At 35.9% G+C, this 72,089-nt stretch overlaps 3 protein-coding genes across 4 annotated transcripts; 2 read left to right on the top strand and 1 right to left on the bottom strand.

Annotated features, from left to right (window-relative positions):
• The first annotated feature begins 5,139 nt into the window (after nucleotides 1-5,139).
• Nucleotides 5,140-7,207, top strand: LOC116200373 (premnaspirodiene oxygenase-like). The gene is given in 4 exon segments (XM_031531221.1): nucleotides 5,140-5,355; nucleotides 5,357-5,730; nucleotides 6,050-6,374; nucleotides 6,523-7,207. Coding segments are annotated over 4 exon segments (1,554 nt in total). The 3' UTR covers nucleotides 7,162-7,207.
• Nucleotides 7,208-19,964: 12,757 nt separating this feature from the next.
• On the top strand, nucleotides 19,965-31,318 carry LOC116201393 (premnaspirodiene oxygenase-like). Of its 2 annotated transcripts, XM_031532617.1 has the most exons (4): nucleotides 19,965-20,668; nucleotides 24,027-24,351; nucleotides 25,607-25,651; nucleotides 30,397-31,318. In XM_031532617.1, exons 1-4 carry the CDS (start codon nucleotides 20,055-20,057, stop codon nucleotides 31,033-31,035), a joined length of 1,623 nt encoding a protein of 540 aa, XP_031388477.1. In that variant the 5' UTR covers nucleotides 19,965-20,054; the 3' UTR covers nucleotides 31,036-31,318. The 2 variants fall into 2 exon arrangements, with proteins under 2 accessions (XP_031388477.1, XP_031388478.1); XM_031532618.1 differs by lacking the exon at nucleotides 25,607-25,651 and having other exon boundaries at nucleotides 19,970-20,668.
• Nucleotides 31,319-48,531: 17,213 nt separating this feature from the next.
• LOC116200371 (beta-amyrin synthase-like) lies at nucleotides 48,532-56,569 on the bottom strand. The gene is made up of 17 exons (XM_031531220.1): nucleotides 56,369-56,569; nucleotides 53,226-53,411; nucleotides 53,040-53,129; nucleotides 52,470-52,667; nucleotides 51,846-51,930; nucleotides 51,572-51,738; nucleotides 51,285-51,473; nucleotides 51,077-51,190; nucleotides 50,839-50,958; nucleotides 50,614-50,736; nucleotides 50,424-50,522; nucleotides 50,246-50,302; nucleotides 49,941-50,131; nucleotides 49,674-49,851; nucleotides 49,242-49,322; nucleotides 49,086-49,169; nucleotides 48,532-48,651 (listed from the first exon to the last, which is right to left on the bottom strand). Exons 1-17 carry the CDS (start codon nucleotides 56,567-56,569, stop codon nucleotides 48,532-48,534), a joined length of 2,283 nt encoding a protein of 760 aa, XP_031387080.1.
• Between the last annotated feature and the right edge of the window lie 15,520 nt (nucleotides 56,570-72,089).

The following is a 72,089-nucleotide window of genomic DNA, read 5'->3' as shown; positions in this document are numbered from 1 at the left end:
TGACCTTTTTTGTCGCAAATAGTGACAGATTGATGCTTTATGTCGGGCACGCTCGCCGAAAGGTTTTTTGCCCTTTATGATACTACTGCAGTAGTGGTGGGACGCTTCTGGAGATTGCGCTGATTGTGGGGCATAGCCTTTTGAGCCGAAAGGTTTTTTGTTCGGTAATGATCCACGTGTCTGAAACAGTCGGCGGACGCTCTCGGGTGTTGAGGCTTGCAATCAACAGATCAATCTCTCTCATGCGGTAGAAAAGTGTCGGATCTTAGCTTGATCTCATCACCGAACTTTTGTAGCCACTGGTTATGACGGGTGCTGAACCCGGGCTGCAATGGCTTGTCCATTAGAGATATATGGAGAAAGACCCTTTGGCATTTACCTGAGAACTGGAGAATGTGCCCTGGGTATTTGAGCCAGTGCCATTCGCATGTCTGTACCCAAGCACGCCACTTGCTGATCTGTGAAATGATTGGATCTTCACTTGGCCAGTAACTTACTTTCGGTGGGAAAATGTCCTCGGAAACTACTAGGGAAATGAAGATGTAATGGATGGCAGGTTGAACTTTTATGGGGGAAATCCACTCTGGATGAGAGGATTCAATATGGATGGAGAGGCTGGCAGAGCGCCTCAAAGACTTGGTGATCAGACTCCAGGCATTATTCCCAAAGAGGGATTGGAGTTCTGGGCGGTGCGCATCTTCTGGTCTAAGGATTATGGATTTAAGAATCCCATATCTCAGAAGATCACAAAAATTGAAATGGTGTTTGTTAAAAAAGTTTTTTAAAGGGAAAACATAAAAACTAAATCGGGGTATGGAGAACTCCAGACTATGCCTGCAACCTTCCATTAGCAAGATGTCCATTTTTTCGTTGTTTTCATCTTCACCATGTAAATCGCAGGGTTTTTCAAAATCATTTTTAAAAAGTTTTTTCTTTCCCATGACCAGTACCACCTGTCAGTCCCTTTTGGTGTGCTAGCACAGAACTGGAGAATCCTGGTAAAGAAAGAAATTATGGATGAAGAAAATTCCTGGAGACTCACCTCGGAGATTTTTGAGACAAGATCCTCAGGAAGTTTTGACAAGAACAGGATTTCTCCTGCTTGTGGAAAAATGCCACTGAGAGTGATCTCAATGGGTTTTTTGGAAAGTATTTTTTCAGTCACAGGTTTTGAAAGATGCTGGGATTGAATTATCGATGGAGTTGATGGGGACTCCATTTCCTGCCTGAATTTTATATTTTCTTTTTCAAGAGCGTCTTTTTCTCTGAGGCAGGTCTCAGAAAACTCTAAAACTTCTATTCTTTCCGCATAGAGGCTTTCGATTTCTTTTTTGAAGCCTTCATTTTCTTTTTCCAGAATATCTCTCCTTTTTTCACTCTTTTTAATTTTCTTTTTCAGAGCATGATTTTCTCTCTGCATTTCTGCAAAGTGCTCTATGAAATTATCGAACTCAACTAACCTGTTTTGGAGGAAAGCTTGAGTTTGAGCTTTTTGGAGGGATAGCTCTTGCTGCAGTGAATCGATTTTTTGGCCAAGTTCCCGCTGCAAGGATGCTTTGCTGTTGCATTGTTCCTCCATATGAAGGACCAATGCATTTATGGATTCCTCACCCTTTTGAGGATTCTTTATGGAAGCCCATAAATTATCCAAGATGAGTTGTTGCCTGGGGTCAGGCTTCCAAGCCGTGAGGCTGGAGTTTATCCGGAACCGCTTTTTTGGAGGCAAGTTCCCATGTTTTTGGCCCTTAGAGGAGGAGCCACCCTTTTCCTGGTCGAACCAGGGAAAATCCATGATCCTGCAAGTCACAGCAAATGTTATTGCAAATTTATGTTTAATGGAATTCTTCCAGGTGCCTGGAAGACCAAGTGGCCAACGACCAACTCATAGTCTTCCCGGGTTTTTAAAGTGGAGTTTATGTGCTGAAAACAGGGTTTTGTATCACACGGAGGAAAATCCTTGCAATGCCTGTCGAAGAAAGCACATAACACATGGGATACATGATGATCGATGAGTGCACAGATATTGTGGATGTATGCAGTGTAGATACGATCCATGGAATCTGTTTCCCCGTCCTGTATATCATTTTGTATTTTCTCAAGACTGTCGTCTTGCCACAGTTCAAATAGCCAATTGTGTAACCACTCTTGAGTAGATTCCACGGCCATTTCCTGCGCAAAATGTATTAGTCTGTTTTGTAAATACATTTATCAGAGATGAAATGGAATTTTATTTTGTTTCCAAGCTTATGCGTCTCTATGCCATATGAGGTGACCAGAAACGGTTTTAAAAGCTGGATGAATGGGGTGCATAGTATGACCTTCTGGTTAAGGTTTCGTACTAGCAAAAATGAGGTTTTGTATCGGACTCTACTTTGCTCAACTTCTACCTCACTCAACTTATAATTGATGTCAAGTTTGGTACCACTAACCGAAGAAAGTGATTCAGTTGTTTTTTCATAGAATCTGGCAGGAATGATTTGTTCATTAATGCAGTTTTCATCTGCTCCTGTATCAAACAGAGCGGTTGCATTAATAAACAGATTATGGTTTATGACTAGAGTGATTTTGATCAACCATCTGTTAGGAGAGAGTTCCCCTAGCATGGTTATGGTTTCAAGCTGGTCATTTTTTGTTTGTTCCAGGGCCAGAGTTTCCTCTAGGTTTTTGTCCTGATTCATGAGGACTTGATCAGAGCTGGCTGAGGGTTTTGCTGCCCCAGTGATGAGCTCTTCCAAACGTCCAATTATCGTGGAATGTTGTTGTTGCTCAAACTTGAGACAATCAACTTCACTCCTTAAGGTTTCGAATTCTTTTTGGGCATCAAACGAGGTTTTATGAGCTCGTCTCTTATCGTGCCTTTTAAGGATTTCAGAGAGGTTGTAATTAGGGGTTTTGATCTCGCCTTCGAGAGTGCCCTGTTTCAACTTCTCAAGATATTGTTTTCTTAATAGAGGGTTCTGGATTTGATCCACTATTTCTAGCAGGAATTACTTATCTTTTGTTAAGACATTTATCGATTTTTCATCGGATGACCAATCAAGTTCATCCATTTGCAAGCCTTCTTCATCCTCAGTTGGGGATCCTGTGTCAGAGTCAGAAGACTCTATCAACAAATTGCAGACTTGGTCTTTAGTTTCATCATCGATTTCCAATTGATGAATCTTTTTGTTGAGGTAACAATACCTCTGGGTATGTCCAGTTTTCCCACATTTGAAACATTTGTAAGATGAGCTATTTTTCTTTTCGCTCTTCTCACTGGGTTTGGCTGTTGGGGGAAACCTAGGTTTCTTATGGAATGATTTGGGCTTATGTTTTCTGCTGTAGTCCCCACCGCAGGTTTTGGATTTTTCAACCTTTTTGTCGACCTGAAAAGAGGGATCGAATTGCTGGCAGAAATTGCCAAGCTCTTTCCTGGTCTGGGCCTTTTCTTTTTTCAATTGTTTTTGAAGTTTGTGCTGAGTACACATTCGGATACCTTCTTTATGGATGAAGCTGATGAGCTCTCCATAACTCAGTTCTTTGTAAGGTATCTGGCCATGATTTATGGATTTGATTTCGTTTCGGACTTGTTCTCCTAACAAGGTTGGCAAACCTGCTAAGAATTTTTCTTTCCAAAACGGCTGGTTACAATCCTCCCTAGACATAACCCTAGTGAGGAAGGTATCTTTGTACTGTCTGAAGTCAGACAGTCTTTTGCATTTTAAGTTTGAGAGCAACTCTAGGTTTTTGTCTTTGAGGTGAGAAGGGTCTCCTACGAAGTGTTGGGAGATGGCAAAGACTAGGGTTGCTACGGCATCAGGGATATCCTCATTGTTTGAGTCACCAGTTTCATCTGTCTTGACGCTGGTCAGGATTTCATTTTGTTGAAAGGGCGATAGGTAGTTATCTCACCATCCTTTCAGTTGGATGAGTGACAGATGTATATATGATATGTAATACCATTAACGGAAAGAAAAAAGACATCGCGTTGTACCACGTGCAGCACACAGTTTCACAACTAATACCTATATATTTGGCATATCTTTCCAGATTTCTTTTTTTTTTTTTCACAAAAGAGGCCTATGATCCTAATAAAGTAAAATATAAATTTTAATGAGTAATAAATGGCACGAGTAATCCTATCAAGTACTGGATCTGGAACTCTTTTGGTTACAGGCAAGAGTGTGCCCTGCATCACCTTGATTAAAAAAAGAAAAATAAATAAAAAAAGAGCAGTGCTGCACCCTCTGAATTTGGAAGCTCCGTCTGTCTCTAAGGACGCTTAAGGAACTTTCTCACACAACTGATTAAAGGAACTTTGCCGACAATAATGGGATAAACAATGACACAATACTAGTCCAGGAAAGATGGGGACAGCGGTCGCTGCCCATATAACATCACAACCGGCTGTATATGTCTAAAGAGAATTAGATGCAACTTGAATTTAATTAGATATTAGAAATATAATAAGGCTTGAAATGTTGCAACAGGGCCAATTTTTCATAGATCACATGGATGCAGCAGAGCTTATGTGCTGTCAATTAGAGGAGAATCCAATACTTTATGAGAGTCAACGATCCGAAGGGGGAAATAAACTCGGCTTTTGAGGACAGTTATTGAGAGCAGATGTTTAAGAGCACGTGGTACATATATAAAGGTAAAGTGTAAGATGTATATAAGGGCAGGTTTGAGAGCTAGAATCTTACATTGAAAATCATCAAGAAAACAATGAATTTATAAGAGGATGAGTACCATAACATATTAGCTCGAAGTTTTGAGTTAGAGAGTGGCACAATCCTTTTATATATATATATATATATATATATATACATGTTTAGCGGGAATTTTATGGATATATATATATATATATATATATATTGGGATATATATTATGCCTCAGCATGATAAGGGCTGGACCGTTATATATACAGAATATATAGATATAAATGGAACCCTACGTATAAAATACCTCGTTTATTGGACGAATAAATTGTTTGTTATGTGTCATCAATCATTTTTTTTTTTTTGGGTATCTAACTGGAGTATAGCTCCTTTGTCTTATATAACGTGAATCTATACCCACGACACACTTCCCAGGCAATGGTGGAAACCCTTTCGTGATCATCTTCCTCTCCATCAAACCAACCGTTGGGTCCCACAATGGTCCAACTCCCTCCTCCTCATGTTCTCTTCACTTTCCTGATCATCTTCCTCTTTGTTGCACTCAGAAAATGGAAGAAGAAACATAACATTAAGAAAGAAACTGCTTCGGAGCTTCCTCCGGGACCGAAGAGGCTGCCTTTGATCGGGAAGTTGCACCAAATGAGTGGCTCACTCCCTCACCATGCGCTCAGAGACTTAGCCAAGCGACATGGCCCCCATAATGAGACTCCAGTTGGGTGAGATCCTAACCATCGTGATCTCTTCACCCGACGCGGTCAAGGAGATCCTCAAGACCCACGAGCTGGCCTTTGCCCAGAGGCCTGAGATCACTGCCCTCGAAGTCATGTCGTATGAGAACTCGAGCTTCGTGTTTGCTCCCTATGGGGAGTACTGGAGGCAGATGAGGAAGATATGTGTGCTCGAACTCCTCAGCATGAAGAGGGTTATGTCTTTCCGGTCTATAAGGGAACATGAGGCTTGGAAGATGATCAAGGCTATTGGAGACTTCGATGGGAAGCCTTTCAACTTGAGCAAGTTGATATTGTCCCTTATAAATGATGTGACTTCCCGGGCAGCATTCGGAGAAAGGTGCGTACGTGAGTCTTAGTCTAATTCTTTTTAGGTTGAAGGAGAGATCGAGTAAACAAGAATAAGTCGTTTGTAGTTGTCTGATCTCCTGCTATATTAATTTACGGTTTTCCAGTCGTTTGATCAGTGAAATAATGGTGCAATGTATTATATGTAAACATATAAAGAGATTAATTGCACGCAAATAGCGTCTTCTAGTCATTTGATAATGTGAATTTTCAAAGCTATATATTACGTCAGGCTCTAACTCGATATCTTTTTCGGTGAAGCTCTAACTCCATATTGGTTGTATGGTTCTGCACTTTCTTTCAAAAATTAGGTGCAAATATCAAGAAGAATTCATTTCGTTCTTAAAGGAGGGAACACAGCTCGGTGGAGGTTTTGAATTACCTGATCTCTTCCCATCGATAAAGCTCCTTCGCTACACGTCCAGGCTGAAGCCTGCATGGGAGAGGCTGCACTGTAAGATCGACGTGATTCTCAACCACATTATTGAAGAGCACAAGGCGAAACTTGAAACTGCCATCGATGATGAGAATAAACCGCCAGCAAGGGAAGATTTAGTTGATGTGCTCCTGAATCTTCAGAAGACCAGCGAACTCAAATTTCTCATCACGATGGATGTCATAAAAAATGTTATCATGGTAAATCAAATTCGTAAAAAAATCATTCTAGCTGATATATCCGTAATAATAAGTAACGCCGCTGAGAAATTCTCTTCTTTAATTGTCAAGAGTTGTACTTCTCGAGAGCTGAATGACCGGCTAAATTCATTCTTCATCTTTGACATAGGAAATCTTCTCAGCCGGAACAGACACATCCTCCACGACAATCGAGTGGGCAATGTCGGAAATGCTGCGAAACCCGAGGGTGATGCAGAAGGCCCAACAAGAGGTGCGAAACCACCTCAATGGCAAGCCCCGAGTCGAGGAATCCGACCTCGTAAGCCTAGAGTACCTCAAGGTAGTAGTCAAGGAAACACTGAGGCTCCATCCACCAGGCCCACTAATGGCAAGAGAAGCTAGAGAGAAATGCAAAGTAATGGGCTACGATATCCCATCCAAGACCAAGATCATCATCAACACATGGGCCATAGGGCGGGACTCAGACGCCTGGTCCAGCCCGGAACAGTTCCAACCCGAGAGGTTCTTGGAGTCATCGGTGGACTTTAGAGGGAAGAGCTTTGAGTACATTCCCTTTGGGGGCGGGAGAAGGATTTGCCCCGGGATTAACTTCGGGATTGCTAACATTGAGCTCCCTCTGGCTCAGTTGCTTTACCATTTCGATTGGGATTTCGGTGATGGAAAGAGGTCGCCCGAGGAGCTCGACATGGAGGAGACTTTCGGAATCACTTCACGGAGGAAGAACCCTCTGGTGATGATTGCGAATACCCGCGTCATGTTTTCTAATGACGGGGCGGTTCTTGCCTAGATACCAGGTCGTAATAAGCCAAAAATAAGAAGGGAAATCTGAATCCTATATATGGATATCATGTCGATATAACAACCTGACTGAAGAAAGAATGATATGACTACATCAAGTTTGAGTATGAAGTGGTTCAAAACATGTCGGAAATATATGGAGGAGGAGTTGCCTAGGATTGGATTAGTACGTTTCTAAAACTTAATAAATAGTTTGCTGGATGTAATAAAAAAATTTTTAGTTATCTTGTCACACATTATATGACAGTAAAATTACGAGAAACTCTTTTTTTTATTATGCGCATTGTAGTTTTTTTTTTCATATACTCTATATCATTTTTTATTGTAATTAATTGGATTTTTGAACATAAATTTTCTTATTAAAAATTATAATAAAATTTTTAATTATTATTTTTAATTTTCCAATAATAATCTTCAATGACCAATTTTAGTTGGTTCAAGCGGTTTAGTTCTCCTTTTCCTTAAAAAAATGTCTCCACTTCAGGAAAGCAGGCAAAGAGAGACGGAAATTTGAGATGGAACGACTCCATCTTAAATTCAGTCTCAATTTGAGACGAACATGGGGATGACCGCTTCCGTCTCAGCCTAAGGAGAGAACAATATCTATCTCAATGTCTGGCTCACGCTATTAGAGGACGACAAAATCCGTTTGCTTTCCCGTCTCTAGTTTGAGACAGATGGAGAGACGGATTTGTCTGTCTCATTCCTTAGCGAGACCACAGTTTCTGTCTCAATATATATAATGTTATATAGGGTTTTAATATTCTCCGATGCAAAGCTGTAGGAGGTCCCAAACTTCTCAAAATTAATGTGGAGTACAATGTGGAGCTTCATTGTAAGATTATATTTCTTTTTAGGGATGTATGTAGTCCTATCACGTATCGATCATACAACCTCTAAGTTATTAGATGAAAGCATACACTACTGCATACTCCCCTTTTGATAATTAAATCATATTTTTATAAATAATAAATAATGTAAAATTATATTTGCTTTTAAAAAATTAAATAATATCTTTTATAGATATAAATAATAATTACTTTTCCGAAAACAATTTAAATATTTTTTTAAGATATTATGTAAGTTATAAATAGAAAGTATCACATATAAATTATGACCGATTCGTCTATAAAATAATTGTTATAATTAGATGCAAGCTCTCAAAAAGTACGTCTGCCATTAGATATAAATGTGAGTTGTTGATTTTTTTTTTTTGCTTTTTTTGGTCATTTCTAATTCTCAATCTCAAATATGAAATCCGAGACCTATCTATCGCAATTTTTTACTTATTATTTTGCAATGATTTGCTAATTCTCCATGCAAATTGTTAATTTATATCTTCTCTTTGTGTTCCAATTGCTATTGGGTGTTAGTTATTGATCACTGATATTTCTTGAAGAAGAGTTGTCTAAATTTAATACAAAAAAAACTCTTATTAGAGACAACCTATTTATTTGCCGATTGGAGGGTAGTGGCCTCCGATGACGCTCCCACCACCGACCACCCTCTTCCTTTCTTTTCTTGAATTTATTTTAGTTTAGTTTTTTCAAATTTGGGCGGTGAAGACCACCGCCTCTGAAGGGTCGCTTGCTACGTCAATTGGGAGGTGGTGGCCAGTAATTCTGTTTAAGTTATTCGAAAAGTTGACGTATGTTAAAATTGATATCAAATTAATAGTCCGCGTATTTTTGGGTCAAGAAAAATAGTCCATACAAAATTGACAAAATGTGAAAAGTTTGGATTTTTTTAGATAATCAACCAAAAAAATAATTCTATTTTAAACATGGGGCCAAAGCTGAAAACTAAACAAAAAATCCGTAAAATCATATAAATTTTACTTTTTATTTTAAAATTTATTAGATACTAATTTTTACTTCTAAATATAAAATTTTCACTTTGGTACCACATCTATCATGCCATTATATATTTTTCCGTTGAATGTTGACGTGGTGTTATGTGAGACAGTGAGATCCAATTTTTGCTATTCAACGAAAGCAAATTATATGAGAAAAAATTGTTACACAAATGACCAAAATTGTGGATATCCTATATATGGATTTCATGGCCATATAACCACCTGGTTGAAGTATGATATGATTACATCAAATTTGAGTAAGAAGTGGTTCCGAACATGTCGGAAAATATAGAGGAGCTGCATTGAATGAGCAGTTCCTAAATATTAAAATAATTTAAAAGTTCTTAAATAAGATTAGTTATCTTGTCACACATATTATGGCCGTAAGATTACAAGAAATAAGATTATCTCTTTTTTTTCCCCTTCCGTGACACTCTTAATCTTTTGGCTGAGAATTCCTAGTGTTTGCTCGGACTTTACCACGAAGTGCTTCAAGGGAGTTTTAATAAACCTTCCCTGCATGTAATTAAGTAACATGATTGCAATTCGTTTCAACAATTTCTCATTTCACTTTTGCAGCTAACGATTTTGATACCTGTTATGTTTGTATATTATAGTTGTAAATAGCTTAGACATGTATCATGTTGATGACCGGAATCAACCGTTTTCAATACATATAACAAGAGTATGACCCATGGTACACATGAATTCAATTTATAAATATTTTACGGGTACTGAATATATAGCTTTGAGTTATTAAAATAGAAAATAGATAATTTAACGCAATTAAGTATTAATTTCACGTAAATAATAATTGTGAACCCATTGAGCATTAAGTATAAAATCTTCATTTATTTTATATAAAAATTTATGAAATTTAACTTTAAATTGAAATAATCATGTAAATAAAATTAAAATTGAAGTAAAAGAAATAGATGTGAAATGGACGTTGGTTGAAGAGAGAGGAAAAAAGAGAGAAGAGAAAAGTTATAGGAAAAAGAGAAAAATTAAAAGACGATAAGTGGAGAGTTAAAATTACAAAATTATCATTAGATTTAATGTTATTAATTTTTGAAAGAATTAGACAAAAGATAATTTTAAAAATTAAAGTTACACCAAAATTCTCCTTCTTTGTTACACCACAGAACATATGTGACATGGTACCTCCATTACCTACAAGACATTTTCATGCTATAGATATAGATAATACATTCCCTTAGCGGTCTACGTGGAGGTGTGGGAAGCTTTGAATGGAAGAAGAAATATAGTACTAGCAAAGAGATCGCTTTGGAGCTTCCTTCGGGGCGAAGAGGCTGCTTTTGATTGGGAACTTGGACCAAATGAGAGGCTCACAACCTCATCATACGCTTAGCAATTTAGCCAAAAGACATGGCCCCATAGTCAGCTTCCAGCTAGGTGAGATGTTGGCTATCGTGATCTCTTTACTCGAAGGGGTCAAGGATATCCTCAGGGCCCACGGGCTAGCCTTCGCCTAAAGGCCCCATTTGGCTGCCCTGGGGGTCATATTGTACTAGAACGCGAGCCCCGCGTTTCTTCTTTTCCGATACAGCGACGCGGTCCTTCAATCATCTTCTGTAGATCCTTAGGGGTCATTTGGACCTTCAACGGTGCGGGATCACTGTTGGGGAGTTTGTAGGCATCAGGTCGGTTTTATCCTTCAGGGCTCTCCTAAACTTCTCGGGAGATTCTGAATTTTCTGACTGGTGCCTGATTTTCCTCATGCTGAAGGGTAGTTGCCACGGACTAACGTAACCCTTCCAGGGCCAACTTGGTATCGTTTGCCTCACGACGGCGTGCCAAGGACCGCGGCGCCTCTCTAGTGCCAGGGGGAGGGCACCCAGGATTAGCTGATCAGGGTCCTGTGCGTAGGCTGATCTTGGTCTTCTCCTGGAGGGGCCCTGGGGGGATTCCAGCGGGATGCTTTCTTGCTCTCGATCATCCCTTCTGCCGTTGAATTGGCTTGGCAATTCTGGTCAAAACCATCTCGACAGTTCTTCAATGGACAAAAGAGGGGAGTCGGCTAAGGCTGACCTTTTGTGTTGTTTTTGATAGACAGCGCCAATGTTACAAACTTGAAAAATTCACAATGAACCACGAGCAACCCACATGCTTGTTCTGATGACAGATCCATAAACCTCGAACTTCGTATACCTGTAAAAGGAAAAATCGAGGGTGGTGTCCCGATTTTTCTCTTCGATACTCAAGTCACTAAGAGCCTTATACAAGAGTCTATGCGCGTAATTGGAACAACGAAATAACATACCTAGATATATATTGTCCGATTTGTTCCCATCGATAAAGTTTCTCAGCTACACCTCCAGAAAAAGCCTGCACGGAAAAGGTGGTACTGTAAGACCGAAAAGTCTGAGAGTTCGATTCTCTCCCACGTGACTCCTCATATGCTTATTTATTTCTCCTCCTTCTGTCTATGATCTTTTTTAGGTCCATGCGTCTCTTTTTTAACTTTGAAAAAAGTCAACATTTGGAGTCAAATAAAAAACTATCAATTGTCTTGTATTAGACCTTAGTCTTTTTTGTAAAAAAAAAGAAGCATTAATTGTCTGCTTATTTATTAGTATCTTTCAACTCTTCCTTCATTCTTTTACAAGAAAAACAAAATGTCTAGACTCTTGAAAACTCTTCTTCATCTTGAAAGTTCATATATTTATTTTCTCTTTTTAAGTATGGTTTTATCATCTCATCTTTTTTCGGTAAGTTATCGTCTCATCTTTAATATGGCTTATTGTTTAACACTATATCTGGGGTCTTTACTCTGTAGTAGACTAGTAGTATTACAGCAAACGCACCCCCTTATATAAAATAGTTTTACATCGATTGCTGCTTATCATTTATCGGTTTGCTCATCATAATGCAACTTTAGATGTGGAATATATCTTTGATAAATATGAAGAATAGATTGCATATTCAGATAACAAATTATTGAAAATATTGAAAAAGAGATGATTTATGTTATAAAAATTTTAAAGTATGAAATTATGCGGAGTAATATTGAAATACATTTATATTTCAAATTTTGGAGATATTTGAAATAATTTAATTAATTATCATTTCAATTTTTACTCTAGCATGGTAAGAACATGAAATCAGTTACTATTTTTCATTTTTAATATATTAATATGTTCAATTAGATGGTTTTCGGCAACATTTTTAGGCGACAAGTACTGCGTGCATCGAACGAAGAATCTCTTAAATTTAGGCGAGGTCGCTTTCTCGTGTTCGTATCTTTTAGTCGGGTTTGTTGGAAGGGAAAAGCATGGACTTTCTTGCTAATAATTTCCTGAGATAATTGGAAAATATTTTGCTGAAAAAGATTTTTATATTCTGACATAACTGATTGCCAATGCAAGAAATTATAGCGAGAAAAGGAAATAAGTGCCGGTGCGGATCTTTGCATCATAAAATGGGGTCAAGTGACCCCACTAAACTTTCGGGAAATTTTATAGAGATACTAGTAATTGTATATATATTTTCAATTTAATCCTCTATGGAGTTGAAAAAATTACAAAAAAAGTGTGGGGTCAAACATAAATTGAACCCACTTTCTTCTCACATATAGAATGAAGTAAAATTTCGGGGTCAATACAAAAGAAAAATCCTGCATACATATGCAAAGCAATACCCATCGACTTAAAAATCCTGAACCAATTCTCTCTCTTCCCCCCGCGAGTCCTGGTTTCTATGGTTGTGCTTTTGTTTTTGTTTTTTGTTTTCCTTAAATCGGTGTATAACCTGTTATTGGGAAGCTCAATGGGTGAGACTAATCCAGTTCGAACATGATCGACTCATAAAGAGGTAAAACTCTCTTAATTAATGATTTTTTTTTTCCATTTACAAAACTCGAATAAGATACTTCATTTATCTATAGTTACTTTTAAAATATGTAGGGATTGGTCCTAATATCCGCCGCTAACGATGATATTATGATACTAAAACAAAGCTAGTTCTCATGGATATATGTCATGGTTGCACAATTTGCTCAATTTCATGTATTTTATCCCATGATCCATTTGGGAAAGAAAAAAAGAAGATGTAAAGCAATTTCGCTTCGAACACTTTGACATTCAACCTTAATTGAATTGTTTCTTTTTGTTTTTCTTTTTAGCGAGGTCAAATTCCCCTGCACTACAAATAAATTTTGTCATGGTAATTCAATTTGTCATTGAACCATATCTTCGATTGAGTTTATGGCTAGCATACGGCACATATGGTTATATCTGTTACAATACAGAGGCTATGAGCGTGCTGTCAATTAAAGGAGAATCCAAGTCATTCTCATTTTCGGTTGAAGATGAATTATCGGAGAACAACACTTTTAGTCCTTTACCTCTGATTATATATCAAGTGTCTTTTTCATTTTTTTTTTCTAATTTATTCTTTTCATTACAATAATCGTATTATTTAGTTCTTTGAACAATATTCTTGATGTAGCAGCCTAATCGTGCCACACGTACAATTATGCTTATGTGGCAATTTAGAATACTTCTATTTTTAATTTCAAGAAATAAAAAAATTCCACCTACAATTATGCTTTTGTGGCAATTTAAAATACTTATATTTTTAATTTTAAAAAATAAAAAATCTGAAAATTAGGGATAGAAAGACCCCAAAACCATAGAAAGGAAACAGGAGAGGGGTAATGACAGGTCGCCACCGGCGACCATAGTCTCAGGAGAGGTGGTTGCTGGTGGCCTCTCCCCTCTTTGGTGACCTTGTTAGTGGCGGCGGCGGCGGCGGCTTGCCGCCAAACGAGCACATGCGGGAGCTGCCCCTCATGTGCTGCATGCCAGAAAATGAGGGTGGCCTCGGTGTGAAGTATCTTTATACCTGGAACCACTCATGCTGCATGAAGCTCATATAATTAATTGGCTTCTGTCCAAAGGGCTGGGTCTATTGCAAACTGGCTTTCAATGTCTAAAATCTCAAAATTTTGCACTTATATATTTTTTTGTATTAATCTGTCAAACACTACTCCTCATCTTAGGCAAAGGATAACAATAAAGATAATCCAGAGAAGTTTCGCAACAATTTTTCTTTGACTGAACATTCATAGACCTGTTCGGTTACTTATTACTCTAGAATTAATCTACAATCCCTCCATTTTTTTCCACGTCAAAAAATTGAACCTCTGGAAAATTACTCAGAAATTTTTTTGCCATCGAGGATTGGATGAAATTGCCAACGAAAAATTCTTATCTCGGGTTCGAATCTTGTGAATAGAGAAAATCCATGCTAGGAGTGTTTGATCCCATAGTAAACCGATCCGTCTCTTACTGAATTAGTCGGAGCCCGTTGACTTCCGGATATCAGAGTACACAAAAAAAAATTCTCATCCTGTTTTAATTCATTATATAAGGTAAATAGCAAAGATATCCATTTTCATTTAAAAAGAGAGAGAATTCTATCAAGACTAGTCCGCTTACTTGCTTATTGCATGAAATTTTTATATTTATAAATTTTCATTAATATTTTATGTAATAAATATTAGAAATATAATAAATTGATGGCTTACAACAAGTTTATTTCATCGTTCGATGAGATTGTTTGCATTTTCAAGAAATGGAGACTTGACAAAATGTAAAATCATTTAATATGATCTATCTATATATTGATTGGTGATGCTACTAGGTTGGTTGCAAATAAAATCACCATGGGTTTTTTTTTTTCTAATGGTCAAATTTCCTTACGTAAAATCCTAGCCATTCACTTGTCCTACGTCTTTTTAGTTTAAGATTCACCCCCGATAGTTTGCCTGTCGATATTTTTGGCCACACGTCTTCTTGTCGACGATCGGTCTCGCCCGACAACAAGTCGGATTCTCTTCAATATTAATCCGAATCAAAACGCACCGGTTCAACCAAATAAGAAAACAAATAGTAATAAAAAAATAAAAAAGTAATAACAAACAAACAACAAACAGACGTTTTCTATCTTCTTCTCCAATTGAACAAGAACCGATTGAAGCTAGCATACGCTCTCGAAAAAACCCTAAAATAGCCCTGAAAATTTCAATCTTGTCGATGCTCGGCACCAGCCCGTTAATCGTAAACCTGAAAAAAGCCCCAGTCTTGGCAAGCCTCATGAAGTTTCTGGGGCTCGTCCCGGCATCCTCTCGATGAAGATAGATCAATGGTGGGGATTTCTGGCCAGAGGATTCAATTGATCTCGGGAACACCTTCCTCGATCCTGATATATCTCCGGGGAACCTCTGGATGATTTTTCCTAACCATTTCTTGAACATTTGGTACCAACAATGTTGCGTAGGTAGGCATATCATCTTCTCCGATAATATTCTCATCCATATAGGAGCCCATTGTTCTATATAATTTCTGGAGTTGGTCATATAGGAAGGCTAGAAACTTAGTATATAGTCTCTATCTCCTTGTGATAGAACTTGTACGTTCCTCAATATTGAATCAGAAGAGGACTGCCCATTCATTGGCATTTTCATGCAATTAAACAAAATTATTACCTTGAACTTAACTTACAGTATTTTAACCTAAAAATTTAAAAATGCAAATTGACCAATGTAATAAAACACAGATAATTGCTTTGAAAAACGGGAATTTCGTAATTGTAATTATATAAAACTAGGTAGTGCTCGCGCTTCGTTGCGAAAGAGAAAAAAAGCAACTTTTCTAAATACAATTAGTTTTTCCATTTTAAATATTATGTTGTAAATGTAACGTAAAAGATTAAATTGCAACGTTAAAAACTTAAACGCAAATCTTCAAAAGCATCATGTAGTTGACCATATTATGCCTGCTTAATTGCAATAAAATTGATATATATTTTAAAATTTATTTATGTAAATGATACTAAGCAGAACAAACTAAATCAAATAATAATATAAATGAGATAGAAAAAAGACCAATTAAAAGTTGACAAATCATTAATTGATAAGTTGATATATATATATATATATATATATAAGACATTATAAATTTAATCCCAGTATTAAAGTTTATGTATCTAAATGATACTCTCTCAAAAAATTTTTTAGCTTTTTAGAGTTTAAAGTAAAAAATATATTTTAGCTGTTTAGAGTTTAAAGTAAAAAATATATTTTCTCATCTCTTACATGTTTTTCGACTACTAAATTCTGCATATTTCTATCCATAACTGCTTCTTTAAGGATAAAGTTGAGTTAGCATAAGAATTGTGAAAAAAAAAAAGAGCAACCAATGGAATTCACATAATAAAATGAGAACTTTAAAAGGAAAAAAGAAGAGAATAATATATGTAAATATACATATCTTGTGTTTCATCACTTTGCTTGACTTTTTAGTAAATGATTGTATGTCAGTTTTAACAATGTATAAGATTAAAGATGAATGTGGACATAGATTAAGTTCCTATCTTTAATTATATTAAGAGGAAAATATTTTTGTACCAGTTCCATTTGCAAATTTTTTGACATATTAACCTTTTTTTCTTTCTGCTCAACCATAATATCTCATGGAAAATTAAAATGCGTAAGCATATGAGTTCAAAAATATAATTTACATAAACTCTATGGGACTACGTATGGTGTTCTTGGAATTGCAACTAATGGCTTCCATTATATTGAAAGACAATATTGTAAGGCATATGATTCGAGAAGGATATAAATGAAAATATTGTAGAAGTTCATTGGAAAATTAAAAATAAAAGAAGAATTGATGGTTAAATGGGAAAATGGGATAATATGGGACATGTGGCATGATAATGGGGAGGGGAGATTAAAACAACAGTTTTAGTTTTATTAAAGATTTTGATATAAATATCATAAACCGTTGAACCCATAAACCAGCTGGTTTATTGGGTTTATCTGAAAAATTGTTCGGTTTAATGGATTCTTCGGTTCAAATATACATTTTTGGTCCGAATTCACAGCTAGACTAGCGTGGTACCGGTTCCCGGTCCGGTCTGATTTTAATAAAAATGGTAGTAAACCAGAGTGTCCAATATTGTCGGGTGCCAATTAAAATATGGGAAAAAGTCAATTATAGTCCTGAACATTTGTCCTTTTTTTGGGTTTTAGCTCTATACCTATTTTAGGCTAATTTAATTTTTAATCTTTCCTAATTGGGTCACTTTTAGTTTAAGCTTGGATCTCCCGATTAGGGGGAGGGGGACTCACAGGCGGCCACTGTATTCCCCTCTGATGTCACTAGTAAGCTTACAGGCCGTTGACGACTTCGGAAGGGGAGAGGTGACTGCCAGTGAGGCCCTTTCCTGTACCCCTAATAGGAAGGTCCCAACTATTGGGAGATCCCAATTCGGTATGAGCTGGGATCTTTCGATTAAAGGAGGAAGGCGACTCGCCAGGGGCTACTCCTCCTCCTTCGAGGTCGCAGAGAGCGTGCAAGCTGCCGACGACCTTGGAGGCGGATGGGGCTCGGCTAGCGAGCTCCATCTGGCCTTCTCCCTTTCTTTGAACAAATCTATCATTTCCTTTCTTTATTTTTAATATTTTAATAATTAGTTTTTATTAAAATAAAATGCCACAACTGGGTTTTTAAGTTAAAAAATAATGATAGGACTAAAAGTAACCCGACTAGAAAAAGGTTGAGGATTGAAATCACTCCAATAATAGGTTTAGAGTAAAAATTGAAGGCAAAAGGTTGAGGACCATGATTGACCTCGATGCGCATGCTTGGCCAAATAGTATATACAATTCAGAATGCACATAATACTGATGATTGATCCATATAATTAGGTTACTTATTAGAATTTGCTTTCCGTTTACTCCTTGTAAATCCTTGGATTGTCCATGATGTTCACAATTATCTAGATCTACATATCTTACTTGCAATCACTAACCTCTTGCGTGCAATCAATTTTCTAGGGGCCCTCATATATGTAGGATAGCTTCGGTAATGTGATTTACGAAACCCTCTGATTATTGCGCTTGATTAAGACGGATCATTGGTGGGTTTAGTTGCTTTCTTTTGGACTATCAGAGACTCACAGCGTGTTTCCTTTCATTTCACGTGAAAGTGACTAATCCGCCAGTAAATTGAAAGCAAATTTTAGAATGAAACGTCAAATTATGTTTTAAGGTGGAATGCTAATTTTTTCTAATTCTTTTAATATTAAACATAACATTTTAGCCTATCAATTTTCCAGTGGCATTACAAATCCATCGGGCCACATGTAAAGTACAATAAAATTGGAGGCCGCTTACGTGTTGATGGCGTATTGTTTACATGTCACTAACGTGTCCATGAATTAAAACCCACCTTACATGTTGATGACGTGTCGCTGAAGTGACCGACTTATATTATATTGGTTTTCTTCAAAAACCGGTTTTTATGATCCGATTTGGTGACGTGGTGGAATGTGATTGGTACATGTAACATGGAAGATTCGAGAACAATAATATAGCATTGTAGGCGGAAATTGTGAAATGAAAATATAAAGGACCATAAATATTATAGGCAATATATATAAACAATGGACTAATGTGATTTTTTCGGGAACACAAGTTTGGATTCCATTGTAGAATCTACCTAAATTCAATGTTTATTGTTTGTGGCAAAGTTGGAACTACCTCCCCGGTCCTGTACTAAAATAAAAAAGATCAATTATCTAACAACACTTAAACTTTTCATATTTTATCAATTCTAAATTAACTAAAAGTACTGCTGGACGGGCCGGATGACTAGTTTATAGTAATCGTCTAGTGAAGGATATAATAATAAAATGGTAAAAAATTAATCATGAAAACTAAAAATTAATCATGAAAAAATCCTTACTGTTCATAAGAAATAAATTCATCTTTTAAAATTGTGAATAATAATTGTAAGTAAATAAACCCGTGCAATGTATGAGATTGAAAATTAGTTCATGTATTAAACCAATATATCAATAAAAGTATTATTTATTACAAATTTTGCACGAAGTGTTGGTACATATCTAGTATATTTAAAACACATTATTCTCAAATTAACAATTATATATACAGATCAACAAAGATAATTATATATCGATATATAAACAAAAAAAATGTAATTTACTTAATATAAGTAAACATTAAAGACAATAAATCGAATAGCATACATAAAAATATACTATTCATATAATATATAAACATTATATATATAGACAAGGATGTATTCGTATGCACTTTGAGAGGGAGGAGCAGGTGGAATTATCTGGGAAACGATGGAGAAATTTTAGAGAAAAGAGAGGTGGTTGATGAACTTAACCTTTTTAGATTGTGAAGAATAGCTGAATTTATAAGTTTTTTTGGTGAATGCCTTGGTATTGGGGAGGCCAACGGGCCCAACTGATCCAATTCAAGCCAATCGGCTCACTAAGAGGTAAAACTCTCATAGCGTGAATTTTTTCCATTCACAAGACTCGGATCCAAGACCTTGCTTAAGAGGAATAAACGCCAAATTATTTGAATTAACCTATGTTGGTTCAATTTATGAAATTTTAGCATGGGAATAATTAAAGTACATGAAGAACTTTATATTTCGAGATGTCATTTTAAGTTCTCAATTAAGAATTTTTTATTGTGTATGTTAGTATCCGAAAGCTCAATAAACCCTAATCAATCCAGTTCGAGCCGCAATCGGCTTACTAATGGGGTAAAACTCTTCTAAAATGGATTTTCTCTATTCATAAGACTCGAACTTGAGATCTTGCTTAAAAAGAATATGTACCGAATCACTAGAACCAATTCATACTGGTTAATAAATTTATTAATTTCAGCAAGAATCTTAATGAATACATATAATGTGGACTATTTAAGATAATTCGCCCTACCTAAGTAAAATAGAACTGTAAAAATGGTCAAACATACCAACCTCTTTATAGTATCCGCTATAAAAATCGACAAATACATTAATTTCTTGTTTAGTAAAATGAAAAGTCCTTTATGTTGTCAATTACATATCCAGCCTCCAGGACCTGTACAAATCAAACCAACCCTTCCATTATATACACTTCCCGTGCAAAACCCACAAAGAGCATCAAACCCAATACTTTGCCTCCACATGACCAAATTCGTCTTGTGCTCCACAATGATCCCACTCCCGCCTCCTCATGTTTTCTTGACGGTCGTGATCATCTTTCTCTTCCTTGCATTCGGAAAAAAGAAGAGACGTTCTACTAACAAAGACTCCATTTCAGAGCTTCCTCCGGGACCGAAGAGGCTGCCTATAATCGGTAGCTTGCTCCAAATGAGAGGCGCATCCCCTCACCAAGCGCTCAACAACTTAGCCATGAGACACGGCCCCATAATGAGCCTCCAGTTGGGTGAGATCTTGGCCATCGTGATCACTTCACCCAAAGCGGTCATGGAGATCCTCAAGATCCACGAGCCAGCTTTCGCCCAGAGGCCCCGACTAGGTGTCGTTGAGTCACTCTCATACGAATATTCAAGCTTCACATTCTCCCCCTATGGGGAGTACTGGAGGCAGATGAGGAAGATATGCGTGCTTGAGTTCCTCAGCACAAAGAGGGTCATGTCTTTCCGATCTATCAGGGAACAGGAGGTTTGGAACATGATCAAGGCTATTGGAGACTTCGATGAGAAACCGTTCAACTTGAGCGACTTGATGTTGTCCGTCATTAACAAAGTGATCGCCCGTGCATTATTGGGAGATAGGTGCGTATACATGTTTCTTAGATCATTTTTCAAGTCAAAAGCTAATGGTTACATCATTCTAGCCCAAAAAAAAAATTCTTAAAGAGATTTTGGTGCCGTGACATTCGTTTTATATTGGCAATCAAGAGATTATAAGGTCCCGTTTGGTACATGGGAATAGAATGAACTGGAATGGAATGCTCATTTTTTTTCATTTTACTATATTTTCTTATTAGTGTATTTTATATAAGTTGGAAAATGACATTTTCTCATTATCATCTTTTTCTTTCATTTTGATGGAATGAGCATTCCCTCGAAAAAACAAAGGGAATGACCATTCCCTCATTTCATGCTATATGTTGTAAACTAACATACCTGTTCTTTTAATTTATATAACTAAAAATATATATAACATGATATCTTGATAAATGAGTCTAATATTATAATTATATTCATTCATTTTGTAATGGTTATTAAAGAAAATAATATTTTTTCACTAAATACCATTGCATTTTACTTTGTAGAATCAAATTCATTTCCATTCCATTTAACTCCCGCGTACCAAACACGATGTAAATTTAGTCTCGTCACTTAGGGGCGGATCTATATCGACTATATTGGAGTCAACCATACCTATAAAAAATGGTGGGGTCAACCAAATTTGCATAAGGGAACTAGTAGTTGCAACTACTTTTAGTGCTAATGCCATTACTGATGAAATAAGAATTTTGGTGTGAAATATTAATTAAATCCATTATTTTCATTGTGAATCCTGCTATCTGAAAGTTCAATTAGGTCTCGACTTATCCATTCGAGCCGAGTTGCCCACTAAGGGTAAAGTTCTTCCAGTATTGATTTTTTGCATTCACAAGAACTCGAATCCGTGACCTTACTTAAATGGAACAAATGTCGAACCGCTTAAATCAATCCATATTGGTTAATTGAATCCATTTTTATTTTCTTACGCTCTCATTTATGAAAAAGAAAAAAAGATTTTGGGGTCAATAATTAGTTAATTACAAGGAAAAAAAACGTGTGCTTGCTTTAGTTACTTATGTTGAAATATATGAATTTCACCCAATTACATACATAGAATTGCAAAACATAAACTATCGGACATATGGTAATAGCAAGATATTTCAATATATTCACTTTTTTTTTGGGAGGAAAACATATTCATGTTTTCTTCCACCCAAAAGGAAACACGTACATATTTTTCAGATCTTTACTTTGCTATATTTTGTATGATTGTGAAATTATATATTACTTGGATGATTTCTATGTAAGTTATGCATAAAACGTCTTTTGCACCCATAAATGCTAGGGCCCTAGATTTATTGAGACTGTCTATCAAGTTTCCCATATAATTAAAAAGAAAAGACTAAATATCACAAACCATCGACATAATATCATGTCGGGCGCCACGTGATTCATGCTAACGTAGCACTCCAAATTATAATTTTTAAAATTAAAAAATTTTAAAATATGAAAAAAAAATATATAAAAAAAGTAAAAACGAAAACAGAGAAGCAGATCATCGATAGGGGCTCCCTTGTTGACCACAGCCCACTCGGAGGTGGTTGCCGAAGGCGTCAGAGGCCTATGCAGTGGCCAGCGAGGGAGGCTCCACCATGGGGACTACAACCCTTGTCTCTCTCCGGAGAGAGAGGGGGGGCTCTTTCTCTTCAAAATTTTTTTGAGGAAAGAGATAGGGTTGTAGTCCCCACGATAGGGAATCATCCGCTCCATTGCCTCCCTTGAAGGGGTCACCGAAGGTCCCACACCTCCAATGACCTCCCTCGGGGGGTGAGGTTGGCGGGGAAGCCCCATTAGCGATTGGCCTACTCTCTTTTTATTTTTTCAATTTGTTTTTTTAAAATTTTCAGATGTTTTAACTTTTGAAATTTAAAAACATTATTTGGAGGGCCTCATCATCATAGATCACATGTGGTGCTCAATCAACTACCATGTCAATAAATAGTACGTGCTCTGTTCTGTTTTGAAAGGAGAAAATTCTTTTTGGATCGTTAGAATTTAAAATAAGGTAGCATGTGCTCTAGGCATGTAAATTAGAGTTTTGATATTGCTCGAGTGCACGATGAGCCTTACGGGGGCATGACCAAGGCAATGCTTGATGCTTAATTAGGGCAAGGGCCACTCTCATTGGGCAAATGAGCCTAGGACTTGCTCCGAGCAGGGTTCCTTACAAATCTCACCAACAGTGCAAGATCTGTCCATGTCATGTTGAGAACAGTTGGCAAAAGTCAGTCAAGTCCGGGTTGGATGTCCAATGATGATGCGATCGAAGTGGGCTGGCGGTGGTCAAAAAGTAGAGCTCCAGTAGATGCTGAGCTTTTTTATTTTTAGGATAGGGCGTGTTTACTATATCCAATTAAATGCTAAGTTATTTTTCTAATTTTTTTTTTAGGATTGGACGTTGTTATGATATTTTGTTATGTCTGTCGAAATTTTACGCTCCGTTTGTTTTCAAAGTCGTGATTTAAGATTTTAACTTTAACTTTAACTCAAAACACTACACAACAAAACACACATTTCAAAAGTCAAATTGGTGGGCCCCATATATTATTAAAATACAATCCCATTATAATTAATTATCTATACCTTCCATTCATTTCATATTTCAAAAGTTAAACTGGTGGGCCCCATATATTTTTGTCTTCTTCTATAATCACAATCACAATCACAAATTCGTGACTTTAACTCCGAAAACAAACGCATTGTTATAATTTTCTATTTCATGAACTAAACAAATCTATAATTCCATCATCTTTAACGAGCAAACAATAATTTCATTACGACCTGGATGTTCTCTGATCCAATATTATTCATCAAATCTAATCCCTTTTTGGTGTGAACTTTGGTATCCAGAAGTCCAATTGGATCCCGACTAATACAGTCGAGCTAGGTCGGTCCACTAAGAGTTAAAGCACTCCCAGCATTGATTTTTTACATTAACAAGAACTCGAATTCGAGATCTTGCTTAAGCAGAATAAGAGTCAAATTACTTAAACCAACCCATATTGATAATCTCTTTAATTATACTCTACCGAACAAACCACTAGTGAGAAAGAACATTTAGTGTAGTTGCGTACGCTCTTACCCATCAATTAAGAGATTACATATTCAATTCTTGTGGTACAATTACCCCATATATGCCCCTTTATTTTATTTATTTATTTATTTATTTATTGGATAAGTCTTGTGTCTCTTTATTAGTTATTTATATTTCCGTTTCATCGTATTAAGCTTGTATGCTTTCTTTGTAATCTAAAAGGTACCATTCAGTAAATCGCTTACACGCCTACGTGAAGAGCTAACTCTTTGCATATTGTTTATGATTATTCTAACTTCTTGAAAGGTGCAAATACCAAGAGGAATTCATTTCACTCATGAAGGAAGTCATGCTGCTCAGCGGAGTGTTGGAATTCCCCGATCTATTCCCATCGATGAAGTTCCTCCAATACACGTCCAGGGTGAAGCTTGCACGGGAGAGGCTGCACCACAAGATCGACGTGATTCTCAACTACATCATCGAAGATCACAAGGCCAAGCTCGAAAGTGTCATCAATAATGAGAATAAGCCACCAGCGGGGGGAGATTTAGTCGATATGCTCCTGCATCTACAAAAGACCAGTGATCTCAAGTTCTACATCACAATGGAAGTCATAAAAAATGTTACAATGGTAAGTTAATTAACTCTCATTATATTTTTATTTCATTCTGCAAGGTTTACATACTATTATCTATAATCTATAACATATATAAAAGTGTAAAACTCACAAAAGTATGTCTCGATTTTTTAAATTTTAATTTTACCCTTCAATGTACGTGAACAAATCTTAATTATTTTGCACCTTAATTATTATAACCGAATTGCCCCTTCAAGTGGTATCTCTTTGTAACTATATCTTTTAAGCTCTTCCTAATTCAATAGTACAATTTTATTCTGTGAGGTTCAACCTGTGTTTCTCACATTTTAAAGTTCTGAATTCACCCTTGGAGGTTTGTGTTGATTTATTTTATTTTTATTTATTATTTTTGGTGACTCAAAATTAAGTGTTTATGAGAAGTTATTTATAGAAAGACATGACTCTTAGATTATTAGAGATAAGTCTCCTTGATTGTACTTTATTTGTAAGGATGTGTTTATTCATTTTGTGATTGAATGTGTCTATTTATTGAAAAGGCACGATGACGATATTTCACTAATATAAATACCAATTTTTCTCTCAGTTTTACAATATTCGGAAAATCCTCTTGTCTTCCAACAATTTTCTCTCTCCCCTAACTCCCAAAGTCCTTACAAAATATTCCAAGATTCAAAACCTCATTTTTGTTTCAAAACTTTTCAAGAGCAGTAGAGAGATTTTCGAGTTTTTTGAATTTTCTATTTGAGTGTGCATTAGAAGATCTTGAGTAGTTCATTATATTTTGGGAGTAGGACATCATCACGGTATTGCACTGAGGTAGCGACAAAAATCTACTTTGAAGTCAGTGTCTCCCATAGCGTCTCTTGAACCGATTATGCATACAAAACTTTTTTCATATTTTTCTTGACGACGGATTGTGTGTGTTCTTCGCGTTTTGTTTGTTTTTTGTGTATAGAGTTTCTAACATAGTAAGCCCATCCTATTCATTTATGGGTTGTTGTTTTAGTAATAATTAAATAACTTTTTGAATTAGTATCTCTCTAATAAAAAAATAATTAACGCCTCTCCTAACAAAAAAACCCTCTGTTATGCATATTCACAGGTATATTGAATATATCCTGTTCATTTTTTTATTTGATGTCATATGACGAAGCTACATAAAAAGTTTTAAAAAAAAAAGATTGGAGAGACATAACTCTTCAATCTTTCCATTGAATGCAAAAGGGAATTAACCGTCTCTTATTTCTTCGTTGTCCTTCTTTGCTTCTTCTCTCGGCAATTGGAGAAGAAAGAACCACTGTCAGAACGCGCTCAAACTCTTTCAATGACCCAGGTTTTTTATTTCTTCCCACAATTTTTTTTTTCTGATTTTCGTTTTTATGCCTAAATGCTTCATTTTCTATTGTTTTTAAATAATATAAAAGCTGCAATACATATGAGATGAATAATAAAATAACTTCCGGCAGGGGATAGATGTTTAAACTATATGATTATGTTTCCGGTACAAATGCTGTCACCTCTACCATATCCTTATATGCAATTTGATTTTAAATTTTCATAGGATACTTACTGGATTAGATAGTTTCGTTTGGTAATTTCTAGGGTTTTAGTCATAAGCTTTAATTTATTTCATTCTGCAAGGTTTACATACTATTATCTATAATATATAACATATATAAAAGTGTGAAGCTCACAAAAGTATCTCTCGATTTTTTAAATTTTTTATTTTTGCCCTTCAATGTACGTGAACATATTTTAAAATGTCGATTTTGCTCTTTCAATGTATTTGGACCAATTTTAATTACTTTGCACCTTAATTATTATAACGAAATGCCTCTTCAAGTTGTATCTCTTTGTAACTATATCTTTTAGGGCTCCTCTTAATTCAATAGTATAGTTTTACTCTGTGAAGCTCAACCAATGTTTCTCACATTTCAAAATTCTGAATTCACCCGTGGAGGTTTGTCTTGATTTATTTTATTTATATTTATAATCTTTGGTGACTCAAAATTAAGTGTGTATGAGAAGTTATTTGTAATAAGACATGACTCTTGGATTATTGGAGATAAGTCTCCTTAATTGTAGAAAATCATGTACTTTGATTGTAAGGATATTTTTATTCATTTTGTGATTGAATGTGTCTATTTATTGAAAAGGCATAACTGTGATGTTTCATTAATATAAATACCCATTTTTTCTCTCAATTTTACAAATATTCGGAAAATTCTCTTGTCTTCCAACAATTCCCTCTCTCCCCTATCCCCCAAAGTCCTTACAAAATATTCCGAGATTCAAAAACTCATTTTTGTTCCAAAAATTTTCCAGAGTAGTAGAGAGATTTTCGAGTTTTTCGGATTTTTTATTTGAGTGCACATTAGAAGATCTTGAGTGGTTTGTTGTATCTAGGGAGTAGGACGTCATCACGTTATTGTACTGAGGTAGCAACAAAAATCTACTTTGAAGTCAGTGCCTCTCATGACGTGTTTTGAACTAGTTGTACATACAAACTTTTCCACATTTTTCTTAATTGTGGATTGTGTGCGTTGTTCGTTTTTTGTTTGTTTTTTTGTCTATAGAGTTCCGACATAGCAAGCCCATCCGTATTCCTTTATGGGTTGGTGTTTTCGTAATAATTAAATAACTTTTTGAATTAGTCTCTCTCTAATAAAAAAATAATTAACTCCTCTTCTAATAAAAACCCTCTGTTATGCATATTCACAGGTATATTGAATATGTTCAGTTCATTTTTTTATTTGATGACATGTGATGAAGGTTCATTACATAAAAAGTGGAAAAAAAAAGGATTAGAGAGACACTACTCTTCAATCTTTCCATTGAATGCAAAAGGGAAATAACCGTCTCTCATTTCTTCGTTGTCCTTCTTCGCCTCTCCTCTCCGCAATAGGAGAAGAAAGTACCATGGTCAGAACTTGCTCAAACTCTTTCAATGACCCAGGTTTTTTATTCCTACCCACAATTTTTTTTTTCTGATTTTCGTTTTTATGCCTAAGTGGTTCATTTTCTATTGTTTTTTAAATAATATAAAAGCTGCAATACATATGAGTTGAATAATAAAATAACTTCCGGCAGGGAATAAATGTCTAAACTTTTAGAAGTAGATGATTATCACCTTGTTTGATTTCACAAATCGATTTTAACTTTAGTTTTAACTCTATTTCACTTATCTTCAATTTAACAACACAATTATTACTTTTTCTCAACTATTCATTTTTTTACACTTTTTTTTTATAATTCAACAATACAATCATTACAACCTAATTAAAATAAAAACTCAACTCTTTTTAACTCTAAAACCAAACACACTATGTTTCCTGTTCAAATGTTGTCGCCTCCACCATGTCCTTTTATGCAATTTGATCTTAAATTTTCATTGAATACTTACTGGATTAGATAGTTTCGTTTGGTAATTTCTAAGGTTTTATTTAATTTTTCCTAAATGCCGTGGCCCGTTTCTCGTGCTGTTTGAATACATCCTTTGGGATTTTTCTAATAATCCTTTAGGTTATTTCATTTTAGAATAAAAAATAAATCTAAAAAGTACATAGAAGGTAATAGTCCCACCCTTCCTATTTATCGCTTTACCACTACCGTCCCACACTCTCCTTTGCCAGAGCCAGCCATGCCTTCGTCAGCCTCTGCTCCCATTGACTCAGTCCCCCACCTTCCTCTCTCATATGGAATTTTCATGTCTTTTTTTTTATCATTTTTTGTTGCTTATAACTTTCAGTAACCGGAACCTCAGTAGCTTTGATGATGGAGCTAAAACTGCGCTTCCTCAAGAAAATTGTGGTACTTTTTCTCCTATGCAGTGTCCCCGTCCTCATCTGATCACTCATCGGGTACTTCGAACTCGGTGACTGTTGTTTCTCCCCTCTGCCTGAGAACCTTAATCTGATCACTACTAGAATTGCCGTTCTGCCACAAAGGCCTCGCATCCACACCCACCATGCCTGTTGGGCAACTATCCTTATCGTGTTGCTCAAGATCGCTGGCAATCTATCGTCCCCTTAATTTCTCATGGTAGTTTAATCACCGACATTTTTTTTGTTTTGTTTTTCTTTTTATCTGTCCCATGGTTGAGGTTTGAATTTTTTCTTAATATAAATTTCAGATATATTTATAATTTTATGAAATTAAAAATAATAATTAAGTAATAGTGGCCATCTTTATTCAAAAAATTTGAGGAACATTTGGGTCTTACTTTGGAGAAGATTTCGTATGAGTGTCCTTAGGTTTTAATAGTCATAAATAGATTTTCTTTTTCTTAAGGTCAATTACTTACTTTTATCTACTGTAGAAAAACTTCCTCATGCATCATTTTCATCACTTACTAATGCCAAGCATCATAAAGATATAAGTGATCCCACAAGAGAAAAACTCACTTTTGAATGTAGTTAATTATAAATTATAACTTTCAGTCCTTAATCTTGCGTGTTTACTTTGTCATTGATCTATTTTTCCCCTTAAACAGTCCCAATTTATCTCCAACATGAAATTGTGATTTTTCGATAATATCCAGTTAACTACAAATTAAATTTCTAAAATAGTTTTCCCCTTTTTTATAGGGTTAAATTACCGCAAAAGTTATAGAACAAAAAGGTATTTTGGTTGCTTTCATTTTAAGATGCATTAGAACCTATTTATTGAATTGGTATATAATTAGCTTTCTCCCGATCAAAAAATTTATCATATGTTGATGGAATTTGGTAAAACTCTTTTTATCTTACCTCGCCACGTAACACAATAAATTTTATCATAGGATCATTGCTAATTGTACCAATTTATTCTCACCACTTAATTTATTTTAGGATCATTTAAAGTTTTCTTGGTAACATTGCATGCAACAACATAGCATGTGTATTATATAACTTTTCGCCCCAAGAAATCTTGTTGTTTTCAACAGAATTTTCGAAGAAATTTTTACTAGAAACTTACAACATTTCTAGAAATATCAACAGACTATCCACGTAAATTTCATTGGAGATATGAACAAAGGTTTTTTAGGAGAATGTGTTTGAAATTTTTTGACAGAAATTCCATTGGCAACTTTAAAAATAAAAATAAAAATAAAAATAAATTCTAAAGAGACACCATAGAAAAATAATTCAAGATAATATTGTGTAAAAATATTTCCAGATAGAGATTTCATCTAAACAAAATTTTAGAATAAATTAAAACTAAATTCTTATTTAAAGTAAAAATTATCTTAAAAATTACAGTAAATGATAGAAAATGCAACTTCGTGCCATGGAAGGCGTTGGGCTTAAAAGAGATTGGCAACTTTAGAACCTTCTGCGAGCGAATGAATTGGGTGGTGAGAAATTATTTCCGTCAAGGGTTTTCCCTAAGGACTATTTTCTGCTGAAAATGCAAGAGTTACAAAGTTGTAAATAACTTGATTATCTTCAAATGATATAATTAAGTCTAATCCCAACTTATTCATATATCATGATAAATAACAATTAATAGACTTAACTTTCATTTCATAAATTTGAATAATTTTGTTATGTTGTTGATGATCTTTTCATGCAGTTTTATTAACTTCCATGCTAATATTGCCTACTATCATGATAAATAGCTTTTGTGAAAAATATTATAAATACTGAAAACTTCTATCAATGACTATATTTGAAGGAAAATTTTCCAATATTATACAATTCTTTACATAAAATCTAAAGGACATATAGAGATTAGGTTTAACCTCTGTCCCCGTGTATTAAATTAATTGCAATATTTCTATTTTTAATTACATAAAGAATACATAAAATTTCTCACATGCAATGCACTTGAATACCTTCTAATTAGCAAAAAATAATCAAACATTTTCCCCAATTTAATCTAAATAAATACTTTTTCTTTATTTTTTCCCTCCTTTTAACGCACAAAATGTTTTGTAAGCCTAAATCGAATCCAATACTTGATATACATATAAATAAGGACTCGTGGATTTGGTCGATATATTGCCATTGAGAAAATTTCTTTTCCATAAGCCAAAGTTATGTATAACACTCTCTTTAAGAATCAACAGACTCAACTCTTTCTCAAAATTTGCTATAGGAATTGTTCTCGGTTGGAACTGAATCATCCTCCATCGTGCTGGAATGGGCGATGTCGGAGATGCTGCGAAACCCTAGGGTGATGCAAAAGGCCCAACTAGAGATCCGAGACCACCTCAATGGTAAGTCCCTGGTCAAGGAATCCGACATCGAGAGCCTAGGGTACCTCAAGGCTGTAGTCAAGGAAACCCTGAGGCTCCACCCGCCGATTCCACTAGTTCCAAGAGAAGCAAGAGAGAGATGCAAAATAATGGGCTATGATATCCCATCCAAGGCCAATATCATCATCAATGCATGGGCCTTAGGGCGAGACGCAGAAAACTGGATCAACCCTGAAGAGTTCTTACCAGAGAGGTTCTTGGAGTCTTCGGTGGATTTCAAAGGGAATAGCTTTCATTACATTCCATTCGGAAATGGTAGAAGGATTTGTCCCGGGATTAACTATGCGATTGCAGGCATTGAGCTTCTTCTAGCTCAGTTGCTTTACCATTTCGACTGGGGACTCGGTGATGGGAAGAAATTGCCCTATGTGCTTGACATGGAGGAGACTTTCACGATCACTTTGCGAAGAAAGAACCCCCTCGTGATGATCGCAAAATCCCGCATTAAGTTCGCTGACGAAGGGACTCTTCCTGCCTAGACATATATCCAGTCACAATCCGAGAACGAATATTATGAGCCAACTGAATAAAGTTGGTCACTGCCACGAACAGCATGGTTGATATGAAGAAAGTATTTTCAAATCTGTCCGGAAAATGTGAAGGAGGGTCCGGATGAGTTCGTTCATACAAATTAGATATCTTAGACGAATGTAATAAGTTTTTTCCCTCTTTATTTTGGGTTTAATTGATGAAGTTATCTTGTCACACGTAATATGGCCGTAAGATGACCATAAATAAAAATGATTACTCTATGACACCTAATCTTATGATTGTTTGTAGCTTTTAAAAAATAATTATTTAGATATAAAATTTGCTTTCTATAGTAGTAGATCAACATGACAGCTAAGTGTCACTTTCTGGTCAATCATTAGATTGTTCATGGTTTTAACAGATACCTATATATATCCACATATTAGAGATAAATTGAATAAAAGTTTACGCCATGAAACACCAAACTTTTGAAGTTTGAAAAATTAAATCACATGATTTTTTTTATATCAAAACAATTCGTCAATTTTACAGTTAAACGCTCACATGGCATATCTTATTTGGTGTTTTCTCCCTCCCGAAAATAAAACTTAGTAAGATCAGGGACTAAAGTGATAATAAATAATTGATCTTCCTGATGGCAGTAGTCCTAAATTTGGTCGTGAATTTGAACTGTGCGTCTCATGATGATTAAATTTATTCTTGTGCAAATCATTACGAAAAGATCACTACGAGAAATTCATGGATTTTGCTTGTGACGTTTCCTAATTCAGCATCAATTTAATTAACTATACAAAGAAAAGATAATGACACAACCGGTTCTTCTCCAATTACTTTGATGTAATGCGGAGGTTAGAGCTGTCTATTTTGCCTATAGTAGAGACTCTGGAGAGGTTTCAAATCACTAAAATAGACATCACGGCATGAGGGGTTGGAGTGAAATTCCATTGAAATGTGCTAGAAACATTACGTTCGGTTAACTTTTCTCCACCTAAAATTCAATTTTACTCTGATGAGCATGTTGTCGGTCGGAATCCTCCGCAAACGTAAAACAGCTTTATTATTACATTATGAAAATAAATGAGCGTATACTAACGTGGGTCGATTCAAGTGGAAAATCCACGTTGTGGGAGCTTTACCTTTTAATAGGCCGACCCAGATTGACTGGATTAGTCGGGGCTCAATTAGGCTTCCAAATACCATAGTTCATTTCGAAAAAATAATAAGTGAGTGTGTTTGATAACACTAATTAAGTTTTGAAATTAAACTTTTGGCATAATTGCATTCAACTTATTTGTTAAAAACTCAAAAAAGCGAGACCCGCACTACTGGCCCGACCCAGAAGAATTCCGCCCCGATAAGTTCTCGGAGTCTTCGATCAACTTCGCTGGAAATAGCTTTGACCTTTGAGTACATTACTTTTGGTGGAGGGAGAAGGATTTGTCCCGGAATTGACTTTGCAATTGCTAACATTGAACTCGCTCTAGCTCATCTGCTTTACCATTTCCACTGGGAACTTGGTGATGGGAGAAAATCGCCCCGTGAGCTTGACATGGAGGAGACTTATGGGATCACTTTACGAAGGAAGAATCCTCTCGTGATGATCGCAAAAACAACGGCCAGTCGTCTATTAAGCTCTCTGATAATGGGGTAGGATTGCGGGTTCATACATTTTGCCTTAAGCCAAGAAGAACAACGGCCAGTCGCGTATTATGGTCGGTCATGGCCATACGACGACCTGGTTGAGTTGTGGATTAGGTAGGATTGGATGAGTTGCTCCGTGATGCTCCTTAAACTGTGAATTTTCTTGCAATATAATTTTCTTCCCATGTATGTCCTAAAATAAAATGTTTTGATTTTATCCTTTGTAATTGCAAGGCTACTTCGAATAAGATAATTTTATCTGATAGATTATAATCTTATAATTGTCCGTAGTTTCAAAAAAATAAAAGTTATCTAGCTATATGATCATCATGTAGAAAGATCTATATTATATTGCCATCTTTGTAATAGTATCCAATACTTGCAATTCCGAAAGAAAATGGGGACCATTCATCATTCACTTGCACTTCTAACATTCGCTTGTCCTTCCGCCTACATTACTCGATTGCTCTTCAGTTAAGGTATCTTAGAAAGATCTATATTATATTGCCATCTTTGTTATAGTATCCAATACTTTCAGAACTACTCATGCAATTTATATGGGTCTGATAGTACGATAGCAAGTAATTGGACGATATAATAACGGTCAAAATTTATAAGAAACTGGTACCATATAAATATTGAGATATAAAGAGATTTGATTTCTTTTTTTCCTTTAATAAGGAAGAGGAGGGTGGAACTAGCTATGAGATTAAGGGCTTGTTCCTTTTAAAGAGTTTTTTCATTTTCTTAAAAAAATATTTTAAAAAACAGTAAAATGTAAAAAAAAATGTTCATTTTTACATTGAAATAAAAAGATTTTTTCAAGAAAATTTTATTCTTCATTATTCCAGATTGTATGTAGATTAAAAAAAGCTCATTTTTTAGTTCTTCATTTTTTTTAGTTCTCTAGTTTTTATTTTGTCAATTATTTCCTTTACTATTTCCTAATTTATGACTTCCCTTTATATTTATTTTTATATTTATAGATTCTATTTATACATCTTTTAAAGGTGATTATCTCCTATCTTTTCTATTTATAAATTCAATTTATAAAATATTAATCGAAAATAATATCAAAACTTTCTCTTCTTTTCATCCAAGCTTCTCTTTTATTATTTAATTTTGTTTATTTATTCATCAACATCAAACTCGTTTGATGATTTCACCATTGTAATCTCTGACTATATAGTGAAAATACTATACAAGCGAATGTGAATTTCTTTATATATGACCTTGAGAGAATGAACCCGTGGTACGTGCTGCAATGATAAATTATAAAAATAATTGTAATTTGATAAACTATTTATGATAAGATGTGGTAAAAAATTAGCAATGATAAATTATATAAATAAATAAAACTAAAGAATAGCTACCAAAAAAAAAAAAGCTTCAACTTTGCCCGCCTTACCCACCTACCCCGCCCTTCCTTTCAATTTTGTCATGAACTTTTTTTGGGACAAATAACATGAGTTTTAATTTTCTTCCCATGTCTGTCATTCATCACATATTGCTGATGTGGCAGACAAACAACACTTACATGGCAAATGATGACATGAGTCATTACGATTATATGAAATAATAAAAAACAAATTAAAAAAAGTCCTAATTAAAGAAAAAAAGGTGGGGCATCCCCAAGCTATCGGAGGTCGCTGCCGAGCTCTGACCTCATTGGCGACCTCTTTCAGGGGATGGGTGGCTGATGGGTACGTCCCCACAACACTCCCATCCCCCTAACCGGAGGTTGTCAACAAGCTCTGACCCAGTTAGTGACGTCCGATGGAGATTGGGTGACGTCACCATATGGCAACCATTGGAGTCAACGCGCTTCGATGGAAAATTCACCATGGAGGTAAAACTTATGATCAATATTTTCTATATGAATCCTCATGTGATTCCTCCGAGCCATTCTCAAGAATCAACACAAGGGCTTTCTTTTTTCTATCTAGGCAAATATACATATATATTGCTATGGGGTGACAACCTAAGCAAATTCCACGTCCACAAAACATGGAAGAGATGTTGCGTATATTTTTGAATTTTTTTAATACTCTCTCTCTATGTATACATTTGCATTTTAAATATGTTTGTATATATGTGCATCAGATGAGTTTGAATATTGCATTCCATGTATCGTTCTTTCCTTCAACCCATATTCCACCTAACTTTCACCGCCTCACTTTTGTCCCCTTTAAAAATCCTCCATTTCAAGCTTTCTGTTCATTTTTATTCCTTCGATCAAAATCAAATACAAAGACAGTTTGATAGGAAATAGAGAGGTTGAGAGTTGATCAAAGAAAACGAGAGAAAAATTCTAGAAATAGAAAACGTCCACTATTTGATGTTTCGGAATTCGGAAGGCTTGTCATGGTGAGTAATTTATTCCTAAACTAGCACTTTTATTATCGTTATATCCATACTTTTAGAAGTGCATTGTTATACTCATGTCAGTATTACGGATCATGCATATATTTTATACGATTGATTATGATATGATTGGAACCATGAATGATTCGGCTAGTTTAGGTTGTTGTTATTCATTCAGCGTCAATCCCATCCAAACAAATCTTTTTAGATATTTTTACAGGTCAATGCGGCGGTGGAAAAGCAAGGCATTATATTTGGATTTTTCTTTCATTCAAATTTGTATCGAATATTTCAAATATGTATAAAGTATTTAGAATATGTACCGAAAAATTTGTATTGTTGAATATCGGATATGCACATTTTATCGGCATTTACTGGATTTTATGGAAAAGTTCGGGATGTTTTAGTTGGTATCAGAGCTGTCCACCAACAAGAAGTATGGAAACTAAGTGCTATGCGAGAAAAATACTACACCTGACTGTGGTGAGAGCCACCTCTTGATCCAGAGGAGCCATTTCTAGAATCCTACTTGTCCAGTAAAGTGTCCTAGGTCTGAACATGGTTTGTTTTAAATATGCATTTAGGAGTCACTCCGCGTGCAAATTGAACGGTGGTGGGACAAACTTCAGCGAGGACGCTGAGTCCTTAACGTGGTGTATGTGACACCGTATGCAAATTTCACATCGGCAAAATACGGGAGAGAAGTTGCGTATATTTTAGAGTTTTTTAATACCGTCTCCCTATTTATACGTTCGCATTGAAAATATATTTGTGCACGTACAAATTATTTTATTATAAAATAACTTCTAATTATGTATGTGTGTATATAGTACATATATATATACATAAGTGTGTGCGCATAAGATGAGTTTGAATATTGCTTTCCATATGTCGTTCTCTCCTTCAACCTATATTAACAGCCACCTATCTTTGACCGCCTCACTTTTGTCCCCTTTAATAATCCTCTATTTTCAAGCTTTCTGTTCATTTTTATTCCTTCGACCGAAATCAAATAGAAAGACAGTTTGAGAGGAAACAGAGAGGCCGAGAGTTGATCAAAGAAAACGAGAGAAAAATACCAGAAACAGAAAACATCCGTTGATGTTTCGGAATTCGGGGGTCTCGTCATGCTGAGTAATCTATTGCTAAATTGGCACTTTTATTATCATTATATCCATACTTTTATAATTGTATTGTTGTGGCTATATCAGTGTTATAGGTCATATATGTATTTTATGCGATCGGTTATAATATGACTGGACCCACAGATGGTCCGGCTAGTTTAGATTGTGATTATTCATTAAGCGTCAAGGTCACCCAAATAAATCCTTTCAGTTATTTTGACAGGTCAATTCGGCAGTGGAAAAACATGGCATTTTATTTGGATTTTTCTTTCTATCGAATTTGTAATTATCCAGTATTTCGAATATGTATAAATTATGTGGAATTTGTATCGGAAATTTTATATTATCGAAAATCAGATATGCGGATTTTGTCAATATTTATTGAATTTTATGAAAAAGTTCTGGATGTTTCACATGGTGTTGCGCATAATATCTTAGGAGCAAAAGCATGCGATGGAAAATGGTACATTTCAATTCTCTCCCGCCTTTATTTATCCATTTCTTCGTGAAAATAAACTGTTAAGTGGGCTACTACGTGGAATGTACAGAAGTAGAGATTGACATGAATGGAATTTCTAACTGGTGGAGCTAATAAAATAAAATAATAGAGTGTGTGGAGAGTTGCGATAAATGGTGGAAGCAAATAATAATAGGACGGAGTGAGACTCACCCGATAAGAACGGCGAAAGGATAATGAAAGTGTAGTCACATATTTAAAGATCACCTATATATTGGCATGTTGAAAGTGATTTTAATTCTAAATACTGGAAATTTCTTCAAAATTATAAGTTAATTCTATTTCATACGGGGAAGAAAGGAATGGGGGTGTGTGGTGAAAAAATCTAGACCATCTTTTATAGACACTTTGATTTGAATAATATAATCCACAAATTTATATTAACAGTCGATTTACTGCAAGGAAGTAGCTGAAAGGAGACCCGGAATTATTTTACCAGTTTCTAATTGTTATATAATCATTATTATTACTATTATTTCTAAATTAGGGTTACAGTCTTTTTTTTATCTTTTTTTCTCTTTTTGGTCACAGGCTCATGGACCCATCTAGAAGAAGAGACAAATATGAGAGAAGAAATAGGAGTACAGGGAGTTCTCTGATGTGAAATGAATCCAAGACCTAGATCCAGGTCCAAGGACGATTCCATCGCACCGAATCTCCTTTCTCATTATTATTGAAAATTAATTATTTGGTAGTTTTTCATTGAGTAAATAAGCAATTTCGTCCCTGACTTTCGCAAGTTGTATCAATTTCGTTCCTGACTTATTTTTTGCATCAATGTAGTCCCTAACTTTTTTGTAAGATCAAATTGGTCATCGACTTTGCACGGTTACATCAATTTAGTCCCTGATTTTGCACAGTTACATCAGTTAGTACTGCAGTTGCATCAATTTGGTCATTATATGGGGTGATTGCATTGATCAGGTCCTAATGTTACATCAATTTGGTCATGTCGTTAAGTATGGTCCCTGACGGTGTTAAATGGTGCAAATTGTTTCTTCAATTTGGTCCTTGTGCTACATTAAATTAGTCCCTGCGCTATTTCAAGGTGGGTATCTTCATCCTCGTCATCGTCACGAGGCTCTTCATCAAACAGAGGAGAGGGATCGAGTTGCACAGCGTCCTTAGCCCATTAGATGATCTTCTCGACTTCATCCTCCTCATCGTCGGGGTTCGAGCAGCTAGGGTCTCGATCTCGGCCGTTGCAAGCTAGTGATGTCCCTGAGGGGACTAGATTCGCGGAAGCCACAGAAGGAGAAAATGATGGGGATGAGGAAGGATGAAGGGAACCTCTAAGAGCAGTGAATCGAGCAGAGAGATCATCGCCCACAACGGCCTTCAGCTTGTCATCAACTTGATGCAGAGGAGGTGAGGGTTTTGGTAGCGAGAGGGATGGAGCGAGGGGAGGAGATTTGAGAGCTTGGAAGCGGCGGGAGAGATCTAGATCGAGGGAATGAGAAGCAGAACCGGCGACGTGGGAGTTAATTATGTCGTGCAGTTCAACTTCAAATTACGGTATACTAAAGCATACAAGATTTCAAATCTTTACCGTACCATTGCTACGAAATTGTTGCCAATCTTCCGAAAACACATGAACCAATCAAAACCCCGAAGAAATATGTATAAACACGAAAGCTCGACATTCACAAACAGCTAGATAAATTTGCGCAACCATGTTCATCTGCCTCTTCAACTTCATACACCCTTTAATTAATTCCTTCACCTCCTCTTTGCTCAAGGGCTCCCCCAATATCTCCTCCCTCGACCTCACATACCTCGGACCTGTGCCGGGCAAGTACGGTTCTAGGGCTTGCACGAGCTTAACCCCCTTCTTCCCCTGCGGCTATATGTGTCTTATGGACTCTAGAAATCTTCTTGAAGGCCGGGTGGGGTTTGGAGTATTTCGACTTCCTGCCCGGGATTGAGGGGCTCGAGGGAGAGGACGTAGTATCGGCGGACCTGAAGGTGGCATCAGAGGAGGGTTGGGCGGCAGCAGGGTCGTCGATTTGGGCAATCCTTGTAGCGGAATCGCAACAGCGCTCGCGGCGGATGCCGTCCTCGATCTCCTCTTGGGCGCGGCGGCTCTCGTTGAAGCGTTCGACGTTGGCGTTGTTCCACAGGGAGAAGTGGATTTCCGTCGATGGCATGTAGCAGATGGCGCCGAGGTGGGGCAGCTGGAGGTTGGAGTTGAGCTTCTGCGGGGCGAAGATGGGGAATGGGACGGCGAAAGAGAAGGGGAGAGAGAGAGAGAAAGAAACATAGAGAGAAGATATAGAGAGAGAAGGCAGAGGAAGAAGATGATAATTTAGGGTTACATTAATTTGCCCAGACGTTACATCAATCAGTCCCTGAACAAATTAACGAAACAGTAATGCCGTCTGCCCCTCAGCCACTCAGACTAGATTGATGTAACCAGGGATCGATCTGATGTAACGCCAAAACTCATGGACTTGTGTTGCGAAAGTCAGGGACTAAATTTATGTAACCGTGCAAAGTCAGGAATGAATTTGATATAATCGTGCAAAGTCAGGGACGAAATTGATGCAAGTTGCGAAAGTCATGGACGAAATTGCCTATTTATTATTTTCCATTTCATTAAAATATATACTGTACACTATATATAAAAGTACCACTCTCTTAAAGTGTCTCTCCAAAATTTCTTTCCATTTTACTCTCACTAAAAGTAATGATTTTATGCCTATACATGATGAAGGTAATCAATCGCAACCCTTTAAACCATCATGCTTTGTGGCTAATAATTGATGTCCGTTCACTTATGTCAACACCCTATTTTGGTCCACCGACCCCCAATTAGGATCCCAAAACTCTAACGAAAAATGGAGAGGGCAACATATGGAATTTTGTGGCACGCAGAATTGATCCCGAAGAGTGAGACATGAATTATCAACATTCAAACCGAAAGTAGTGGACAAAGAGGAACTCACATCTTTGTATCGTATTCTTCGGTGAGTAAGACTATCTTCATGGATCCCAGAGCCTAGTTCGGTATTTTTAGATCAAGATTTGGTGAGTCAGGGACATTTCAACAGAAAAATCATATCGAGAGCCCATTCGAGCAAAGAGATAAAATTCATGGGAGCTGGGGTGCCCAAACAGTGAATACAGCAGCTCGTGCAGGGGATTCGACGCATCATATCATGATCAATCTTTAATCTAAAAGGGCGAATCTCATATGCTTTACATAGGAAATCGAGTTAGGTTCGATTTGATGGGTCGCTTATCCCAAGATTCAACACGAAGAAAGAGTTACGAATTTTTGAGCGCACCATGCACGAAACTGTTAAACCGGGACAGATTCTGCCAGTCGAGGGAGAAAATCCATAGAAAATTCAATTCTTCGTTTTTTAAGCGTGGCCAACGTCATTGGATTCCCAATTCACTGAATATTCAGAAAATGGAAGAAAAGAAGATATGTTTTTGGCTAGATTAATACAGAATTGAAGATTTTCTCACAGATTAGAACCAAATCTCCCGGTTTGGTCAGCTGTTGAAGAAAAATTATTTCGGCTACTTCCCGAGGTCGAACGATCTTAAAATTTTACAAGGTTGTGCCTAACTCGTGTAGGGATCAAGGAAAAATATCAGAAAGATCCACAGGTTCATGAGCGGCTCAGAAAAAAATTCGGATGGACTGCTGGTCACAGCTCTGTTCCTTCGACTCCAACAGAACAAGATTGAGTACAAGCAACAATTTTCCCCTCTTTCTCTTCCCCATCACTCCATCACGCACCATCACTTCTTCTTCTTCTTCTTCACGTTTTCTTCTTCAAGAAAAAAAAAAAGGATGACAGAAGAGAGAAGAGCAGGAGCCCACGCAACCATCAGGGGACGGGGATCTTCTTCTTCTTCCTCAGCTGCACAATTTATTTTTTTTTTATTTTTTTTCCCTTCTTCTTCGGCTGTAACCAGAGCCATGCAACCAGCAAGATGACCCCTCGGCTGCAGCTTGTCCACGAACCAGAAAGATCATCCCTACACACCTCTCTTTCACTCTCTCACCCCCTCTGGACTAACCCTCCTTCCCCACGGCTCCCTGAAAAGAGAAAGGGACAGAACAGCAAGCTCACGGAACTCTCCCATTCTCCCTAAAATTTGCCGAGCTCACTCTCACTCACGAGTTCTGGCACTCTCAGTTCGCTACAGCTAGTCTCACTTTACTCCGAGCCCAGCGAACACCCCTGCTTCTTCCCCTCGTTGCTGCGGGTGTTCCACGCGTTCTTGGCCTCTACTCGGCCTCTTGTCGCTGCTGCCCTGTGCTATGCAATGGATTGAAGTCCCATTCACGTTGACAAGCTACCAAGACAGCTTCGTGTTATCCGTTCAGCAGCTCTACTGGGCTGTAGCTGCTCCAACGTTTCAATCTCGAGCTCACCATCGAGACTCCGCCCTGATGCCGTCTTGCCTGACTCGATCTCCTCCCAGCTCAGACCCTCTTCGATCAACAGCAGCTGCTTCAGCTTGAGCTCCTCTTTCCCTCACGGTAAAGCTCCTTTCCAATCAGCAATTGGAACTAGCTAGTCGATTGTGTCCCTTCGTAGTTTCGGTGAGTTTATTCGATCCGAGCGCAATTGATTGTAGGTAGCTGTGATATGTGATCATTCTTGGTCAGTTTGGGATCATTTCATTTGGCTTTATTTACTCGAAATGCATTTAAAGTGCGTAGCTGAGCTGAACAGTTACTCTTGGATTGTTCTGAGCATGTTTGGATTAGTTTGGTGGATTTAGTGCCTTGCTTATGTCTCATTAAGGTCCATTTTGAGAGGTTTTAAATTCTGACCTGAATTGACTTCCGGGTTTTGAGATTCATTTCGATCATGATATGGAGTGAGGAGGACCTTTTGGTGCCCGGATCATCTTGGTTTACGCTTACTTGCATCTTTACTGGGATATGGTGAAATCGATGATATATAACGATGTTTGGATATGTATAATTGATGTCGCGGATAATAATTGGATAGAGGGGTTCTCAATTTGATGTTTGGTCGTTACCATGCTGTTTCAGATCATTTAAAATTGTCTTTTCCCTACTTTGTCCCCCCTCCTCGTTTTGTCCTTGTTTTCTTGCATGTCATGCCGACCAAGAGGAAGGAGATATGAGAAGATAGAGGAGCGGCACTTTTTGATTACTTTAAGATGACGGGGAGGTCGATCTAGGCTTAGATCGATCCCGACTTGAAGGCCACCTGGGTCCGTGGTTGTTGCGGGATCTTCCAAGCTAATCGATCCTAGAAATCTCCTAGGATAAGGTAAGATTCCTCGATCTTAGTAGCATGTATAAGACCTCATTTTCATACATTAATATTTTGATTGGATGGTGATAACGTGAAATAAATGTTGGTGGACCGTGTTGATGAACGAGATTATTCTAAACCCGATTTTACGAACTTTTCAATCTGTTTTAGTTTGGTCCCTGGAACATTTTCCACATTTCAGATCAGCCCCCATTTTCCAAATCCGTCTCAAACAAGTCCAGGGGCATTTTTAGCATTCTCCGATCAATTCCTGAATTTTCCAGAATTTTTCAACCATTTCGGGGAACTTTTCAACCTATTTCATTTTAGTCCCTGGAACATTTTCCACTTTCCAGATCAGCCCCCCGATTTCCAAATTCGTCTTAGACAATTCCTGGGCCATTTTAGCCTTTTCTGAGCAGTCCCTGAATTTTCCGGAATTTTTCAATCATCCCAAGGAACTTTTTATTCTGTTTCAGTTTAGTCCCTGAAACTTTGACCGAATTTCCAAATCAGCCCGGTTCTTTGAAATTGTTCCAATTCGGTCCTTGGACAAATTTGTGAAATGTGTATTATGATTCTGAGTGATACATAATTACGTGCAACCCTACTTTGTCTGTTTGGCTTTAATCGGTTGATAGATTGTAGGTTAAACACATTAATTTTAAATAATGTGCATAGGTTTGTGTATCGGTGATTGTTTCGGGCTCGTGAGGATTCAAGAGCATTTTGGCCATCATCGACCGAATATTCTTGGTTTTTAGGGACCCGTCTTGGTTTCCGTGTCACAAATCGCTTCATAAACCTATAGTATCCAAGGTATAGCACAGTAATCATTAAAAGAATTTCACATGCGGGGAAAGGATGTGTAACTTGGCTAAATGAATCACTCGAATTTAAGCAAAATGTATAAATTGATAAATTACCGGTAATCGTCTCGATAATTTAGAACGGGTTCTTCTGTCATAAAATGCAGAATTTGATTAATTGTGCACTCGGCTTAATCAAACACGGGCAAATAGGCAAAAGGGATAGTATTGAATTTTCAGGTGAAAACACACGCTTTTGGCCTAATTTGTAAAAAAAAAAAAAACCGCATTGTCACCATACAGAGTAATCTAAAATAGGCCCATACATCTTTAGTCAAAGTAGCACCGTACACAAACATGTTCCTTTATTCATTTAGGCTAGGAAATTGTTTGCTAAATAATCCCGTTCATAATTGGATTAATCACGTAAACTTGGCTTAATAAACCACTTGTTTGCACCCAACGACTTCATTTACTTTTGTATGTTTTCGTTTGTTGCTCGTTATTTGATCGCGGTTTGGGCCCGAACCCATAAGATACGTCATGCACGGGGTCCAACGCCCCTAAACTATCGATCATGGGGTCCAACGCCGCACACACACAGAGTGCGCGCAACCCCGAGTGCGGAATCGGGTCTTGCCTTGACTTACTGCCTTGCTCCTAGTAGTGTCTATGCGGAAGACGATTCGGATCGGATAGGTAAGTTGTGGCCGAACATGACTTGGGAGCTCGACCGACCCTATGGCTATCATGGGAGTCAAACGACTCTTTTGCTATCCGTCGGTTCGGTCGAATCCGACCCCCGGCTCTCTGAGCCCGCGTTGCCTTAATTTTATTTTCAGTCATTCAAAATCAAGAGGTGAGCATGAGTGGAATATTTAGCCTAATGCAAATTGACTGGGTCCATGTTCTGTATCGCGTCTGTATTTTGATTTATTTGAGAGCACATTGTAAGAGCGTTTTTTTTGTATTTTCATTCAGTCATTGTAAAGACCCCGGTCGGTGAGCAGACGGTCTGTGTGTTTCATCGAAGTTACGGTGTCAGAACGGGCAAGGCAAGTGCAACCTAATTCACGCGGTAAATGAAATAAAACGGCAAACCCTAGACAAACAAAGTACCGAAAGGGCGTGTGGGATATAGGTCCGCACGTAATAAAACCTCTGGATTTGGAGTTTTCGGTTCCATAAGACCAATGCCTTAGTAACTAGGTGTACTACCTACCCCTAGGCCCGGGTAATTTGTCGGCCCTCGATTTTCAGGTCGTAAAATGGTAAGTGGTGACCCCTTCTCATGCGTTTCCATCACGCGTCCCCACGGGAAGGTGGACACTCCCAAGCTATGCGATGGTGCACGCATGTGGGCCCCGACGAGACGAAATTTGGGTCCGCACAACTTCTTCCCATTTTAACGTCACTTAAAAATAATGATATTATGATTTTACTATTGTTCTTAACTAAAATAACCAATCACAACTTTTTAATTCATCATACCGTATTACTAGTAATTGATATCCCTTCCCTAAAAAAAATATATGTGAAAGTAATTTCTTAAGATGCACTGGTTATGACTCAATAAAATACACGCGTCACTTTTTTTCTTTCACTAGGAAAATATTTTTAGTGTTAACAAAAAAGCTGTAAAAAGAAAACTACACTATAATTAGACGATCAAATCCAATGATTAAATAAGTGTAAATTTAATTAATAATCACAAATAGTAAAATAAAAGAAATATATAATTTAATATATCATGTTTAAAAAATATGTGACTGGTTAGTGAAATAATGTGATTTTTGGTGTAAAGAGACATGATTATTTGAAAAGTTGTATTTATTCTTGGTTTTCCAAGAGACATGAAAATCTATTCAAATTCCCCCCTCCCCCCTTTGAAATCCTTCTCCCCAATAGTACTTTGAAAGATCTCTCAAAATCTCGGTAGTGGTTGTACTCATATAAAACAAAAAGGTATTCATTCTAATTTATAGGTTTTTAACAGGTTGTCAACAGAGAATATATGAGTTTGGTGCTTGATTACCCTTTATCTATCGTTCTTCATAGGTAATACTTTTTTCCCAATGATATCTTGTTCTTTCTATGTTCCAAGATTATTTGTTCATTTTTTGTCTCCGTCTTTCTAATTTTCATACATACTCTTGATGTTATTTATTTTTCTTGGTTGTTTTAACTATTTCAATCCCTATGTAATTTCAAGTGGAGAAGGCAATTTCATTTTTATTTCATGTGTCTACATGATCTTGGATTCCTAATTTCCATTGAATATAGGTCAATGCAGAGACAAGTTAAAAAACAATCTATATTTTACCATATTCATCTTAGATTTGTGTTCTAATTACACAGTTCCATTCAATTTAAATTCACTCTTTTAAATTCTAATTATCTTGATTTTATTCCTGCTCTTTGCCAGGGTTTTATTTTATTAATTAATTTATTACCTTATTTTCATTTTATGGCATCATCCCTTTCATTTTACATGCAATAAAAAACTTAATACAAATTCGTTTTTGTTTCACGTGAAAAGTTTAATATGTGTTCTTTAGATTGAAAATTTAGTATGTATGAGTTATCGGTTTAATCATGTCCCTCAATTTCTCTCACTATTGAAATTTTTTGAACTTAATATGAATAAACATATTCTAATACTTTTCTGTGAAGAAATAAATTTAGAATATATAGGAGAAGCAAGCAAAATAGAGATGAAAAGTGAAAATTTGATTTTCTAAAAATAAACAAGCTTTAAAATTTATAATAAGGTTAAATAACTAAGTATCTATTTAGATTTTTTTTTATTTTTAAATTTCCCTTTGTTAGAATGTAACTGATGCGATCTTCGTTTGGGATTTTAAGACAAATGACAGTTGGATCACCGTTTCGATACACTAGATAATTTTTCTTATTCCCAATCCATATAATAGAATCTAATAATCTTTTGTTAATCCATAAAAAATACCTCCCTTGTGTTTTTCTTCGTCAAAACGGATGGTAAAGGTTGTTTATGATTGCGCCCTTTAGTTTTCATTATAAAACATATTAATTGAAAATGAGAAGAAGGGAAGAGCATTCTTTTTTATTGGATAATGAAGACTCTAAAAATAATTCATGACTTTCCGGAAAAATTTAAACGGCATAACGATGATAACAGAAGGATTTATATGAGGACAGCGGCATAACAGAAAATTTTCTCGGAGTATAGAATAAGCCATATGAAAGACATGGACGTAGACACGTTCAAAATAATAATTCAATTTCATGCGAAACAAAACACGAATTTTTTTATGATAATAATTCATTTAAAAATGATCATTTTGGTGGATAATTTCAACAAAAAATTGGGACTAAACGGAGGTAAGCCCATTATCTATAAATATTATTAATGCTCCATCGTACATTAATTAATATATGTCATAAAAGGAAAATCACATTCTCAATCATATTTGAGCTTCTTGGTTATCATGCATTCATCATTCTTTCTCTATACTATTATAAAGCTAGAAGCATCCTTTTGTCTTACTATCATCTTCCTATACCCTTACTTCATATTTTTCAATTTATAAGATGCATTCGTTTAGGGATAAGATTGTAATTTTAAAAAATAACTGCTTCCACTTTTTTTCTTGGTGAATACTTTCCACTTTTTTCTCTCCCTCAATTTTCTCTCTTCCACTCTCCCTCCCAAAAAACCATACATACCGGCACCATTCTTTCCCCCAGAAAAAACACTTATTGTTAACTATTTATCATAAGTAATTATAATATTTATAATTTTTTATTATGACATGTCATGCGAGTTTAATTGTATATAGATGAATAAGTAAAAGGAATTTTGTAACCCATAATGAGATTTATAAAACCCGTGCGAGCTTGAGCATTCATCTAGTCCTCCTTATATTTGCTTTAAGTTTATATTTGCTTTAAGTTTTGTTTATCTATGATAGGAAAACTTTAATTATTTATTAATCGAAGTGGACTATTTTCTTTATTATTACAGAAAAGACCCATAAAAAAATATTTAATTAAAGGAATAAAAGAGCCCTACTAGTGAGAACCGGGAAAATTACTTAAATGATAGAAAACCTTTTAAGTTGTAACGCGGATGCTACAAAATCTTTTTTTTGTAACAATTTCATACAAAAAGTATCAAATTGTTTCAATCAAGTACAATCTGTCAATTTCCGTCGACGCCGTTAAGAATTTATGACGTGGCACGTGACGTGGCAAGCCGTATGACACGTGGCTGGATGCCATTAAGAATATTTGATGTGGCACGTGACGTGGCAAGTCTTATGACACGTGACTGAAAACTTTTAGCATGATGTAACAAATAAGTACAAAACCTTATTAATATGTAATAAATTGTTACAAAACTTTATTAAGATATAACAAATGGATACAAAACTTTATTAAGATGTAACGAAATGATACAAAACGTTTTGTATGATGTAACAAATTCATACAAATAGCGGAACAAATGACGACTACACCTAATTAAAATAATAAAAGGGGAAATCCGCATTGAATGGTGTTGATCTATGCATATCCAACGATGGAAAAACCCGTGTTACGATAATATAGAGTCATATTACCATGAGCGAAAAAAATATGGTAGTATGAATTTGCATCATAAATTTTGATCCCTTTGGATTTCAAGAGAAGTACATAAGTTCGAAAGGAAAAAAAATGCACCTTACATGGGGGTGGCAAACATATAAGGTGCATTTTTTTGGAAGAGGAAATAAAAGAAAGATCTTTCATTCCAAAAATTTTTGACCTGGCATGCCGAGGAGCATCGCTTGAGAATTTTGTGATTTTTCATGACGAGATTGTTACATGCCACGTCAAAAATTTTTGGAATGAAAGATCTTCCCTTTATTTTCTCTTCCAATAATTCCTTTCGAACTTATGTACTTCTCTCAAAATCCAGAGGGGCCAAAATTTATGATGCAAATTCATACTATCATATATTTTTTTCGCTCATGGTAATATGACTCCATATTATCGTAATACGGGTCTTCCCATCATTTGATATGCATAGATCCCGTAGCACCATTCAATGCGGATCTCCCCTTTTATTATTTTATTTAGGTGTAGTTGTCCTTAATTCCGCTATTTGTATCAATTTGTTACATCATCCAAAACGTTTTGCATCATTTCGTTACATCTTAATAAAGTTTTGTACACGTTTATTACATCTTAATAATGTTTTGTACCAATTTGTTACATATTAATAAGGTTTGTACTTATTTGTTACATCATGCTAAAAGTTTTCAGTCACGTGTCATAAGACTTGCCACGTCACGTGCCACGTCAGATATTCTTAACGGCATCCAACCACGTGTCATAAGGCTTGCTACGTACGTGCCACGTTAGAAATTCTTAACGGCGTCGATGGAAATTGACGGATTGTACTTGATTGAAACAATTTGATACTTTTTGTATCAAATTATTACAAAAAAAAAAGATTTAGTACCGTCTGCATTACAATTTAAAAGGTTTTTTCTCATTCAAGTAATTTTCCGAGTGAGAACCCAAAAAGACTCTGTAATGTTGGATGTCATCATTTTAAATGACAGACCCATGTATAAGTGAAATACTTCATTCACTTTAATATAAAGATAATTGTTGGTCTTACATTGGGGACACCAAACTATTAAACTGATTAGGATAAAACTCTAGAAATGCTTCCATAGGAAAATTACAGATGCTCAGGACGAGCTTTTTTATGAAAACATGTCATATAAACAGTAATCTTCGTAAAATTTTAATATGAACACGGCAGTGGCACATATTTTCGATATTCAGCGAGGGCCCACAAAGGGAAGATGTTCCTATAAGCTGCATAGTGTAACATGCAAGTCTTCATGAATGATCCTGTAATTTCCTGTAATAGAAATGTAAAAATGGTAACCTTCGAACCATCATTAAGAGAACTTTTCCTTTTTTTAAGACCAAATTCATTTTGCTAATGACCATATTTTGCTGGGGAATTACGCAAATGTAGTTAAAGCACTTTGGATATGAAGAAAATTTTCACTGGCCTCTTGGTTTGAGAAAGCACTTGTAGACATGAATGCCCTTCATAGCCCACGGATAGTAGGCAATGAATTTTTTTGAATAAAAAAAAATTGTTTATTCTTTCTAGCCATGTAATGAAGGATCATTGGACATTTTCTCTTGGGAATTTTCAGTCTCAATGGAGAATTGGAACACGAAAGGTGTTCATTTTAGAAATCTTTTAACAAGTTCTAATTGAGCATTAATGTTTTCCATCATAAAAATGCAGAAAGGTTTTTGTTATAGTTGTAAAGCACAAACCTGCTGGGGGAAATCACCATCTTCTAGTTGGGAGTTGATTAGTAGCTTCGCAGCTCGATGAAGGGGAGTTGGGTCCCTTGCCACCTGACAATGGTTGAGAAATTTATAAATGTTAGGATACAATCAATTCTAAAAAAGAAACTACAAGAAACTAACCTGTCCAGAATGAATCAAGCCCATCATAGCCCATGCAGTTTGCACCAAGTTCGATCTATTGTCCTCCAAAGGCACATACTTCTGCACCATATTCTGGTTGCAAATTACTTGCCTTGTTTGATTTGTGAGTATAATTTTAAAATCACAACTTTAACCTAATTCTACCCACAACAAAATAAAATAGCTCATACAAAGTCAAAGAGTGGACCCCATTTATACCTTTTTTTTTTCACAACAAAACAACATAATTCATACAAAGTCAAAGGGTGGACCCCATATATCACTTTTTTTTTAAATCAAAATTTGATTTTAAAATTATATTATGAAACCAAACGCAGCGTATATTCTAAGTTCGATACTGTAAGGGAATGGCATTAGAAAAAGAATTCACTAAAGTCATCCACATGTGTCTTGAACTCGTTAAAAGATTACCACTTTTGGGCAACTGAGGTAGCTTTCTCCCCACCCGCCATCTCCCAATTGGTTTTGAAGCAGAAACTCCACGCCTTTACAAATGGCTGTGCAATTGTTATAAGTCTTGCCTGCAGCTGCTAGCCCTACTAGAGCAAACCATGTACCATATGTGAAACAAACTCCCCAGCTCCCATACCTAGAACATCAGCTCCACATTAACTTGTAAGTCTCTCTGATAAATATTACACGAGACAAAGAGATAGTGCAAGAATAAGATAGAAATACCATGAACCGTCGAGCATTTGCGTGCTCTCAATATATCTTGCAGCTTTTGTGGCAAAATTTTCAATCTCAATCTTCCTATATCCCGGGAACAACTTTTTGAACAACATGAGGGCTTGTATAGCTGATGAAGTGCATTCTAGATAATCGTGTTCAATCACAACGTCGGCGAGGAATTCAATTGGATTAAAGAGCTACAAGTGGAATAAACTTAATTTAGGACTAGGAAGGATGGAAAACGTGAAGTGTTTAATCTAGGAGTTAGTAGATGAAAAAAAAAACTCCTTTAAACGAGGTGAAATGCTTACTTCCAACCAATTCTCAGCTCTTGCCGATTCCCATGGTGATACCCCGCCATTTTTACTCTGCAAACAAGATGGAGTCTGAAGTGTGTCAATTTAGCAATGAATTTTTCCTAATTTCTTGAATATTATTTAAACTAACATCATTCGACGACATTCAGTCTGGTGTTGGACTACTTCAAACCTGTAGAGATAAAAGGATGTTGACAGCATCATAGAGCTGCTCAACTTCTAGCTTCTCACCAACAATTGCCGGGGGCATCAGAGAGAAAAGTAGGCAGCACTACATAGGAAGTTGGGAAAATGAGAAAACTCCAGCCTAAGTAAGATTAAATTATCTCTTCTTTTGAAAAGGGCAAAGAAATTGTAATTACCTTCAAAGCATCAGCTGTACCATCTGAGATTTGCCACCCCTGATCTCGATCACAGAAGGCCCATGCCCCTTTTGATATATTACGGTACATGCTTTTGAAATCTCCAGAAGGATTATTCTTGATCTTAAAAATTCAAAATGATAAAACAAATGATCATTCCTATTTAAATAGTGCAGTAAAAGAGAAAGGCAAAATGATCTTCATTATAAAAGCATAACAAAATACTTGAGACTTTTTTATGAAATCATGTCCTCTCTTGAGTATTGGTCCAATCTCATCTGGAAGATTACTAGCAAGCAATGCTAGGATTGACAAGCTTGTGTCCCACTGTTGGGATCCAGTACCCTACAAATGAGAAGGCAAACAACCCTGGTAAGCTAAACACAACCTTTAATGAAGCAAACCAAGTGATTTCGGTAATTCATATTGAATCCATTTTTTAGAAATAAAAGGAACTACTAACTTGCATCTTCATTCCATCTTCAGCAATCCACAACAAGTCTGGAATCCTGGCAAGATGCTTCTTAAAATAATCCCCGTTTGGATCTTCCACCCAGCAGGCAAGCATGCAGAGCACCTATTCAAAATAATTAAAAATGTGAGTCTCAGTTGAGTTGCTTTCTAGTATAGCTTGTAAAAAGCAAAATTTTCACAAAAACTTATTACCTCACCTTCTCAACACATCCGATTGTAATATATTGGCTATTCTCGTCTTCGTAATGTATATGCTTCATGGTCATTTGAAGTGCTTTATCTCTTAACTTGCTAAAAGGCCAATGGCTGAGCAATGGCTCCGTGAATATGTATAGGCTGTCCCAAAACAACTCTTGTATTAAAGGATGGGGATAGTAGAGATCTTCCTGCATAAAAATAAAATAAAAAAGAAAAATCTCAAATCAACATTTTTTTCCTCAATATTGTGATGGGCAATGGAAGCTCATAATATAGGCAAACACACCTTGGCACAAAGATGGCGGACTTTTTGCCATTCGATGGCGTCATATGGTTGAGTGTGAAGCTCTTCCCTCAGCTCTTGCACGAGGGATGTGATTGGGCCCACAAACTTCTTTCCATACAAGTACGACATAGGCATATAAACTAAACGACAATAGCACCACATTTTGCCTGTAAGTTTTAAGATTTTTGGGACAAATGAAATCTTATCAAATTTCGAGAAAACATATCAGAAAGCAAGTATATGGTTAAGAAAGGGAATGGAAAGAACTACCAACCTGGGTGCATGGGAAGGAATGAAGGAAGGATCCAAAACTCGGGTGGCACTGGGTTCGTTCCCGTCCAGTCAATAACCCCCAATATCTGCACCAAATTGGATACAATTTGTTGCAAACAACAAATAAACTAAATGAATAAATTGGCATTTGGAACGTCAAGTAGTTTTCAACTTAGTTATGAAGTGGTTTTTTATGGGCACATATTAATCTAATTTACGACTAAATTGGTGCTTTTCATATTTCCCTCCCGATTATAATTTTCTCTCACGTTCTATCTTTGATTCTCTTTAACCTTCTCCCGGGGTATAACTAATATTTAATGTAGTGTTTGGTTTCCAAGTGTTATTTTATAATCACAATTCTAACTTAACTCTACCCACTACAAAACAAAATAACTCATACAAAGTCAAACTGTGGACCCTATTTATACCACTTTTTTCCACAATAAAACAAAATAACTCATACAAAGTCAAAGGGTGAACTCCATTTATACCACTCTTTTTCAAAATTAAAATCTAATTTTAAAATTCTACTAGGAAACCAAACAAACAAGTCAGCTAGCATTTCAAATATTAAATTGTCAGCAAAAAGGGCAAAGTCACTGAAGAGATGAGATGGGCATACTGAGAGCCAAATTTTGCCCCATGAGGGAATGTATGTAGCACCGCCATGGTCAAGGATCCATTTACGCGCTCGGGCACATGCATTGTTTTTGCCACCATCGGGTCCTTCTCCGAGGATGCGCATGCAAATGTAGCTCAGAGTCGTGCAGAACATAACACTATGTCCCTCCGCATGCAATCCCCATCCACCGTCCTCATTCTGCAGCCACAATCAATCATTAACTCAAAATTTCCCTAAACCCACTGTCACCTTTTGATTATAGGCAAGCTAAGCGGCTTTAAACTAAATCTGTAGTTACACCTAATGGCATTTTTCTTGGTTAATAAGGGGGGTCGGAGCCAAAATTATATTAAATGCTACAACGAAGTTTAGAAGCCCCAAAGAGTCACCCAACCAAAAATGGCCAAGGCCATTAGTTTAGACATCAAGATATAAACGCCCGAAGGGTAGGTAATAGAATGCCTAGTTAGCTAATCTGTACAAGAGCTGCCTTCATAATCAATGTTCCTAGTATAAACAACATATAAACATACATATATAGGCATTCTAGCTGATTTTTTTGTATGGTACCTGATGATAGTAAATGTACCGAAGCATTTCTCTGTGATGCTCTAGAGATAAGACTGTGTTGAGATGCCCCGTTATGTATAAGCACATGACCTAAAGGTCATCAAGTACTAGTCAATTAGCAAAGTTGGCAACTTTGTGGCATTAATAATCAGAAATATTAATGGTGAACATGGTGGAGGAACTGACCAAGGGAGGGACAAAGAAAAGAGGGCCAGAATTCTCAGCCGGCCAATGCCCGTCGCTTGACTGCAGGGCGGAATAGAAGTGTACTGCCCTCCTCAGGGCAGTTGTCGCTATCTCGCTAGTTATCTCCTCCCCTTCCTCTACTTTTCTCAATGGGATCGTCTGCTCAAACTTCATCTCTCTCAGAAACTGTAGTCAGCATTGGAAGGGGTGAGTTCCTCAAATCTCGGACTGTTTCGAGGGTTAACATATCAATTTTCAACATTTATGGAGTCGTAACTCAAACAAGAAGTGAAGCTTGGGCTTTTCCACTTTTTCTTCCTCATTTGAGGCGTCATTTACAATTAGTTTCGAACCATTTGTTAACAAATGCAAGTAGGGATAGATCTCTGCTCGAAAATTATTGCAATTATTACAAATCAAAATCAACTGTTCAGTTTCATTTCTTTGAAAAGTTAGATTGCTTACCACTACTGGATTTAGATCTTATAATAATGGTCTAATATTATAAAAGATTTTTGAAACAATTAAGAAAATCATAAGAAATACTCCATAGAAATAAAGGAAGAAAAAAAAGGACTCCCGTAATAATATTCTTCTGAAAACATATTAGCACTATAGGAAAGGATACTAGCAAAGATCGTTTTCGATTTGAGTTCAAAACTGTATGCTCTAACAGTTTTTCTTGATCGCGAGCATGAGGATTACGAAAGGGTTGGTTAGATAACCCTTTATATTCCACCCCTATATAAACCTCCGTCCCGCAATGTATGTAAGTTTTAAAAAATAAAATCTGTCAGATTGCCCCCCGTTATGGCCCAATTTCATTGAATATGTATAGGTCCAATTTCTTATGCTCGACAAGAGTGTGGCGCAATTATCATAAGGGTATTTAATATAGTGCGAATTCTTTTGGAAAATTTTAATTTTTTTAATTGAAAAAACTTTGCATGTTTCAGTGGAACTTCAATAATTTGTTTGTAATCTCTACCACAGTAAATTGTATCATACTTTTGTTAAAAACAAAATTATTAATCTATTGAGAGAATTTTAAAAGTTGAGAATAGTCAAAATGGAGCTCACTGGTAGTGCATGGTTTTTAATTACTTTTTATACGTGTTCAACATAGATAATTAGTCCATGTAATATCACGACGGAAAATATAATCGGAAAAATTGAATTCTAGAATGATCTTATCGTTCAATATATAATACAATATTTATAATGGAAGGAAAAAAATTCAATAATGAAACTAAGAAGAATAAAAAAAGCAATAGAAAGAAGTAACTCAATTTTTTTGTTTGGGTTGCGGAAGTAACTCAATTTTTATGAGACTATTATTGTGTCTAGTAACATTACAGAAAAATCTTTTAATTTAGAAAATATATAATATACACATAGTGTGAGTAAAAGGTATAATAGAGATAATCATTACTTAAAATATATAAGAATATACCAAAAGAAAGAGATAACCGCTAGGGTAAGGTGTAGGGAAAATAAAGAGTACAAAAACGAAGATTAAAAAATAAATTTTTGATAATTCTATTTATAGGAAACTTGGTACATTAAGTTTGACTAAATTTCATATCTTGGAAAAAACATTTAAGAAAATGTCGAGACTCTTTCCAGCCCTTATTTGGCTAATACACCCCATTTGTTATTTGTTGTACCAAAGTACCCCTAATCCCATATTTATAAACAAATAAATACGGTTAGACTCTGTAATCACTCTCTTAATAGTTAAATCCATGTTTTCCTTTCTTAATTGAAGCATATTTTGCCATTTGTAAAAGCAATTATCTTTTTTTCTAAATAAAAATTAATATCTAACCAATATTATTTAAAAAGTAGCTTAAATTGTCGTATTATAAATAAAAAGTTCTCACTGAAAGATTTCAAATCTCCTTTATCTAGAGCGTGATTTATCTTTTAAAGATCATGATGCCAAAATATAAAAAGAAGCCAACATCTTTATACTCCAATAAAATAGCTTTCATTCAGAAAAAGAACAATATAATACCTTTCACTTAAAAATAATAGATTACTATAAATTAATAAAAAAAAATCTTAAATTATAGCCGCTATATACAAATTAATGGTGTACATTAAGTTAGTCAAATTTTACAAAAACTTAATGGATTATAATTGCATCTAAAATCGCACAAAAAAAATCATTTGTTTCATGATTTTATATTTTTTTTCCTGCTGATGTTCCGGTCATATTGTAAAGCAAGAAAATTAAATTGGGATTGATACGGGCTACATACATAAAATTATGCTATTTAATTACCAAATGACGATAAGTTAAGAAAAGAAATGATTTGGAGAGTGATTTGTGATTTTTTTTTCCATGTTTATATAAGTCATAAAGATGCAATTGAGCGTAATTTGGTACAACAAACAATAAATGAAGTATATTAGTCAAATAGGGGGTGAAAATAGCTCCAAACTCAGAAGAAAAGAAAATCGAGACAACTTCTAATTTTTCAGAAACAATCTTTAATTACATTCCTATATACAAAGTAGGCGCATATCTAAAATTTGTTGAATCGTGTAGATATATGAAGGACCCGGACTTTGAGGAGTGAACACATTAATAATAGAGACATGAAGGTTTGCTCAAACAAGGGAGCTAAAAAGGCTATCATGGCACTTTTTCATTGCACTTGGTCAGCTTTTATATATGTGTATTGTAGTGGTTCTTGCTCTTCTGAAAACAAAATGTTCTGTGTTCAATATTTGTTAGTCGGACTTTCTATACTCCTTCATTTTAGCATTCTGTGCTAGGACGTTTGTGAAATGGATATTGCTCCGAAAACTATCTCTCTTTTCCCCAACGTGTTTACCGAACTTGTGTGCTTGAACTGCTAAAAACTAAAAATTGACCGAAAGTCTGGTATATTCAATTGCAACAGAAGTTATAACACAATGTCCCCGAAGATCATGGATTTTCAAATTGCACTCGAGCTAATTAACCGCGGGCTATCAATCATGGTGGACTAATTAATAAGTCCATTGTAAGAAGATGCGACTATCGCCTAATATTGAACTCAATGATGAGAAAATAAGTCCATTCAATAAAGAGTAATATTGCTACCCCATGCATGAATATCATGGAAGAAAATGAATTACAGACACATATGTACCTGTAATCGCCAGATGAGGTCGCTGCTGCACTTAACCTTGAAGCGATTTTTATAGAAATTGAGACGAGCAGCTTCGATCTCGGCGATCTCTTCGGGAGTGCCTCCGTTTGGATCGAATTCCCACGTTTGCCTCCCAATGAAGTTGCTCGAGCTGTACAAGTACGGGTTATTGCCTCCTTCTGCTATCTTCAACCTCCACATTTTTTCTTCTTATAAATGTCAGCTCCCTTGGGGTACTGTAGAACGTGGGTAAAATGCATAAAACTCTCCTTCAATCTCTAATATCACTAGTTATGGGAGCTAAATTCGTACGTTCTCCCCAGTGAGAGCAAACGTGGCATCATATATGATGTATACTGACCGCTCAAGTTGTATAACCTTGCTAGGATAATAAGTTTTCAAACCATGTAGGACAGAGCTCACGGCATTGATCTTGTTGCCGTACTGGGAGAGATCCCGATCTCTCTGATAGAATAATGTGTCAAAGCGAAGGCAAGCCCTAATTTGCAATCCGAGACAGGCCAGCAATTTTTGGCTCAGGGAATAAGAAAAGAAGAGAAAAAAATTGAGTTAAGCTCTTCCGGTTTGCATGGAAGAAGGTAAGACCCCATTGCGCTTCCCTATTTATATAGTTTGCATGGTTCCCTAGTTGTATTTTCCCGATAGAAAGAGAGGCTAATGGACGTAATAAAGATATAGATAAAAGGGAAAGAAAGGCATATCGAATTGTGTTTAGCTCATGTGATTGGGACTCGAGATTTTGTTAAGAGTCGCCGCCATTAATCTGTTTCAACGGCTTGTCATGTAATTTTTGTAAATAATTAGGATACTAATTAACTACTAGGGAATTGATCGGTCTTACACCATTATCCAATTCCGAGGGTTATGTTACGATACCAAAACTCTCAAACCAAGAATTATCCTACCATTAATCATTTCCCAAGTTTCCTTTTAATTCGAGGCCAATTATTCCCCTATCAAGGGATGAGCCAACGGGACCCAACATGGGACGAGGGACGACTGTGCCTACGACCTCTGCGCCCAACGGGGAAAAGTGGGCCTCGGGCCCAAAAGAAATACAGAACTAGAGCCTGAGGCCTACTCAGAATGTCTAAATTCATTTTGTGGTTTTTCAATTTTAATTGATTAGACCTAAGAATAAGTAATTGATTCTAAGTCAACTCATTTTAGTCTTTTTTTAATTGAAATTAAACTCAAGGTTTAGTGATTTACCCAATTAACCTATTTTCCATTCTTCTTTTTGTTCCAATTTTTATGAAGATCCTAGTCTATGTGACTTAGACATAATCTAATTCACATACTATTCCAATCAATCCATTATAACATATAATATCGGGGAACGATACGAGGCAGTGTCACAATACGACTTTTTCTGAAAATCACAGCTCATAACTGATTGTCTTTTCGATTGCTTAAAAAACATACTATCATAAATGAAATTATTATCATTCTTAATTATCAAGTTTAAAAAAACTTCACAATTCTTCAATAAATATTAAATGTTTTCTTGACGAATAAAAGATTTTATCAATTCATGAATAAATATTAAAAAATAATTTATAAGAAAAAGATTTTCTCAATAAATTAGAAAACTTCTTCATAATTATCAAATAAATTAAATTCGATTATTTTTTTATGCACCTCACAGCACAAGGTTGACCTAGTTCTTCCTAGTTCTCTAATTACATTTAATCAAAATCCAGTTTGATCCCCACAAGTTCGCTGTGCGACTCCAATTAATTGACATCTAGACTCAACTAGACTATTGTATTTAATCAAATCCAGTTTGTTCCCCACATATACCACTTGCCCTCAAGTCCAATTACGCAGATCCGCCAAGTGAACAATAGTACCCAAATCCATCGAAATCAACTCAACTTCTTGCTAATATAATCAATTCAATTAGTTAAGCCATTTTTATCAACCTGGCCGACTAACAATAGAGTGGACCGATATTATGTGGGTAGTTTTTCTTTTCTTTTTTCTTTTTTTAATAAAGGAGGCCCGTTGGTCTAATATAATGAAATAAAATTCTAAATAGTTAGGGACACAAATCCCACTGAGTATTAAATCTAGAATCTCTTGATTACCAAGCGAAAGCATGCGCAACCATGCTACACCCTCTTTTAATTGTTTGTGGATTTTCAGCTTTTGACATTGGTCTCGGCACAAGAAATTGCCAAAAACGTCCCTAATTATTGAAAATAATCCCCTATTAAAAGAAGCGAATGAGTTTGGAGCAAATATGCAAAAACAGAAGAATTAGGGTAGAAATTTGAAATTTAGGGACCGCCGGAGCGCCAATTGGACATATGCGAGTTCCGTGACCAGTGAGGCACTCCAAGTCGTTTGACCGTACTAATTCAGCTCGAACTAGTTCTGTAAAATCTTTAATGTTTATGCTTTGGAGCTTCTTTGAAAACTTCAAAATGACCATTTTCTATGGGTTTTGCATATTTTTCAAAAAGAAAGTTTATCGAAAAAATATTCTGAAGTCTGAGAAATAAGTTTTTTTTTTCAAAATTGTGCATAAAAAAAGCTTTTTAATAGATGTATCGACGTAATAATGCAGGAAATTTATAAATGCCGAGTAGCTTCTCATTTAGGAGAATAATTAGTCTGGTGGAGTCTGTTAATTTCGGTGGGGGTGGATTGATCTAGGTTGAGGTACGATTCTATTGAGTCTACCCGTCTATGTAATTAAGGTGACAACTTGGGTTTTAAATGTTTTGGTAGTTAAATAAATTCTGGGTAGTTGGTCTCTCTTTGGATGAACTAGATTTGTTTAGGTTGGAATGAACGCACCATATAGTATCAGCATTGAAAAACAAAAAGTGTATTGCACAAATGAAATCAATGCACGTGCAGACAGTAGGGAATGACGAACAATCATAGGTGTCTAATTTTGTAAAAATTCGATTTTTTATTAATTATTCATGTGACAATTCTGCTCTCTTTAAATTGACGCGCGACCAGCAAGTGCCTTGTTTTGGCTGGAATTCTAACCAAAATTTGGTCTGAGAGTCCCATCGCTTAATTTCAGATTCGGTGAGGAAGTAGTTTGCCAAATTTCATAGGAAGGGGGCAAACCTAATTTCACCTCATAGGTCGGGAGACAAGTGCATTTAATCCATGTATATATATTTATATATATATATATATATGTATGTATGTATAAATATATATATGTGCATATACACTAAATGGTGGCCAACACGCATGGCACGTTTAGTTTGGAAATAAATTTATATAGATCCATTTGCTAGCTATGAAAAAATAGCCCAATATAATACAATTTTTACCTTATTTTCACTTGCTAGAGCGTTTTTAAATTTTAGACGGAGTTTAACGGTGTACTAGATCCGAGAATAAAATGGTGATTCGTGCTAGACCGTGACAACTTTTAAAAACTCGCTAGCAAGTGAAAATAAGGTAAAAATTGTGCTATATTGGGTCATTTTTCCTTTTTCTAATTGAAGATTCACCGTCTAGAAAAAACCTGAAAATTAGTGTGGAGCTTTTTAATAATATCAGGAATATGGGTTAAAAGTTTAAGCTATTTTTGAGATCGGACAGTTCACAAAAACTATCAAAATCAGAATACCGAAAAAAAGAGGTAAATATTTTTTATCTGAAGATTCACCCCCCAGAAAAACCTGAAAATCTGTGTAGAGCTTTATAATAATATCAGGAATATAGGGTAAAAGTTTCATCTCGTTTTGAGATTGAGGGATTCACAAAAATTATCAAAATCCGAACACTGAAAATATAGGTAAATATATTTTATCTGAAAATTCACCGTGTAGAAAAATATAAAAATCTGTGAGGAGCTTTATAATAATGTTAGGAATATGGAAAAAAGTTTCATCTCGTTTTGAGATCGGACGGTTCACAAAAACTATCAAAATCAGAGTATCGAAAGGAATGGTAATTATTTTTTATCTAAAGTTTCACCACCAAAAAATATTTGAAATTTTGTACAGAGCTTTATAATAATATCAAGAACTTGGGGTAAAAGTTTCACATCGTTTTGAGATCGGACGATTCAAAAAAACTATCTAAATCACAACATCGAAAAAAGAGGTAAATATTTTTTATATGAAGATTCCCAGAAAAATCTAAAAATTTATGTGGAGCTTTATAATAACATCAGAAATATGGGGTAAAAGTTGCAACTCGTTTTGAGGTCGGGCGATCCTCAACAACTATCAAAATCGAAACATCGAAAAGATAGGTAATATATTTTATCTGAAAATTCACATCCCAAAAAAATTTGAAAATCTGTTAGGAGCTTTATAATAATGTTAAGAACATGGGGAAAATTTTTGATCTCATTTTGAGATCGGAAGGTTTACAAAAATTATAAAAATCAAAGCACCAAAAAGAAGGGTAATTATTTTTATTTGAAGATTCACCGCCCAGAAAAATTTAAAATTTTTTGTGGAGCTTTATAATAATATTAGAAACGTGGGGTAAAAGTTTCATTTCGTTTTAAGATCGGACGATTCACAAAAATTATCTAAATCACAACATCAAAAAAAGAGGTAAATATTTTTTATTTGAAGATTCATCATTCAGAAAAATCTGAAAATTTTTATGGAGCTTTATAATAACATCAGGAACATGGGGTAAAAGTATCACCTCGTTTTGAGATCATACAGTTCACAAAAACTATTAAAATCATATCACCGAAAAGAATGATGAATATTTTTTAAGGGAAAATAGCCTCATGTAACACATTTTTTACCTTATTTTCACTTTCTAACACGTTTTTAAAAGTTGTCACTATATAGCACAAATCACCATTTTATTCCTGAATCTAGCACACCGTTACACTCCGTCTAACGGTGTTTAACGGTTTTTGGACGAAGTTTAACGTGTGCTAGATCCGAGAATAAAATGGTAATTCGTGCTAGATAGTGATAAATTTTAAAAAAGTGTTAGGAAATGAAAATAAGGTAAAAATTATATTATATGGGGCTATTAGTTATCTCCCATTTTGTAATAGTATATATATGTATATATCTAGAAGGTGACCAAAGCGTACGGCCCGTATAGTTTGGAAATAAATTTATATAGATCCATTTGCTAGCACTTGGAGTTAATCTTGTCCATATATTTTATCGTTCCCATATATTTTTTATTTTCTTAACCTTAATTATAACCATGGAAATTTAGGAACTTATTTAGGAGTTTGGTCCAGGGGGCGAATCTCAAGGAAAGATATAGAAAAATAATATCATAAAATTAAGGGGACGAAAAGAGATAATTTTATGAAGAAAATGACAATTTGATATAATATATAAATAATTATGTAAGTCCTTTCGACTAGAAGGGAGAAGACCCAGCTGTTAGCACGAATTTTTTGATTGATCGGCCCGAATGCTTATAGATCTAGTGAAAATTTTACATTATAGGTTAACGATGGATTTTAATTTAAATTATTGAATAACAAGCTGGATAATTAATGAAAATGATATAAAAGGAAAAAAAATAGAGAGAGAAGAAATATGCGGGCCCGGTAGAGAATGAGAGAGAGAAATAGCGAGGAAATAGCGATAGAGATAATAAGAGAAGTGGGTTTAAGGTTGATTAACAAATATATGAATAACCTACTTATTCGTAATTATCTTCTCTTATAATGGTTCACATCTTACCTTTTTATTTTTCAAAGGTACTTTGGCAATTAGAATGCAAACCAATTTTCTTCTCCCATTTGTAATAGTATGTACTAGTAGTAAGCGATGCACGAGGTCATATGTGTTCAATTTCTTTTGTCAAATTTATTATATATTATATCCATGATTTGTAATTTTGTAAATATTATTTCACCATCATTAAAACTATATTATATATATGCGTGACATGACAAAATATTTTTTTATTTTTATAATTATGATAACAAATGATCTGATTTATTTTTTTGAAAAGTAAATATGATGATAGATTTTTAGAAACACAACTAAAATCTACTTTTATAGATAAGATCCTACCCAATTTTTAGGGGTTAATGGAACAATGCAAAATACATAACAAATCATATCTATAGCGTGTTATATAGAATATTAAAATATCAGTATCTATAATATTTTGTGTAGATCATACAAATCTATATCTACAATACTTTTAAAAATAAAAAAATGAAAAATTCGTTTTCTAAAAAATGATGAGAAATCTAGAAAATAGCAACCAATCCCACAAATTATATTGTTTTAAAAAAATTAAAAATTAAAAATAGAATTTTTTTTAGAGAAACTAAAACTATGAATAAAATAATGACCGGTCATGTAAATATATACGTATATATATTAAAATTTTAAAAATATCGAAAAAAAATTTCTAGAAAGTGTTGGAAAAATCGAAAAAAAATAACAACCAGTCTCACAAATTATACTAATTTAAAATTACTAAAAATATTTTTTGAAAAAAGTTGAAACAATAAAAAATAATAATGAAGGGTCTCGCAAATTTATATCTACTATATTTTAAATTTTAAATAAATTGAAATCCATTTTCAAAAAAAACTGAAAATTTTGAGAAAATAACAAACGGTCCCATAAATTACATTGTTTTAAAAATATAAAAAAATTAAAACTTAGAAAATTCTTTTAAAAAAAATAAATTAAGAAAATAATGCCTAAAAATATATAGTTATATATAGACTCAACTAGACTATTGTATTTAATCAAGGGTAAATTGCACCGGTGGTCCAAAATGTTTTACAAATGTTTCATGATGGTCCAAAAAGTTTTTTTTGCTACATGATGGTACAAAATGTTTCAAAGTTGTTTCATGATAGTACAAACCGTCAACTCGAGATGACGCCGTTAACATTTTGCTGACGTGGCTCGTCCTATGTGTCACTCTTGTTACGTGGAACCAATCATAGTGCGCCACGTCATTTCAAACAAAATAAAATTTTAAAAAGTCCAAAAAAATACAAAAAATAATTTAAAAATACAAAAAAAAAGAGTAAAATTTTTGGAAAAAATAAAAAAAAATATTTTAAAATTTTGAAAATTTTTAAATTTATTTTTAAAAAATTTTTAAATTTTTAAATTTATTTTTAAAAAATTTTTAAATTTTTAAATTTTTTTTCAAAAATATAAAAAATACAAAAAAATAGTAAAAATTTAGAAACAAATAATAAAAAAATTATTTTAAAATTTTGAAAATTATTTTAAAAAATTTAATTATTTAAAATTTTTTAAATAGTTTTTTTTTTATTTTTAATATTTTATAAAAATTTTAAATCTTAAAATTCTTTAAAATCTAATTTAAAATTATTTTAAATTTTAAATTTTAATTTTAATTTAAAAGTTTAAAATTATTTTTAAAAGTTTTTAAAATTTAAAATTTTTCGGCCACGTCAGCAAGGAGGTGACACGTAGTAGCTACGTCAGCGTCGGCTTGACAGCGTCAAGCTCGAGTTGACGGTTTGTACCATCATGAAACAACTTTGAAACATTTTGTACCATCATATAGCGAAAAAAACATTTTGGACCATCATGAAATATTTGTAAAACATGTTAGACCACCGGTGCAATTTACCCTTTAATCAAATCCAGTTTGTTCCCCACATATACCACTTGCCCTCTAGTCCAATTACGCAGATCCGCCAAGTGAACAACAGTACCCAAATCCACAGAAATCAACTCAACTTCTTGCTAATATAATCAATTCAATTAGTTAAGCCATTTTTATCAACCTGGCCGACTAACAATAGAGTGGACCGAGATTATGTGGGTGGTTTTTCTTTTCTTTTCTTTTTTTTAATAAAGGATGCCCGTGGGTATAATACAATGAAATAGAATTCTAAATAGTTAGGGACACAAATCCCACTGAGTATCGAATCTAGAATCTCTTGATTACCAAGCGAGAGCATGCGCAACCATGCTACGCCCTCTTTTAATTGTTTGTGGATTTTCAGCTTTTGACATTGGTCTCGGCACAAGAAATTGCCAAAAACGTCCCTAATTATTGAAAATAATCCCCTATTAAAAGAAGCGAATGAGTTTGGACCAAATATGCAAAAACAGAAGAATTAGGGCAGAAATCTGAAATTTAGGGACCGCCAGAGCGCCAATTGGACATGTGCGAGCTCCGTGACTAGTGAGGCACTCCAAGTTGCTCGGCCGTACTAATTCAGCTCGAACTAGTTCCGTAAAATCTTTAATGTTTATGCTTTGGAGCTACTCTGAAAACTTCAAAATGACCATTTTCTATGGGTTTTGCACATTTTTCAAAAAGAAAGTTTATCGAAAAAATATTCTGAAGTCGGAGAAATAAGCATTTGTTTTTCAAAATTGTGCATAAAAAAGCTTTTTAATAGATATATCGACATAATAATGCAGGAAATTATAAATGCCGAGTAGCTTCTAATTTAGGAGAATAATTAGTCTGGTGGAGTCTGTTAATTTCGGTGGGGGTGGATTGATCTAGGTTGAGGTACGATTCTATTGAGTCTACCCGTCTATGTAATTAAGGCGACAACTTGGGTTTTAAATGTTTTGGTAGTTAAATAAATTATGAGTAGTTGGTCTCTCTTTGGATGAACTAGATTTGTTTAGGTTGGAATGAACGCACCATATAGTATCAGCATTGAAAAACAAAAAGTGTATTGCACAAATGAAAAATACAGTACCTCTAGACATATAGAGTGAACAATAAGCTTATAAAGAAATAGAAATCTTGTATTATGTAGAAGTGCTTAGGAAAAAAGCATAGCGAATAGAAAGACGATGGATAAAATAAATTTTGTGGGGGTATTTATAGGGAACTTAGCACGTTAAGTTTAAAGCATATCACGTATTTCGAGGAGTTCGTTCTGATTATCGAAAAAACTTAAAATTTTTCAAAAATATTTTATTACATATTATTACATGCAAAAAATATTGACGAAGTTTTAACATTCGTTGAATGTAACACTAATAAAATATTGTAGAAGTTCATTTAACTAATAAATAAAGCTCAACTCATGCCGAGCTGAGGATTATCAATTCGAGTGATTCTAGCAATCGACGATATCTTACCAGGAGTTGAAAGTTCTCAAATGGAGTTCTAACGATTCCGCTCTTTTGCTTTTTATATATTATATTTAGAATGTCCGATGCAAACAATTGCAGCATAAACCTTTCCTAGGAATGCTCCTTTAAAACAAAGGGAGTGCACGAATATAAAAAAAAATTATAAATAATGAAAACTTTATGTGACAAAAACATGAATGATGATTAAAGGTCAATTGATAAGGAGCTGAGGAACAACACAAAATGCTTATGTATCGAATTTAAATTAATTTATATATGGATATAGATATAAATATAGATATAGATATTTTTTATCGAAATATAAATATAGATATAAATAGATAAAGATATAGATTCTTCAAAGTCGAGGAATTGACAGTCGACGAGTGGTAGACTCCAATGCCATAATTCAGCACCTGCGTTGTTGACAAGCGTAGGAGGCACATGCGCTCTCACGTGGGCAGGCTGGTCGGGGAAGCCACGCGAAGTGACTCTCATCCTGAAGGCACTCCCACCTAAAATAAGGCAATGGCTTTGGTTTGCAAACCTTGGCCAGGAAGTGTATTAGCATGTAGCATTATAATTTATCAATTCATAATAAATTGAGATCTCGCCAATTCCTCATCTTTTACTTTATAATTTATGAACTTATAATTCTTAGTTAAATTAGCACTTTAGTTTTCACAAATAACTCTACATACATCAAAATAATTTTAAATTCATATTATGCTATTTTAATAGATGTATTGATGATATAATAATGCAGAAGATGTATAAACACCACGCGTAGCGGCACAACCTAGTGTAATTAATGGGTGGAGTAATGCCGAGTAGCTTCCAATTTAGGAGAACTATTAGAGTTATACCCGTCTGTTGCACGGAATATTGATATAAGTTAATTTTTATGAAAGAGAGTTAGGGAAGAAACATATAAAAATATTATTAATTTTGATAGAGAAAAGATAACAAAGGTTATATATTTTACCAAATAGACATTACAAACATTACAAATTGTGAGCGAGAATCAAAGAAGAGATAATCATGTTAATAAGCAAATATTTATTATACTCTTATGAAAATGCGAATAACATAATACTAAAAGATAATGACCATGTACTATCTATTTTTGTATATATGCGAAGAGTGAAAGATATTGTGTAAAGACTAGGGCGTTAGAAAAACTCTATTGAACCGAAAGATGATGTGTAAAATGAATTTTCAATCCTTCAATTTATAGAATGTTGAAACTTTGAATTAATAATAATAATAATAATAATAATAATAATCGAGAAAACTTCTCGATATCCAACATACATTGATCGTAGAAAATATCTTGTTGTTATTCTATGCACTTAGATTAAGAATAAGGTACCTACGAAGTATTAATGTAAAAAATGGATAAATATCATGAATCTCTTATTTATAGTTAAATTCTCCAAGGAGCCGAAAGGACAATCCGCTGTGAACTAAGGGTTTGCTAATAGAGCTCTTAGAACATCACTGCTCAGCTTTTATATATTATTAATAGATAACAGATAGAGTAGTTTGGAGGAGTTCGTTAATTTTGGCAGGGGTAGATTGATCTAGGTTGAGGTATGACTCTATGGAGTCTACCGGTCTAGGTTAAGGTGACCACTATCTAACTGAAATATAATTGCTTGATTAAAACTTAAATAATCCTAATTTAATATTCATCAATGAAGATATCTCATCTTCCCTTTCCACGTTCACGAGAACTCATTGACATACCTAATATATGGTCATTTGGGCTAGGACTTATTGAAATTCAATCGATCTTGAAATTCTTGCGTAATTCTCTTACTTAAAGTACGAAAAAAGAAAAGCTACCTCGTGGTTATCTTAAGCACAGAAATAGGCCCAACTCTTAAAGGCGGGTGTTTAAGATCACGTGACACGTGTAGGAAAAGTGTAAAAGTCACAAGTCACCACATAAGGGTAGGTGTTGAGAATTAAGGATTAACAAGAAAACCATGGGTTTATACAAGACTGAGTACCATAGCTATCATCTCAATTTTTTTTTATTAATATAGTCCAAATGCATATACATGTCTAGTGAAAATTTTATAATATAGATTAAAAATGAATTTTAATTTAAATTATTGAATAACAATTTTGCGCACCCGAATTTTAATCTCGTCGAGGCATGTGTGCGCGCACCTAATGCAACGCGGCTTTGGAGTATTCACCTTCTCGAGAGGCTCGTGACGGACGCACGTGAGAATGAGTCGCCACTACCAGTTTACGACTCGAAGGTCGAGGGCCGGTGAGTTGCCCGAGTTTAGGGGTATGAGATACACCTAGTATGCTAAAGCAATGGTCTGTACAGAACCGGAAATTCCAAATTCAGGGATTCTATTACGTGTGGGCCTATATCTCACATGCTTTTTGGGTACTCTAACTTGACTCGCCCGTTTTGACACCGTAAATTCGAAGAAACTCTCCGACCATTCACTATCCGACCGGGATTCTTACATGAATAAATGTACATAATAAATCCTCACGTTGTTGCTCTGTCGGATGCCAGCTCAGCCGCAGAGGCGATTGTAGTTCGCTGGGGATGCCTCGGTCGTATGATGAGGGACTCGAGCTCTAGGGTGGAGCGCTTACGTATCCTGAGGATTAAAAATCAGAGTTCGCTGTAGCTCTTGCGGCTTGTAATACCTGTGATCCTGTTATCATCAGTAAGTCACGGGTGAGTTACAAGCAATGTGTAAGCACAAGCGAAAGGGAATTTTGCGACTTATGCTCTTCAGTTTCAGGTCGCCCGAGCGACCCGTGGAGAGTTTTTGTATTGGCAATGTGAATGGGATCCTGTTTACGAAAACCTCGATGCGAGGCCCCCCGGGGCTCCTATCGGCCATGCATGGGCATATCGAGATGTTCTCAATGATGCCCCAGCGGCTTTATTGGTTGTTCGACGCGCCCATCAGCCTATGACCCTTCTCGTCAGGGTGCCGTAGGTCGGCTACGTTTGTAACCCGCATTGAGATTTCTATTCAAATTTGGTCAGACCTTGGTCTAGTCATTTTCAGAGTGTTATGACTAAACTCCCGGAAAGGAATGTCTGGGATTTTGACTCTGTAGTAGCCGATTATAGGGTGGCTGTGACCCGTTTGGAGTTATGCGATTGATAGAGAGAAAAGAGAAAGCTTAGGGAACACGCTGCCCCAAGCTAAAATGATACATGAGTTCATGCCTACAGCGAGATATATCCCCCTTTTTCGTCCTTCTGTTATGTGGGCTGCGCCAAACTGCTCAAACGGCGTGCTCGGTTGCCCACTGTACTTGAGGAGGAATTCGCCTTGGACAATTGAGTTGGGTTGGAGAGTTTATCGGAGATCGTATTGGAGGAGACAACCTGGTCACTTTCCCTAGGGATCCTTAGTCCACGTGGTGAGCAAGGGCTTTAGGGCGACAATTCAGTTTTTTTCTCTCTCATTTTGCTCTCATTTTGCTATGGTCGTCCGCCTCACGGTTCGGCCGTACCTCTCAGCCTATAGGGGATGAACTCTCCTTTTGACACGACTGTCCACCTTCGGATTTTCGATCGTGCCTCTCTTTTGTCCTAAATTTTGCCTAGGCAACCCTATAGGGTTTTCAATCAAGCGGAGAATTCGACTCCCGAGTTTGCTCTATTTTGCATTGTATCTCCATCGAGGAGTCGCAATTGTTGCCCTTTTGCGTCGGGTTTCTTGATTTATTTGGCTTTTTTTCTTTTTTTCTTTTTGAAACCGGGGTCGGTGATGCAGTGTACACGCGAGTAACCTTCACATACCCGTTTATTCGCGCACGAATACCGAAACTACGACCTTCTATACCTGTTGATTCTACGAATATCAAGAAATAGGCATCAAACTCGAATCGATCCGAGATTGAACAAAGCACGAAAGCTCTGAATTTTATTCACTGATGAAAAAAGACAACTGATTCAACCCTAGGGCTTACACGTTTCTTAAATAGGATTTAAGAAAACCTAAATTGCATAAAAAGAACTAAACTTTTCTAAAATTGCAAAAACACCCTAATTAACAAAAAATTGCCTGTTTGAAGCCCTAAACGATGGAATTTGCCTTAAATATCGAAAAATCACGGGTCTCAGAACCTATTTTTCTCTAGGTACCGACTTACCAGGTCTTCTGCCACATTAGTCTGTTTGTGCCCCTTGGATTTGCTTTTCCTAACTTTTTCGTTGCTGCAGGTGCTTTGAATCGCGTCGCCTCGTGGAGACTGGATGTGTCCTTGCCCAGTCTCGTCAGTGAGGTCCGAGTCTTGGAACATGTCTTGTGCATTCGGAAGTCGTATCGAGCGTCTCTTCTTTCTTACAAACTTTACATATGTTTTTCCCCTATTGTCTAAGTAAAAGAAAAGTACAAAGTTATGCCCCTGGGAAGGGGTGACCAAGGTAGCCCTGGATTGAATGTTGGGCGGGGGTGCCCCGATCTTCATCTGTTGAAATGGCCTGTGGCAGGTGTCTTGTAGGATAGTCATTCTCGACCGTGTCTTGTCGCTCCCGTGGAGGGTACCCTTTGGAAGATAGGAGCTCTCGAAGCCGAAAATGTCCTACCTCGGGGCTTGTCGTCGCATGTTGTCGGTGGTGGGCCTTTGCCGTGGTGAAGGCCCGATTTGCCCCGAGGTGTCGTTCGATCTCGATGGAGACGCTTGCGTCAATATTGAATTGTTTTTCTCGATCGTCTCCATCTTCGGCTTCGTAGGGGTACCTTCTCGTCAAACCCTTCCCTGTCGAAGTATAGGGAGAAAGGCCCAATAAGTGTTCTCAGGGAGATGTGAACCCGTGTATCATTCTTCGCCTATGATCGGCGTGTCCCTGTGAAAGATGGCAAAGAAGATGATGCATTAGTCGATTGTGTGGTGAAGTATGTGGTAAGAAATGTAGAGTGGACCCATGGGAAATCCCCTTATTCAACGTGCGACTCATGGGGTGCAGCGCGTGGGGGGGCACTCATTTTTCGAGAATCCAGTCATCACCACCTTGGATATTTACCTAGTTTCGAGAGAAAAAGGAAATTCGGGTCGGACGAATCGGTCGGGTGGTTCGATCGGGTCTAACAGACCCTATTGATGCAAATGACACCTAGGAGGGAGGAAGGCTGGTTCGGCTGCTCGAATCGCTTCTCCATGTCAGTGAGAGGGGCTTCAGGCTCTCCGGAGGCTCTGGGACGTCGCGATAGGGGGCTCGTGGGCTTCAAGAATCTGCGTCGACCCGAAATGTACACAAGAACCCGTGAGAATGAAAATGGAAAACTGAAGAAGAATAGGAGAGCTGGGACGTTTTTGGTGGCAAAACCGGGCTGCGTCCACCCCTTGGGACGTCTCCAAGCATGGCTAGAGGCATTCTCGAGATTGTGGGATGTCGAGCTCCTGAGTCGGCGGAAACTGTGCCCGGGTGAGCTGGGGACAAGAAAACTTCCGAGTTGAGGGAGGTCGTGCTTGGGAAGCTAAGGATTTTTTTTTCGTCGGGGTTAATATGAGCTGGGGGTCTGTGAGCTCGGGGAGTCGAGTTGTGGCAGTGAGAGAGAGGGTTCCAGCTGAAGGTGTGAGAGAGACGGTTCGAGCTGAGGGAACCAAAGAGACTGGGGAGTTGAGGGAGTCCGTTTGTTCTCGGAGCTAAGGGTTCTTTTTTCGTTTTTTTTCGAGCCCGCGATGTTGCGGCTAGGGTTTCGAAAAAATCAGAGAGAGAGAGTGAGGTGAGGAGCTAGGTTTTTTTTTTCTCAGGGAGTTGCGGCTAGGGTTTCGCTTTTTTCGGAAAAATGTCATTAGGGTTTCCTTCTTTTCGGTGGGAGCCCATTAGGGTTTTCTTTTAAGGAGGATCTCTAGGGTTTTTTTGGAGTTGAGGAGGTTTTGGAAGAAGGAAGAAAAAAAGGAGAAGGAGAGAAAAGAAGAGGAGAAGAAGGAAGGGGAAAAAGACAAGAAAGTGAGGGGAGGAAGAGGGGCAACGATCAGTTTGACCGTTGCCCCTTTTTTTTTTTAAGGGGGCAGTAATCTGTCAGATCAGCTCTAACCGACTCTGACCCCTTCATCCTTCCTTCTTTTTTTTTCTTTTTTTCTTTTTAATTTTTAATGGGATTAAAAATTCAAATTTAACGAATGTAGAGATTAAAATTCTCGTCTTTGCAATTGGATATCGAAAAAATGATCTGGGACCGGCATTGTGTTCAGAAAAATTTATGGATCAATGTTATACAATAAAATATTTTTCGGCCGTAACTTAGTCTGGATTATGAAAATTGACGCTAACGTGCGCGAAATCCAATGAAGTCCTAAATAGCATTATTTTCTTGAAAAATCATAAAATTGGTGTTAAATTATGAAAATTCCCCATTTTAGAAGTCGTGCGTACTTGAGCGATTAGCTGAAAATACTTCCCTCCGATGGATGATAAAAATAACTATTTTTCCCCTCTGGAGCTAGTGGACCGAAATTGGGTGTTGACAACAGTGCAATTAATGAAAAGGATAAAAAAAAATAGAGAAGAACTATGCGGCCTCGGTAGAGAATGAGAGAGATAAAGAGAGAAGATATAGCGACAGAGATCATCAGGGAAGTGAAAGTAAGGGTGATTAACAAATATATGAATGACCTACTTATCCATAACTGTCTTCTCATATAATGGTTTGCAACTTAACTTTTTATTT

Source organism: Punica granatum, chromosome 3 (assembly GCF_007655135.1).
Source record: "Punica granatum isolate Tunisia-2019 chromosome 3, ASM765513v2, whole genome shotgun sequence".
In the NCBI taxonomy this organism is placed as follows: domain Eukaryota; kingdom Viridiplantae; phylum Streptophyta; class Magnoliopsida; order Myrtales; family Lythraceae; genus Punica; species Punica granatum.
Note: the sequence above shows the minus strand (reverse complement) of the source record. Positions and strands in the feature narration are given on the sequence as shown.

Excerpts from the sequence above, each read along its gene's own strand:
- LOC116200371 (XM_031531220.1), bottom strand. The coding sequence starts at position 56,569 with ATGTGGAGGTTGAAGATAGCAGAAGGAGGCAATAACCCGTACTTGTAC. Across the intron at positions 53,412-56,368 it reads ACCTCATCTGGCGATTACAG|TTTCTGAGAGAGATGAAGTT; the intron begins GTACATATGTGT and ends TGCTGACTACAG. Across the intron at positions 52,668-53,039 it reads GGTACATTTACTATCATCAG|AATGAGGACGGTGGATGGGG; the intron begins GTACCATACAAA and ends TTGTGGCTGCAG.
- LOC116201393 (XM_031532617.1), top strand. The coding sequence starts at position 20,055 with ATGACCAAATTCGTCTTGTGCTCCACAATGATCCCACTCCCGCCTCCT. Across the intron at positions 20,669-24,026 it reads CGTGCATTATTGGGAGATAG|GTGCAAATACCAAGAGGAAT; the intron begins GTGCGTATACAT and ends ACTTCTTGAAAG. Across the intron at positions 24,352-25,606 it reads TCATAAAAAATGTTACAATG|AAAGAACCACTGTCAGAACG; the intron begins GTAAGTTAATTA and ends CAATTGGAGAAG.